The sequence below is a fragment of the Ursus maritimus genome, unplaced genomic scaffold (genome assembly GCF_017311325.1).
Source record: "Ursus maritimus isolate PB19 unplaced genomic scaffold, ASM1731132v1 scaffold_15, whole genome shotgun sequence".
NCBI classification, from domain to species: Eukaryota; Metazoa; Chordata; class Mammalia; order Carnivora; family Ursidae; genus Ursus; species Ursus maritimus.
In genome coordinates this window covers 60,969,362-61,041,450 of record NW_024423897.1, presented here as the reverse complement: position 1 = coordinate 61,041,450, position 72,089 = coordinate 60,969,362, and positions in this window count along the sequence as shown.

The following is a 72,089-nucleotide window of genomic DNA, read 5'->3' as shown; positions in this document are numbered from 1 at the left end:
TAGCAAATTTTGCTCAAATGTGCATTGGACCATGTTTCTGCACATTTCATGAATAGAAAATGAAAGTCTAAACATTTCATGTGCAGGGATTTGAGTATGACTCTCAGTGAAGACAATTACCGAGGTCTAAGAACTTACTCAAGAACGTGAGTGTTGTAGCTTGCATGTGGTGTGCCCTGCACGTGGCAAATTTAAATCCCCCTTTGAAGGTGGTTCACAGATTTACATTCTTGAAGATGGTGGATTTTAACAAAAAGAAAAGAGAGGAAAGCTTTGAAATATTCGGAATGTTGCTTTGTATGCCGCATACTGAACCCAGAATGCATTCTAACCCCCTCACACATTAATGCTTTTGACCTGAGCTCATCCATGAAGTTTACTGTATCAGTGTACGATAAATACACTTTTTCAGATCGTCACTCTGATCTCTCCTCCAGGAAACAACTGGAAGCAGGTGATGTGGTGTCCTGGCGGGACATCACTTCTCAGGGGCCCTAAATGTTCATGGTACAGTTGCTAGCAGGGACCTAGTCAGACACCCCAGGGCAAACACCTGCCCAGAGCTGTTGGCCTTCATGAGAGGGCCATCAGCACTGCCTGCATCCCCTGCTCCTGCCTGGCCCTGTCCAGCAGGACACCCCGTCCCCTTGGCTATGGCTCTGCCATCCCAAGGTACCCCCGTGTCTGTCTCTGGCTGTGTCAGCTAGTCTCGAGCCCTGGTCCTCTGAGAACAGAACTCAGCTCTACCATTCTGCCCACACACCAGGGCCCCGATTTCACCTGGAAGAGAAGCCACTGTCCCAAGGTGGCCCTCTCTGACCTTTGGCTACCAAGCTGCTCGCCCAGCTCATCCCACTCACCCCACTCAACTCAGCTTGTCCGGAGCCCTCCACCCTGCTCTCCCCTGGGTCTGGACCTTCCTTCTCAGATGCCACAGATCTCTCCCTCCTACTCTTTCAGTCTCCACTCAAAGTCACCTTTGGCCACACACACTCCGTACCCCGAGTCCCTCTGTAGCCTCCCTGTGCTCGGTTGCCTGTAAAGATCCCCAGCAGAGGCACAAAGGTCTGATTTACGTAGCTCTCCCTTATCTGCCCCCCACACCCCTGTCAATTCCATGACAGCAGGAATTTGTTTTCCATTTTCTTCACTGTGTGATCAAGGTAAGAATGTTTCACCTGCAGTGGGTACTTACCAGCTACTTGTTCAGTGGGTAAATCCTCAAAATGTCTGAAGGTGTTTCAGGGTCTCTGGACTGAAGGGTTAGTCCAAATGCATCCACTATACCCCTTGTCATCCCTCCTCCTTCAGGCAAGGAGCCTCTGCAGAGGTGCGGCCTGCAGGGACGCAGGGTCAGAGAGTCCCTGCCCAGCACACAGATGGTGAGGAACAGGCTTCCCGGCTGGGGCATGCAGAGGCTCCTCCCCTGTGCTCCCTCATCGCCTCCCAGCAGCACCTGCTTCTGCTCCTACTCATGGGGTCACCCCAGGATAGCAGGTGGCCCTTGGCGAACCGCAGTCACTATCTTTATAGAAGCTGGGGGACACTCTCCCCCCCCCCCCCCCCCCCCCGTGGACGCAGGGAGCCCTCAGGCCACTCATGTTTCCCTGGCTTCTCCTCCTCCGTCTCGATGAGCACCTTGAAAACCCACCCCATGTTCGCATCCCACCCACTTCTATCCCCATTTCAGGAGGGCTGTTTGTGCACAGAAAGTATATAAGTGGAAATAAGTTATTCCAAACACCGAAGTGGGCAAGTCCAAGTTTTCTGAACATTCAGCAAACCTTTACCGTTTCTGCAGCAGCTTACCTCAGATTGTCCCGCTGTGAGAACAGTTATGTCAAAATGCTCTCTTCAGGGCAGAGCTGGGGGTCCTCCAAGGGACACAGAAAATGACCTCGTTTTGTGAAAAAAATCATGTCATTTTTAAAGGGAATTTGGGAGCCTTGTTCAGTAGATACTGACTTTTAAAATAGCAGAAATGTACTAAATGTTACTTTGACTCATTCATCTTAGGAATGTCCCTGTCACGAGCTTGGAGAATGAGGGCAGAGCCAGGCTTGGATGGGCTGGTCCAGTGGTCCCTGAGTCGGTGACCCCAGGACAGCTGGAAGGTGGTGGGCTGCCCCTGGCAGACCCTTCTCTGTGCTGAGTCTGGGCGACACCGCCCCAGGGACCTTCCCCACTCCCGGAGCTCTGTCTTCAGCAGGGATGCCTGGTGCTCAGAGCCTCATGCTGGGATGCGTCTCTCTCTCTCTTGGCTCTTGTCCTCTCCCAGCTTCAGCACATGAGGGCGGCCTTCCCCTGGTTTCCTCACTGTCCGCCGCCGCCCTTTCTGTGGGTCATTTGCCCCTCACCACCGGTGGCCCAGGAGTTGTCTGTGCGGGAGAGTTGATGCCACTCTTCCTACCTTACCATGGGTGATGGGGCAGCTCCCCCTGTGCCTTCCACGCCCAGCACACCCCACAGAGCTTTGAACAGGCTTACTAAACGGAGAGTGTTGATTCCCACGGGCTGCTCCCCATTCCAGGCTCCCCGTTGAGTTGCGTCCCTCAAAATTCAGATGCTGAACTTCCTGCACCCAGGACATCAGAATGTGGCCTAATTTGGAAATTGGGTTGTTGAAGATGTAAATAATTAAGACATAACTAGTCATACAGGAGGAAGGTGCACCCCAATCCGGGTTGACTGGAATCCTTGTAAACAGGGATGTTTGGAGACAGACAAATACTCAGGGGAGACCATGAGAAGCTGGGAGACCATGGCCACAGCCAAGGACCCACGAGAGGCTGGGGGAGGCCTGGAGCAAGTGCCTCTCCAGGGCCTGTGAAGGGGGCATATCTCTGCACGCTCCCCACGGCCCCCACACTGTGCCCCAGCAGCCCCAGGAGACCAGCACCGGCCCCCAGGTTTGGCCTCTGTGGTCTGTCATGGGGCCTCACATGGAGAGACAGAGGCCCTTCCTTGTAACTGAAGTTAGAGGCACACATTGTACGTCTGCTTAGGACGACAGATAATTCCATTCAACCCTTGCATGTAAACCGATAAATGAGCCTCGGAGAGATTAAATAACGTGTGAGGAAATGACAACTAAGCACAGTCATCAGCTTGGAACCCCGCTTCCTACAGCCAGTGTCCATGTTCTCTCTAGGTCCCCATTCTTTCCTTAAGTGTGCATTCTGGGCTTACAGAAAGTGACCCTTACACCTGACTTCCTAGCACTGGGAGCTGCACGCGAGGGCCACAGCTCTGAGGGTGAGTTGCACGGCCCCCCTGCCATCGGATGCCATCCCGAGGAGGCTCCAGCCCACCCCGCTGCCCGCGCTGGCAGGAAGAGGAATCCCTGCGTGCACGGCCAGCCCTGGGTGTAACTGGACCCCCGCTTCCCCTCCTCAGAAGGTGACGGAGGCTGGTGTGGAGCTGGCAATCTCTGGATGGGCCCCAGGGAGGACATAGGACGCCAGCAGGGATCACTCTTCGTATTTCCTGGGCAAACTGCACGTGATGGGGGCGGGTTCGCTGCCAAGGCCGCACTCTGCGAAGGACAAGGACAGGTGTGGCCGACTGGGCAGGGTGGGTGGTGACTGCCTCCTTAGCACGAGGAAGAGGAAACTCCTGGAACGAAGGGGTGGCATGAGACTCCATGGGTGGAGCTCTGGTCTCTGTCTTTGAACCACACACCTCATAGCCAATGGTCACGGCATCAGCTCTGTGCGTTCGGGGGAGCACGCAGAACGGAAAACAGTAACGTGATGCAGGTGAAGAACAGTACTAAAACTTCAAACTGACGAGCGGGAAGTCTGGCATGGATCATCTCAAGAAATGTGCCGTCCTCCACCTCCATGGCCATGAGTCCCAGCTGCACAGACGATGCGTGTTCACTGTGTCTCCTGCAGAAGCTGTCCTCCTGGGGCATCCGGATGGCTCTAACACCACATTCTTTACGGGGCGGCAGCAAGGAGCCCTCACATGGCCCATGGACCTCACTTGATACGTGGTCCAGCCAAGACGCAGGCCAGAGATTGCTGTGGGGAGAGAGCAGTGCTTTTGCTGAAGAGACTGCAAAGCCCCTAAAACTGGAGTGTCTTCAGCGTGTGTTCTGAACATGGAACATGCCGGTCTCGTCCAAGTTCCAAGAGAAACGCAATGCAGATCACCTTCCTCTGGAGGGAGGTTGGGTGGGAAGGGGTGACTGCAGCCAGCCCCCTCTGCTTGATGCCCGGAACTTCTCAGGAACAGGGAGCAGCATGGGGCACGGAGTGGTCGCCCTGGGGCGGGGGGACCATGTCGCAGAACCCAGTGCCAGCAGCCCACACCTGTGCAGCAGCAGAAGGAAATGCAATCCCAGCTTCCCTCTGGCATCACCATCAGGCAAAGCTACCATAAGCCACGGGAAGCTTTCTCAGACCCTTCAGAGTCAACACAAGTGATTCGAAACAACAACTCCCGGACTTTGGGTGAGCAGCATGGAGAGGATGCGGCTCGGCCACAGGATCTCAGACGCAGATGGCCATGCAGAGTGCTTCGGGCTTGCAGAGCCTGTAGGCCGGTGACGGACTCCAGACGCTGGGTCTGCTTGGGGGGAGCTGACCCACCCTGTGGAGGGGGCTCTGTGACCACCAGCACCGTGGCCCCACAGCATCTGGGGACCTGAGAAGCCACCTGCAATAAATGGACAGGTGAAAATTGTAATTGACAATGTGTGGTGTGAGGCCACGTTTGCTCTGAGATAGTCCAAACACATAAGGCTGCTGGAAGGTGTGGGTCACAGGGACTTTCTTTTCCCTGTGCTAGTCACAGTTCTGTAGAAATAAACTACAGATACATAAATCCATCACTCCATGCACAGATAACCCTGGCGATATACCTGTGTCCAGACATCGCTACGTTGTCTCCAGGATCAGCGGCCCCTGATCCTACAGAGCACATTTCTGGATTTTTCCTAAAGGGATTGCCATATCCTGGAGACACTTCTGTGTCTGTGATCCGGAAGGACAGCGGGAAGGGGGGAGAGGGGAAGAAAAGAGAAGAGGGGATAAAAGAGGGGAAGGAGGAAGAACTGGAGAGGCGGCTCTCACAGAGATTTCATCCGCTTCTTTGTTCTCATTTTCATAGTAAGTGGAGCAAACCTTCATGACAGTTGCTCCTTTTAAAATGAAATTATTAGACTGCGAATTGCACAGACTGGAGAACAAGTAAAACAAACAATCAAAAGCTTATTTCTATTTCCTTGCTGGACGGTCTGTCCAAACCCATGAGTGCGCTCTGAAGGCAGGGCCTGGGAAAGAGCCGTGTGCACAGCGCGCTGCATGGCCCGTCCCACGTGTGCGCAGAAGACTGAAAGTGAGAGAGGAAAAGGGAAATCTATCTAAAAGAGGATAATCTCCACCCTTCGTGCACAGGGGAATTGCTCTTCCTGCAACAACCGGAGGAAAGTGGAGGAGCGGTGTCTGAGACCAACGTGAACTGCCAGAGGCCTCAGCAGCCACACCATTGGATCAGCCTGACACCTGGGAGCAGCGGGCTCCTCTCTGCCTGCGGCCCTTCCAGCCCCGGAGAGACCCTCCCTTCCCCTCGCCTCTCCTCGGCTGCGTCTCCTTCCCTTCCGCTACCTGGCCGGCTGTAATATGTTTTTTCTCAGTGTTCACTCCGTAATGATCCCTGTCTCCTACAAAGGCCACAGTGCAAATGAGATGTGACACCACTGGAGTGAGGCAGTGTTTAAATTGAAATATTATAGGGAGGGCGGCACACTGCAGACCTTTGATGGTAGCAGTCCGGGTCTCAGAGGGGAGCTGTGAATACAGAAGCCATTGTCAGCTGTGCAAAGTTCCTCATCATTTCCCAGAGGGAAGGGAGCCGGCAGACAGAGTCAATAAAAATAATTCCTATTGGGTAAGCAGAGCGGAGGGCGCGAGCGTGCTAAGCTGATGGCCCCTGGCTTTGGAAAATAGAGCCAAAGTGCGTCATTCAGCTTATTCAGAATGACTTAAAAGCACATTTATGTATGGTGGACATGTAGTCGTATCTTTTTGTTAGAAAACCAAACATGTAGGGGCGCCTGGGTGGCACAGCGGTTAAGCATCTGCCTTCGGCTCAGGGCGTGATCCCGGAGTTCTGGGATCGAGCCCCACATCAGGCTCCTCCGCTATGAGCCTGCTTCTTCCTCTCCCACTCCCCCTGCTTGTGTTCCCTCTCTCGCTGGCTGTCTCTATCTCTGTCAAATAAATAAATAAAATCTTAAAAAAAAAAAGAAAAGAAAACCAAACATGTAAATACAAATCATGAACGAAATGAATCTATCAATTGAATTACCTTAAAATGTTTGAAATTAACCCCAGTCACTATGAGGGATGGCCTCTGTGATTGTGAAGGTATCAGGGTGAACTCTGCCCCACCCCAAAGCAGGACGACCCATGAGGGTGTTTACACCCCTTTTACGTAGTTTAAGACAGGCTGAGGATGACTTTCAACAAATATGTATAAGTGTTCATAACTCTAAAAGTAGACTTGCTCATAGATGACAAGATCATAGATGATCTTATATAAAGAAAACCCAAAATCTGCCACAGCCAATAAATGAATTGAACAAAGTTGCAAAATATAAAATCAATGCAAAACATCAACAGCATTTATGTACACTAACAATGAACAATCCAAAAAGGGAATTAAGAAAACAACTCTATTTATAATAGCACTAAAAGGAACAAAACACTTAAGAATAAACCTACCCAAGGAGGTGAAATCTTTGCACATTAAAAACTACAAAATGTTGCTGAAAGAAATTAAAGACATAACTGGAAAGACAGCCCATGTTCAAGAACTGAGACACTCAACGTTGAGGTGTCGGTACTGCCCAAAGCCATGCGCAGACTCAGGGAAGTTCTAATCAAAACCCCAACAATGCTTTTTGCAGAATTACAAAAATCCATCCTAAAACTCATATGGAATCTCAAGATACCCTGAACCGCCAAAGCAATCTTGAAAAAGCGGAATAAAGTTGGGAGTCTCGCGTGTCCTGATTTCAAAACTTACTACCAAGCTGCAGCAATCAGGACAGCGTGCTGCAGGCATAAAGGCAGACATGGAGCCCAAGGGAGTAGACAGAACACCCAGAAAGACCCTCATGCATGGGGTCAAATGATTTTCAACTAGGGTGCCAAACCATTCAATGAGGGAAGTCACACGATTTTCAGCAAATCGTGTTGGAGAAACTGGATTTCCACATGCAGGGGGAAAAAAATGAAATTAGACCTTTATCTCACATCATATACAAAAAATAAATGATAATGGGTCAGGGACCTAAACATAAGAACAGAACTTTAAAATTCCTAGGTGAAAAGACAGGGAAAATGCTTCATGACATCGAACTTAGCAATGATTTCCTGGATATAACACCAGGTAACAAACGAAAAAATAGACATACTGTACCTCAAGACCTCAGCCATCAAAACTAAAACAAACAAACAAACAAACAAACAAAAACCACAAAAAACAACAACAAAAAAAACCCATACATTAATGGGTACAATCAACAGAATGAAAAATCAACGCACAGACTGGGAGAAAATATTTGCATACCATGTATTTGGTGAGGAGTTAATATCCAAATATATAAAGAACTCCGACAACTCAGTAACAAAACAACCCAATTAAAAAGACTTGAACAGACATTTCTCCAAAGAAGACATACAAATAGCCAACAGCACATGAAAAGATGCTCGACATCACTCATCGTTAGGGAAATGCAAAGCAAAAGCACAACGAGAGACCAGTGCACACCCATGAGGATGGCTATTATTTAAAAAAAAAAAAATGTTGGTGAGGACGTGGGGAAAGTGGAACTCCTCTGTACTGTTGGTGACATTACAAAATGGTGCGACTGCTGTGGAAAACAGCATCCTCGTTCCTCAAAAGAAACTAAACACAAAATTAGCCTCTGACATAGCAATTCCACTTCTGGCTCCAAACCAACAAGAAAGTGGACGAGAACATGGAGATGTGCAGTCAGGGGGAGGCCATTAGTCACAGTCGTGTGCAATCTTGCAGGGAACAAGTTATTGAGTTATTTTTTAACAACCAGTTAGAACATTTTGTTTTACTTTTTTATAGAATTGAATGATTTCAAATAAGTCGAATTATCTGACTCAAAGAAAGTATGTCCATCAGCTGCTTCTTCCCCCCAGGGAAGGTGCAGAGTGTTAACCAGACTCTCTAGTTGCCACGGCCAATGTCAGTGGGCAGTTGGAGTAAACTGAAACCCAAAAGTCAAAGTTTGGCTTTCTCCTGTGGTCTGTAGAATGGAAAGTCAAGTGAGGAGATACAGAACCGTCTTGGTAGCAGAGCCAACCATGTTCCTGTCCTACAGCTGCTCACTTTGTACTGGCATAAAAGGAACAATAAGCCCTAAGTCTAGGTTCTCAGTCTTCTGCTGCTGGTTGCTCTTCTTCAGTGTCTCATGTGGGAGGAAGGGAAGGAGGAAGGAAGGGAGGGAGGAAGGGGGGAAGGAAGGAAGGAAGGAAGGAAGGAAGGAAGGAAGGAAGGAAGAAGGAAGAGAGAGAGAAAGAAAGAGAGAAAGGGAGAGGGAGGGAGGGAGGGAGAGGAAGGGAGGGAAGGAGGAAGGAAGGAAGGAAGGAAGGAAGGAAGGAAGGAAGGAAGGAAGGAAGGAAGGAAGGGAGAGAAGGAGGAGAGGAGGGAGGGAGGAAGGGAAGAAGGAAGGAATGAAGGAAGGGGGAAGGGAAGAAGGAAGAGAGAGAAAGAAAGAGAGAGAGAAGGAGGGAGGGAGGGAGGGAAGGAGGGAGGGAGGAAGGAAGGAAGGAAGAAAGGAAGGGGGAAAGGAGGGAGGGAGGGAGGGAGGAAGGAAGGAAGGAAGGAAGGAAGGAAGGAAGGAAGGAAGAAGGAAGAGAGAGAGAGAAAGAAAGAGAGAAAGGGGGAGGGAGGGAGGGAGAGGAAGGGAGGGAAGGAGGAAGGAAGGAAGGAAGGAAGGAAGGAAGGAAGGAAGGAAGGAAGGAAGGAGAGAAGGAGGGGAGGAGGGAGGGAGGGAGGGAAAGAACCTGAAGCTCCGGACAGCCACACCGCTCATCTCACTGGGAGGCTATAAAAGTTGAATGAGGTAATGGACATGAAAACACTTCGGTCTAAGAGTGATGCACAATGGGTTATTAATTTTATGACTAAATGATATATCTGGTCAAGGAGAATCATTATTCAGGGTATTTTCCATCTCCTACATTATCCCAATGAAGGAAGCATCACTTGATTGAGGGGATAAGGCTGACAGTGTTCTCTTTGAGACCTGCTACCCTTTCTCATGCTTTAAGCCATAACATAAGTTTTAGGTTGTTCTGTGTGAGTGGGTGAGTTAGTGGTAAGAGAAAAGACACACAAAAACATTGTCAAAATGTTTCTCCACTGTGTGGAAGTTTCTGCTTGGAATGCCCTCTGATTCTGCCATCAAAAGTACAGACAATTCAGAAGCCAGGAAAGACCTTCTGTTCCCACATACCACTCCCCCCAAGCCCAGACCCTCCCCAGACGCTCTCTGTGTGCGCGCGTGGGCAGAGACAGGCTGGGGGCTGCAGGCAGGGTCAGAGGCCCTCCTTCCCCACATCCACCAGCACTGCTTGGGAGGGGCGAGGGGCTGGGGGTCTGGCCACCCCACTGCCCGGCTTCAGTCGGAGCTGCTGGTTTTGTTTTTATATATTGTGCTTCTGATGAAGACTTTTTTTTTTCTTTTTTTTACAGAAAGCCTTACACTGCTTTAGGGGAAAGAAGGTGGAAAGAGAAATGGAAGGGTAATTGCTCTGCTCATGTCCATCATTTGCTCCCCAGGAAAGCCGTCTTCTGAGCACCTGACCATGACAAAAAGAGGAGAATTAAAGCCCCCAAAATAAGCCAAAGAGGAGCCGAAATTCTCTTCATGTGTGGCCGGGCCTCGCTTCTCATCTCTAGCACAAACTTCAATAAAGAAAATAAGCTGAACCATTCTTAGAGTGACTTTGCTGTTATCTGACTTACTATAAAGTACCATTCACTGTTGGTGGCTTATTCAGACCCGGAAGGGGTGAAATACCATTTTTCCAGGGAGGAATACCATTTCCATTCCTGGGAAAATGGATCATCAGTCGGTAAATCATCTCAAATGTGCAGAACATCCCATTTCTGAATCTTCTAAATGATAGGGCAGTTACTGCAAACTTTTGGGTGGACACAGTGAATGGTCCGTATTATTAAGGTCATGTGTCTTTAGGGCAACCAGTGGTTCTGGATTTGCCTCAGACTGAGGGGATTGCTTGGAAGGCAACACAATCGTTGCTAAAACTGAACAGTCCCAGGCAAGCTGGGACCATTGGTCATTCTCTGTGACTTGTGGCTGCATGTCATAAATGATTTATCAATTAATTGATTGATTGATTCCTTAAATATTCAGTGAGTGACTTTTGGGCACTTAATCAGCCCCAGGGTGGCTTGACATGGATTTCACACAAAGGATCCTCTGTCTAGAATAACTACAAATCCAGGTGGAGGGGAGGTAAAACCCCAAAGGACCCATCTGTGAGTTGGATGGGAAGAGACATTGTTACCTGGGAGAAGCAGAGGAAACCACACGGACACTGGATGCAGAATGGCCAAGACTGGAACACTTGCAGACAGGCATGGAGGGGCATCTGAATGAAGGAAGCACGTGGACAAAGGCACAGAGACAACGACCGATCTTTCATCAGTTCTATTCCTAATCACATTTCAACCCCTTCACACAGGCTCCTATAGAACCACTTCCGTTGGATGCCCACAGGTGCACGCACACTCTTTGGAGGAACTGCGGTGCCATTGGAAGCCATCTGTAGGTATGCACGTATGTTATCAATGCCCCAGCAGCACAGCACAATATTGATTGAGTCCTATCTGTGAGCTGGGCTTTGGAGATGCAGCAGAGAGAAGTTAGACAAGTTTCCCCCTCCTGGAGCCGGCACGGCAGAGCCAACTGGCAACTGATGGGGAGGCAAATGAAGGAAAGAGGTGACGTGGTCTCATGTGTACAATGAAGGAGAACAAGCAGGGAGGGTGAGGAAGTGGGCAGGGCTATTGGAGACAAAGGAACCACGGACACTTCTCAGGGGAGGTGACATCTGAAGAGGGCCCTAAAAGAGGAGAAAGACCCAGGAAGACCAGGGGGAAGGGCATTTTAGCAGAGGGACCCCACCCCCTCCGTGTTAAGACACTGAGTGAGAGTGAGCAGGTGTGCTGGATGTGAGGGTGGCTGGGAGCCAATGACAGTAGATGTGACCCAAGGGGATGTTGAAATGTCATGGGAGGGGGCAGACATAGAGCAAAGGTTTGACTTCTGCTTTAGTTTTGGGTGGATTTAGGCAGAGGAGTGACATAATTGGATTGCTTTTCAGATGATGACTTTACATGCTGAGTGGAGAATGGACAGGATAGGAGCCAGAATGGGCCCATGCATCATTCTAGGCTCAGGTGAAGAAGTGCTGTGGTCTGAGCAAGAGTGGACAAAGGAAGTGGTGGGCAGTGTGGGAATCAGAATCATCTCTGACAGCAGCGTTGGAAGGGTTTGCGACAACATAAAACAAGGGCAAAGAAATGGGGAAAAGCAAACATATCTCTGAAATCCTTGAGGTAAGGAATTGGTGAGAAGCAGTGGGCTTCCCGAAAATGGGGGTTCTGGGGGAGAAACAGGTTTGGAGGAGGGAGGGACTCAAATCATCCCAGCAGCGCCCAAATGGAGACCCCCCCGAGTAAGTTGGCCTTGACTCCAGCTCACCACGTGGATGAAACCATGGGGTGGGTATGATCCCATGGGCAGAAATGCTTGTTAGAGTAGAAGACTTGACATCAAACCCAGTTCTTCTGGGATTTAGGGATCAGACAAAGAGAAGGTGGCTAGAAAAAACTAAGAAGGAGCAGCTAGTGCTATCAGATGAACCAGGAGAATGTGTGCTGAGAAGCAAAGGGAAGAAAGTAGCTGGCGTTCACCCCTGCTTCCCCCAGTCACTGATCACGTGGTCCCAGGTGAGGTTTGTCCAACTCGGGCCACCGAACTGAAAACACTAAGATGTTAAGAGCAACGGAAGGGATGTTGAGTGCACACACTTAGAACTGGGCTGCACACGGTGTAGGTACTATTACAGCTCAGCTGTTCTTACTTCAGGTAGTTGCAAAACTGGATTTGGTTTGCCTTCCTTTGCAGCTTCTGGGCCCACAGCTGACTGAGGTGAGTTACAGAACGACTCATCCTTCCCTCCCAGGTGTGGGCTTCCCTACACAGGAGGCCCGCTCCTCCCATGTGGATCTGGCCTCACACTGTGCTGGCTTGCACCCAGCATCCTCGGTCCTCTTGGGAATGCCTGGTTTTGCTTACCCCACTCTGTTGTATGTTTGTAAAGAGTCACCACATCTACAAGTTGTTGAGGCCTCAAGAAAACATTCATTGGATGGGCTTCAAAGAGTTGTATTAACTTTCTATTGATGCTACAACAAATTACTATAAATTTTGTGCCTTAAATAGACATCACAAATTTAAAATCTTACAGTTCCATATGTTAGAAAGCCAACAAAACTCTCAGTGCATTAAAATCACAGTGTCAGCAAGGCTGTATTCTTTTTTGGAGAATCTAGGAGAAAATCAATTTTCTTGCCTTTTCCAGCTTCTAGAGGCTAGGACATTCCTTGGATGACTGCCTTTCTCTGTAGTCAGAGAGCCCTTCCCACACTCTGTCACACCCACTTGCTTCTGATTGCACATCTTTTTCGCTGACTCTCTGCCTTTTCTTCCACTTTTAAGTGCTGGGTCCACCTGGATAATCCAGGCTGATCTCCCATCTCAAGGTCAGTTTATGGCCAACCTTAGTTCCATCTATGACTTTACTGCCCTTTGCCATGTACCAAATATATTCATAGATGCTGGGATTAGGACAGAGACTATTCCTGGTGGGCCATTATCCTATCTCCACATCTTGGAATTGCCCACAAAATGTACTGGGTGTGTGAGTGTGCAGGTTTTTTCCTAGAGAGGCAATCCGTAGCTTTCATCAAATTTTCAGTGAGTGGCCCAAAGCAAAGTTTAGAACCACTGTTTGAGCAATCACATAAAAACCACCTGTCCATGCAGTGGGGGTGGACCTCTGTTTACGGTACCAACCACTTAGTGTATTAATCATCCAGCATTTATCACTAATCAAACATCAATTGTCAAAGCAAATCAGCATTTGAGCTTTTTCTGCCTCCAGCGCCACGGGCCATGCTCCATCTTTTCCCAGATCGAGTATCATTGCTAAGCACCACCTATCTCATATTTTCTTTGGAATGCTTTTGAAATTACTAAGATTAAAAAAATAAACAATACCATACATATTGGGTTTAACCTGACTTTGAAACCAGAAACCAGTCAACTGACAAGCAATCCTCTCTCTGTTTTTACACAAATAGTCATTGTATGTGTGTGTCATTGGCTCTCTGTGAATCCCGGACTTATTTATAAAATGCATCATGCTTATCTTTAGACTGCCAACGGGAGTGATTGAGAGTGGAAGGTGTTGATGTTGACAGTTCTCTGGGTATATCCTTTACTGGCCAGAGACAGGAGAATCCTATTGTCCACCTGTGGCCTTTCTCATCTTCAGTCTGCCATCAGGGTCTTATCTACGCACAGATAAAACAAACCAGATAAAGGTTGAACACACTAGGAATTTGTTGACTAAAAGGTTATTGTATCATCTAAATTAGGAGGCATGCCCTAAGTCTATTTAATAGACAGCATTGGCAAGTGCGAGTTTTTACCCGAAATACCATCCAGCATCAAAATCATCTTTCACAAGAAACAGATGTTGGCACCGTCCTAGCCCTGTAGGTTAGCGGAGCCCAGAGGAAGTTCAGAGACAAATGAAATGCTCAACTGTGTAAACCAAGTCATGGAAAAGCTCAGTGATTGTTCCAGGGTCAGAGGGAATCTCTGTAATTAGACTCCTTCCCATTTAGCATCCTCTGCTCCCCTGGGTGAGGATCTTATCAGCGAGTCTCTTGCAGCATCTTGACTGATTGGGGTTTGTTATAGGCACACAATCCACACTCAATTTAATGGGGAGTCAGTCGGAAAAATACTCTTATTGAGGATCTGTTTCTGATGGGGCTCTGGGTCTTAGAGTTTTACTCAGGGCACTAATGCATAACATTAGTTCCTGATTTATACAGATAATCCACTTTGAGGGGAGAGAACTCATCAGCTCCTCCATGCTACAAAACACAAATGTATGGAGGGTGACAGACCACCAACCTGGTACTTGGGAAAGATAAGCATCCACTGATGGTGACGGTAAAGGGTGTACGAGCAAAAGCAGCATTGTTGGGCTCTCAGAGCTCGAAGATAGAAGTTTCTGTGCTTAGGATTATCATTCTCTGCCTTGTGGAGCCTTTGGTGATCCTGCTCCTGCCACCAAAGGAGCCCCGTGGGACTGAGTGTGGCCGACCCATGATGAAGCACTTCACACAGAAGCAGCTGTCACCTCACCTGTTTCCCAGCCCATCCGAAGGCCAGAGAAATTCTCCAATTTAGCAAGCAAACTTAAGTCATTATTAGAAATGACAGGGAAACCTGATGAAATTGTACTTTCAATTGGAAAACAAAATTGCAATCAGACCAACATGATTTCCTCATGGTCTGACCATGCTAATGCCAGCCGAGACATGGGCAAATGTATTTAAAAGTCATAATGGAGCATTACCATGCGATCTCCTTTCACTGGCCCTTATTAATATAAAACTTCAATTTGCATGTAAATGTGGTCAACTTTCATATCATCAAAATACATGAGGCCTGGGAAAGTAATGAATTGAAGTTGGATGCAGCAATTACTGACGTTTATAAAGAATTTTAAAGAGGTCAGTCTAGCCTTGGCTGAGAAAATGAGGAAATCAACAGGGAATATTGTCAATATAGCAGCCGGGGGAGTCGGAGTCAGTCCCAGGTGCTGCGAGCCGGGCGATGATTAATAGAGAGGGAGCGGCCGCCTCTCACCCAGAAGGGCTCGGCCAGACCCCGGGCTAGCGCGCCCCATGAAAGGTGCTTGCTGGTCCGGTCTGGAGCTGCCTCGCGGTGTGTTCCGGGGGGAATCAAGGAGCAAGTGCTTACGAGTGAAAGCAGGGCTGAAGGTTTAATTGGGCTGCACATCCTTTCAGCTTCCTTCAGTGGTTGATGTGCAGTTTAACCTTCTTTCCACCTCAGACACTCCAGAGCCACGGGGATTTTAATAAGGCACTCGCGTGATGGCTTGGCTAAACATTGACTTAGTTGCTAAATTGAGTTAAACTGCCTTAATGTGTTGTAATGGCAATTTATAAGTTGCCTGGGTTTTGTCGTTGTTGTTGTTGTGTTTTTGTTTCTAAACAGGAAGTATTTTTCCGGACCACATGTTTCATAAATCCTCAACCACGTGGAGTGATTTGGGGGGATTTTCTTTGCCTATTTATACAAACAAGTTAACAGGCAGCATAATTTTAAGCATGCCTGGAAAAATCAATGCAAAGATAGAAATACTGCTCTAATTCTGGAATAATTTGGTGCGTAGAAAGCAGGGTCAGAATGCACCAGCCACAGTTTGCAAAAGTCTGGAGTGAGGACCTCTCCAGACTCAGTTTCCAAGGAGGACAGAAATCACGTGGTCTCTTGCTGAAGGGAGGTGGACTCAGGGTCCAGGCCAGGAGGCAGTCTTGGTGGGGGCACACGCGGGCTATGCCTTTACTGTTTTCCATCTGTTCTCTGTATATTCCCGCTTTGCATCTCTTCCCTGTTAAGCGATTTAAGAGGCATCTACAAACCTATTAGAAATGCAGGCCACCTTAGAATTGCATAAACCTTTATGAAATCCATATGCGTACCAGCTACTTTAATTAACTGCTTGGTTCGTGGGTAATTCTCTGTGTCTGACCCCTCCTGCGCTCAGTTTGGCGGTTTCCCCAGCAGGCAGACATGGTTCTCTCATGCCAAATTCCTCATTGATGTCCCGTTGTCTCTGTATCCACTTTTCCTTCTATTTGGCTTTTAATTACTTCTTCCTTCCTGAGAGTGTGCCTCAGTACGGATGCCCAGTCACCTTCACAGCTGTACAAATCTATTTTTCCATTTACATAGGTATGGCTATCATTGAAACCAGGTTCCAGATACTGTTACCCATCAGTACTGGGAGCCGGCAACATGTAAGACTTTGAATTAAGAGGACCCAAGAGAATCAGCACCAAGTACACGCTTTAACTCCAGTAGTATTTAAATACTTCGAATACTCTTAAATACTCTTTTCTTCCAGTTAATAAGCAAACTTCCCATCTCCCAAGATCTGTGGTAAAAAGATGAAGTCAGGGGGGCGTCTGGGTGGCACAGCGGTTAAGCGTCTGCCTTCGGCTCAGGGCGTGATCCCAGCGTTCTGGGATCGAGCCCCACATCAGGCTCCTCCGCTATGAGCCTGCTTCTTCCTCTCCCACTCCCCCTGCTTGTGTTCCCTCTCTCGCTGGCTGTCTCTCTCTCTGTCGAATAAATAAATAAAATCTTTAAAAAAAAAAAAAGATGAAGTCAGGGATCCTTATTGAGCAGAGAAAGCTCCCACCAGATGCTGGGAGCATCCTTCCAGCCTGGACTTTGGATGCAGGTGTCTGTAAGAGCATTTTCCTAGGCTTAAAAATTTGAACACACATGCTTTCTTCCACACATTATCTAATGTATGAGCTATCTCTGAATGCATTTTATTTTTATGTTTTATTTGAGATTGGATTGTCATGTGATGCGGTGTAAGTTTAAGGTATACGACACGTTGGTTTGATACATGTATGCATTGCGACATGATCACCCCCTTGGTGTCGGCGAACGCCTCTCTCACATCACATAATTATCATTTATTTTTGTGGTAAGAACAATTACGATCTAATCTCTTAGCAACTTTGAAATTTATAATGCAGTGTTGTTGACTATATTCACTATGCTATGCTTTAGATTTCCAGAACTTATTTATCTACTAATTGCAATCTGACCTGGGAAAAACATCTCTCCAATCCCCTGCCCCAGCCCAGCCCTGACAGCCACCTATCTACTCCCTAGTCCTGTGAGTTTGGCTTTTTAAGATTCCATCAATACAGTACTTGTCTCTCTGTCCGACTTACTTCACTTAGCATAATGCCTTCGAGGTCCATCCATGTTGCTGCAAATGGCGGGATTTCCTTCTTTCTCATGGTTGATAATACTCAGTGTGTGTGTGTGTGTGTGTGTGTGTGTGTGTGTGTGGACTCATCTGTTGACGGATGCTTAGTTGCTTCCATGGTGTTGGCTATTGTGGATAATGGTGCAGTGAGCATGGATGGGGGGCGCTGACAATACCCCCTCAAGATCCTGATTTCGGTCCTTCGGGTGTGTACCCAGAAACGGGATAGCTGGGCCATACAGCAGTTTAGTTTTTCATTTGCTGAGGAACTACTGTGGCTGCACCAGTTTGCATTCCCACCAACAAGTGAAGGGCTCCGTTTTCTCTAATCCTCACCAACATTTCTTATCTCTTGTCTTTTTTGTAATATCCATCCTAACAGGTTTAGGTGATATCTCATTGTGGTTTTGGTTTGTATTTTCCTGGTGATGAGTGCTGTTGGGCACGATCTCATACACCTGTTGGCCATTTGTATGTTGTCTTCGGCAAAACGTCTATACAGGTTCTTTGCATACTTTTTAACTGGATTATTGCATTTTTGCTATTGAGTATCATGAGCTTTCATATATTTTGGATATCAATTCTTTATCAGGTATATGATTTGAGACTATTTTCTCCCATCGTGTTAGCTGCCTGTTCACTTTATGGATTGTTTCCCTTGCTGTGCAGAAGCTCTTTAGTTGACTATGGTCTCATTGGTTCATCTTAGGTTTTGTCACCTGTGCTTTTGGTGCCCTTAGTACTAAAGAAATTGCCAAGACCAATGTCACAGGTCTTCTCCCTTATATTTTCTTCTAGGGGTCTCCCAGTTTCTGTCTTATGTGTAAGCCTTTGATCCATCTGAATGCATTTCAGCATAAAGTTGGCCAAGCCAGCATGTTGTCTTGGTGGGTGATGCATCTGGAGAAGAGTCTGTCCCTGCAGCCAAGAAGACACAGCAGGGTGAGCTGAGAGGAGCATGCTGGAGGCCAGGCATGAGGCCCCACCTGAGATGAAAGCTCTGCTTTCTCTGCGTGTGCAACTTGTCCCCCAGTGAGGCTGTGAGCTCTGTAGAGGTGGAAGATGGGATGGGGACACTGAGGCAACTCTCTGTGTACAAGGTGGCACAGGCAGCAGGGACCGAGCCCAGGAGCGGAGCCACACAAATTCTGAAGGGACCTCAGGACTAGACGCCAGTGACCCTACTCAGGAGCCAGTGAATGTACACTTTATCCCCTAACCTGTACGGTGAGGGAGAGGTTGGGTGATCCCCAAGGCTGCTTCCCAAGATTGTCCCCGCGGGTGGGCTCACACCAGCCTGACACTTACTCTCTTTGGCTCCCTCTTGACACCTCCTGGTATGTGTCATGGAGGCCCCTGGCTCCAAGAATGAGACATGGGGGCAGCTGCCCCCACCTCCCAGTCTCAGCCAGCCCCTGCCCCCCGCCAGCTTCCATGAACGCATGTGAACCAGCTCCTAGTCACAAAGCAATGGTCCCAGATGGAATGGACAGTTCGCACACAGTTGGCACTCGGGGAAGGCTTCTTAAACACCTCGCTGTTCCTCCGCACCCCACTGTTCTTGCCCATCCCAGCCCTGCCTGAGACCTGCTACACAGTCTGGGACTCTGTCCTCTCCAGGATAAACTTAATTTAAAGGTGATGATGTTTTTCATAAGACACAAAATATTACAATTGACTACTTTGTATCATATTTGACTTAAAAGTGTAAAGAATGAGTTTCCGCCTTCCTGACTCTGGGTGATATTTACTGATCTTTCTACTTCGTTTTCTCCTCTGTTCCACGTTAATAGCCACACTGTACAGCCTGGGACCACAGAATCATTTGTGCAACACAGAACGGCTCACGGCTAAGGCCAAAGATCAGCCAGAAGGGAATAACACAGAAAAACCTCGTCCTTGGGAGAATCAGGTTGATTTAGAAGATCACTGGTTTTCTGTAATTCTTTTTTATTTTTCTCTTCACTAAAGAACCAAACCCCTAATTGTTCATACCATTAACTCAAGTAAATGACCAGTCTGTTGTACTCCTACATGGAAGCCAAGTGCACTCCACCTAACATCACCCTACGTTTCTAAGCCATGCACAGTAGCAATGTCGCCCATACTTGTAATACAGGATTTAGTCCTGTTATTTCTTACTAATATTTCAGTCGTGCCAATGTGTCTGTTACGTAGATCACTGTGGCTTCCGTGTACAAAGAAGAAGCACACTGAAACTGCAGTGAGAATGCAGCAGAAGATGAAGGAGCCACGATTGGAATTTTTTTTTTCAAGATTTTGATTGATTTTATTTATTTATTTGAGAGAAAGATAGAGCACGAGAGCAGGAGGGCATGAGCAAGAACACAAGAGTAGGGGAAGGGAGAACCAGACTCCTTGGTGAGCAGGGAGTCTGATGTGGGGCTCCATCCCAGGACCCAGAGATCATGACCTGAGCCTATAAAACATTATTTATAATGTATAATGTCTCTATGTTGGACATATAGCTAATAGAAATCTTAATTTTGACAATCCATTGGTTGTAAATGCTGTGTCATGGTTGAATTTATATTTTTCTGATTGCATGAAGTTGAACTTTTAAAAAAAAAACAGATGCTTAACTGACTGAGCCACCCAGGCGCCCCTATTTATTTATTTTCGAGAGACAGAGAGAGAGAGGGAGAGGGAGAGGCAGCATGAGCAGGAGGAGGGGTAGAGGTGGAGAGAGAGGGAGAGAGAATCTCAAGCAGACTCCCTGCAGAGCCAACATGGGGCTTGATCCCAGGACCCTGAGATCACAACCTGAGCTGAAAATGAGAGTCAAAGGCTTAACAAACTGAACCACCCAGGGGCTGAAATTGAAGATTCTCTGATGTTTCCACTGATACGCAGCACACAATAGACCCTGAACAGTGTTTAGAATATCTTCCGACTGACTGTAGTGATTGGGTCAGCATACCAGCCCTGTGTTCCCACCCCTTCCAACTTTCTGCTCTGCGATCTCTAACCAAGGCTGTGCCCAGCCATTGAAAAGCAACGTGTAAATCCAATCTTTATTTTGTAATGAATGAATAAATAGCCAAAACCTACCCAAAGCCAAATTGAAATTTGGCATAGCAATCTGACTATTAGATTTTATGTATAATATGAGAAACAAGAAACCTCATACATTTTTTTCAGGATTTCATAATTAAAGTTGATATAAAAACGCATTCAAAGAATTCCATTTCCCTAAATAGAGTCACTAGAAATAATTGTTCAGTTTCATGCTAGGACTCAACACAGGGCACACTTCAGCAATAAGGGATTTATTTTAACCATTCTCTCTTCTGACCTCCTTAGTTCACAGATGTACACCAGCTCCTGTCTGTGAGGGGACAAGAGTCGGCAGACCTGCCCTGGGTTCTAGCTGTCAAGGAACAGAAAGCTGAATTAATACTTACTGAAGCAAGGGGATCTGTGCCCTCAGACACAGGTCCCTGGAGCAAAGTAGAGTGATGTCTTCATAGAGTGGGGCTTGCAGGTTGGCAGACCGGCAGGGGCTGCAGAAAGGGGGTCTGCCAGCCTCCACGGCTGGGGAGACCAGCAAGAATCGTCCCCACCTCCACCACAGGTGAGGATTTTTCGTCAAGATGATGTCTCATTTGAAACTGTCAGAGCTCCCATTGACATACTCATCAACATGATTTTATCCTGTTTTGGTCTTTGAATGATCTGTTGAATCATCTGACAGAGCAGTATCTGCACGGAAGTGTTCGTCGGGTGTTAAAATGCTCCAAGTATTAAAATGAGGAAGACATCATGGAGTTAATCTGCACACAGAAAAGCAATGGCTTGTGTTACCCATGGCTTGGCTGAAAGAAGGTTCCAGATTGCGGTATGACTGCAAATTCCTCAGGCTGAGGAGCTTAAACTGGTGTGTTGTCTTCGCTAAAATGAAAGGCAGGTGTTTGATGCCTCAGCTACACAGGTGCTGCGTGTAGAATCGCTCTTTCCAGGGCCCTGTCCCACCTGATCTTAGCTACACCCCCAGGGACACTGGCGTCTGTAGAGACTCTGTTTAGGGAGAAACAACCCAATGAGGGTATCCAAGAGTCATGAACTCACCATGATCTGTTAGCGCCCCAGAAAATGTCCAAGGTTCCTTTAAATGGGCTGTGCTAACAATTGTTCGAGAGCTGAATTGTACAGTGAAGGCATGACTCTCCTTACAAAGTCTGAATCTGAGTATCTTATTTACAGTAGTGGGGGGCATGAAAGATAAGAACAGAAACCAACTTACCTTAAACTCTTAAAAAAGGAAAAAAATATATGGCCAAAAAATACAGAAGTATGCAAGCAGGTGGGGTGGTGAATCATTAGGAGTTTCTGGGAAATGTGGCAGGTGCCGTGGCCTTGGCCCGGGGGGAATCCGCCTGCCTTCCTGCACTAGTTTCCTGCTTCTGCTGTTACAAATGAGCATACATGGTAGGGCTTACAACCATTTACCGCTCTGGACGTCAGAGCCCGAAATGGGTCTCACCGAGGTAAAATCAAGGTGCTGGCAGGGTCGGGTTGGGTCACAGGCTTCTCACATCTCACAGAGTGGAGGACTGCAGGAGTTCTGTGGGGTTCTCTCATAAGGACACCGGTCCCATCGTGAATCTGAATTTCCCATCAGCAGAGTTTGCCTCTATTAGCAGCTACCTGTGTTCAGTTACTTGTGCCGTGACTGCAGCTGGAATTAACAACTCTTTACTGAAAGGAGGATTTAGGGACTCCCAGGTGGCCAAGCACCATGACCTAAGCACCTCCCACAGGCCCCGCCTCCTAGCACCATCACTGTTGGTGGTTATGGTTTCAACATATAAATTTGGGAGGACACAACTCTTCTGACCTCAGAACCCACATTCTCTGGCCCATGGCCCCTTCCATCTACAAAGCCGGCAACCCCATTGCTCTGAAGGCGGCTTCTGTTGTGCAGGCCCCCCTCTGACTCTGGCTCTCCTGTCTCCCTCCTTCACTGATTGATAAGGACCCCTGAGAGAACCCAGGATAATCTCCCCATCTCGAGGTCAGATGACAAGCAACCTCAGTTCCATCTGCGACCTTAATCCCCTGGGCCACGTGACACAGTGTACCCACCTGCGGCTTTCAGTCACTGCGCCAACAGCTAACACGTTGTAGATGATCCATTAACCCTTGTGTAACACACAACGTTGCGTATTAAAATACCTGCATTTGTCTGCAATGAAGGAGTCCCTCTCATTGATTTTGTACTTGTAAACTATACACAAATAGCCAATTTTCAGTGAGAAAGCTGGTTTTACCTTTTACAAATCTGAGACCTTATTATTTGCTCAATAAAAATAATGTTTGCTTAATTTGCCTTATGTTCTAGTATCTTCTATATAAGCAATGGATATTATCTCTGAAATGATATTTTGTTTACAAAAGTGAAATACTTTTTCTTTTCTTTCTTTTTCTTTTTGATAAAGAAGTTGGACTTTATTTTGAGCCATTCAACTAAGACTGGCAATTCATGAGGCTTTCCGTTTTTTAATTTATTTTTATTTATTTTCACTTATTTTATGTCAGTCACCATACAGTACTTCATTAGTTTTTGACGTAGTGTTCTGTGATTCATTATTTGCGTATAACACCCAGTGCTCCTTGCTTATACGTGCCCTCCTTACTACCCATCACCAGCCTATCCCAATCCAGCACTCCCCTCCCCTCCGAAACCCTCAGTTTGTTTCCCAGAGTCCATAGCCTCTCATGGCTCGTCTCCCCGTCTGATTTCCCCCTTTCATTTTTCGCTTCCTTCTCCTGATATCCTCCATGTTATTCCTTATGTTCCACATATGAGTGAAACCATTTGATAATTGTCTTTCTCCCCAAAGATACAGATATGGTAAAAAGAAGGGGAACATACCCCCCAATGTTCATAGCAGCAATGTCCACAACAGCCAAACTGTGGAAGGAGCCGAGATGCCCTTCAACAGATGAATGGATAAAGGAGATGTGGTCCATACATACAATGGAATATTACTCAGCCATCAGAAGGGATGAATACCCACCATTTGCACCAACATGGACCGGACTGGAGGCGATTATGCTAAGTGAAATAAGTGAAATATTTTTCAAATACATGTTCCTTTGTTTTCTATCCCTAATGCGTGGATGTACATTAAAATTGCTTGGTGTGTTTTTAAAATGTTAGTTTATTTATAACACCTCCCTAATGGGTGGACTTAATCTTTAGAATCCTCATTATTCTACAACCAGAAGGGTGTTATGGGCCAACTTATGCCAGACAGCATGGCTGGTTAACATCTGGGATAATATTACCTGCAACCCTACATTTGGAGTAATAAAGTTGAAGGATATGGCCGTGAAGAGCCTCTTTATGACTGTGTTATACTCTAGCAAATTAATATTAGTGTGGTTTTTTTCTTAACGCTATTTCTCTATGTGTCTGGAACATTACCAGAGTCTCTCACTGTGTAAGTCTGGTCATCCCTAAACGAGGAAATTGCCACAATATGCAAGAAATTAAAGACAGTTCCCTGGAATGGACTCATTTAAATGAGAAGGGGTCACATACCTCTGGAGAGCTCGACCAGAATGGGTGTCTGTGACCTACTGGGGTCTACATGAATCCATTTCCTGTTATGTCGTGTGGACCTTGAACCATGCTAGGCAGATATCCATTACTTGAGTGATCGCGTTAACATGTTGACGAATGTACAGGTCTTCAGCACATGTAAGAAGCCACTAGACTTTAAGGTTTGCATCGTCACGTATCTGATACACCTTCTTATCAGATCAGGCACTTTTCCTTCAATGCACTTATAACAGTTGTAATGATGTGCTTATTTTGCATTCAGATGTTTAAACCCTTCTTTTATTTACTTTTTTAAAGATTTTATTTATCTATTTGAGAGAGAGAGAGCAGAAGCAGGGGGAGCAGCAAGCAGAGGGAGAAGCGGACCCTCTGCAGAGCAGGGAGTCTGACGTGGGGCTTGATTCCAGGACCCCGGGACCATGACCTGAGCCAAAGGCAGACGCGTCACCAACTGAGCCACCCAGGCGGCCCTAAATCCTTCTTTTAGTGAAGAGTTGTTAATTTAGCTCCAGTCACCACGCAAGTAACTGAACACAGGTAGCTGCTAACACAGGCAAACTCTGCCGATGGGAGATTCGGATTCTAGGGGACGAGGCAGAGAACAGGGTGTGAAGTAGTCGCAGGACTCACTTGCTCCCTGTGGTACCGCTGAGGAAGAGGCAGACAACGTGCAGTGCCGGCTGTGGGAGGCCGTCCGGGAAAGCAGCTCCAGGGAGCCACGTGGAGCTTGTGTTTCCAAATGCCAAGTGACGAATCCGCATCAGTGGGATGGTCCTGGGTTCCCAATGACTTCATGGCTGTTAAAAACCACATTCCCGTAATGATCACTGATCTTGGCCTATTACGTGCCAAGCTCTTTTCATACCGCAGAGGCCAGTGGAATTAACGCCCGTGAATAGAGAATGGAGCAGACGCACAAGGCTTGGTGGGGTCACGTCAGCTGGATGTGCTGGGAATCCTGTTTCTCTGCAGCCTTACCCAAGCCACCTCGAGCGCCTCCATACCCCTGTCTGGGGCAGCAGGAGACGCAGTATTGCACAGTTCTCCACCTTCACCTCTGATCAACCGAAAGGATGTTGCTTGGACACCAGAGCTTGTCGTGGAGGCTCCTCGGGCACCAACTGTGCCTCCAGTGGTTATGAGGTGATAGGGAGGCCTGAGGGCACCAGGGACCCTTGGTTGGGATGTGGCTCGCAGTCCCCATGGCAGACGCTACTTGCCAACCAGTATAGAAGTCCATCGACATTTTAACTATCACCGAAGGTGTACCTGTGCATGCTGGCCAGCACCAGCCTGCCCTCTCAGAACAGCCTTGTGTGCTGTGACCCCACCCCTGAGTCACTGACAGGCTCCGGTTGGTCATCTGGCCTGGGTTGACTCATGCCTTCAATGGCCCTGGCTGCACGGTTGACCCAAGCTGTCTGGTCAGAACCCTTCCTTCAGGGTCTGTAAAATAGAAATGCAAGTGGGTTTCCACTGGCCATGGAGGAGATGATAGCCAGCATAAAGGATGGGGTGGGGGAACTATGTCTCCCAATCGAGAAAGATAGATGACCAATGATAGATAGACAGATGATAGATAGATGATAGATAGATAGATAGATAGATAGATAGATAGATAGATGATAGATGTTGGAGAGATGATAGAGGGATGATAAATGGGTAGTAGATGTTAGACAATAGAAAGATAGATGATAGATGGATAAAAGGATAGGTGATAGATGATGGATGGATAGATAGATAAAGAAAGAGAGAAAGAAAATTTTGGAAATAAAACAAACAAAAAATCAAATTTAAAAAGCACACATCTCAAAAATAAAACTATTATTAAACAGCTAGAAATCACTTATTTTGACTAATTATATTCTAATTTGGAGTTTAGGTAGAGCCTGTCCAAGGTTTGTTTCTTTTTCTATTTAATAAGAGTGATCTTTTAAATATGCATTTCTTTCTAGATGCATCTTAAAATGCGAGGCATCTACAGACCACCTATTCCAATTCCCTCGTGGTACAGATGAAGAATGAGAGTTTAGTTAAGCTATTTGCATTTCTACTTTTCTGTGGAAATAACACCCTTCATGACTGATATTTTGATATTGTTTCTGAGTGCATGAATGACAGTTCTTTGCCTGTGGTCTGCCTGGGGACTGCAGGGCATACAGGAGACCCTCCTTTGGGTGACCTTGTTCATGCTGGGTCCCTTCAACTGTGGATGGAGAGAGATGTCCTGATCTTGGGCCTACAAGGTAGACCTTGTGAATCATTCCCCTTCTTGGGACTTTCCAGTTGCGTGGAAGACAGCAACTTGCCCCTGACCGGGGTCCCTGCTTGGTGGTGAGCCTCACAGCACATCCCCAGCCAGAAACAGTCGTGTGTTTTATTGTGCTTGCGCACCGTGCAAAGCAATGTCTTGCCAAACCAAGAGAGGTGGTGGCCTTGGTCAGTGCAGGCGGGACTGAACCTTCCTGGAAACAGCTTCTGGAAAACACCTGCAAGGCACATCTAATATCAAGCAGGGCGGGAATGGTGACCCACTTTCACGGCCAAGCACTCACTCGTCATTTGGGGTCAGACACTTGATGAGGCGTGAAGAAAGGATTCTCTCCCACCACCCAGCGTGACTCTGACCATCACGTTCTCATTCTTTGCCAAAGTCCCTGGCCTTTTATTTTCCTGGACTGAATGGTTTTTAAGATTTCTCTGAAGATCTTTTCTTCCTTCACCTTGAATCACTCCCGTGACTGTGCTCTGAGCCTACTCGAGCTATCTGTCTGGCCGGGAGAAGAAAGGTCAGTCCATGAGGAGACAGAGTAACTCCGCTGATGTGTAAAGAGCTCTGAATGCAAAGGAGGAGATGTGTTCTCTGGCAGAGGCAGGACAGACGGGGACTTTTTAATTGTTCCCCCTTGCACCTGTATCAGTATTCAGTGAAAATCACAGAAAGGCGTATTTAGCTCAATAAAAGGAAGCCATGTCTGACAGCCCCGTAACTGGGCTTAAACAGAACAAGGTGACTTGCCAAGGGGAAGTTGGAAAGTTTGCCGACTGGAAAGTAGCCGACGGGAGCTGAGTGATCGGTGGTCAGTGGTTCGGTGAAGGGCACTCCATCAGGGCTGGGATACAGGTCTCTGCAATGGATCCCAGGATCCCCCACCACATCCCTTCCTCAAGGCTGAAGCACCCACCCCCTCCCCCAGCTTCTGGGAGTGTCACCTGCTGAAGGCCCAGAGAATCGCCTTAGCCAAAGTCACACCTGGGCCCGGGGGCGGCAGCAGCTTGATGGTGAAGGAGGAGCACTGGCAGCCCCCGGGGCCGCACTGAGGGTCACCACGCTCTGGAACCAGCAGAGACGGCGGCGGCCACTGCACTGCAGGCTGACTCCCCCACCGGGGCATCTGCCAGTTCTCCTAGCATACCTCCCGCATAGCTCCGCTCATGCCACTGCCCTTCCAGGGACATGGGTCAGACACAGCCCCTCAGGTTTCCTACTGCGTGTGGGTGTTGAGAACATTCCCATTTCTTCTCTTTCTAGCTGAGGAGGAGTGACAAATAAGCCACACCTTGTTTCTCATACACTGGCCGTTGCAGGTCTGTGGCCAGGGTGGTGATAACCACCCCCGAGCTCTGCCATCTTCTGCACCCACCCCTGCACCCGATTCTCCGCATGTTGCTGGAAGGCAGCAGGGACTCACCTGAGTTAAGCTCCCAGGTGGGAGGTTCATGACTGCTGAGGACACAAAGACACAACTGCCCAGAAGGCCGGACCGCCACGTAGCCGACCTCGGATCATAGCCCTCGGATCAGGCTCTCGCAGAGACCTGGTCTCTCTGGCTTCATCTCCCCGCACCGGCTCACGCCCTGCACGCTGTGTGCTCACCAAACAGTGAGCAAGGGAATGGATGACGAATGAATGAGCTCCTGTCCCATGGCCGCTGCTCTCTGGACAGTTCAGTCAGACTTGGCTCCTCACCTCGTGGATCTCGTGCTGCTCAGCCCTTCCCAGGTGACCCGTATTTACTAGAAATGAGCCGTCCTGTGTCTAAGTGGGCTCTTGGAGGTCAGCCTCAGTTGGTGTTTCTGGACCCTGCCGCATTCTCACCCACAGCACTGTGCCGGTCAAACGCCGTGCAAGTATTAGTTTTTACTTGCCCTGTAATTTCCTCCCTGAGCTCCACAGACCTGTCTCACAGATGCGGGTGCCAAATTGGAAGGACCCTCAGAAGCTTCCTGAATGCCGCCCCCCCCAACAGTGGCCTCCGGAATTCTAGGCATTATGATGTAAATGTTAATGAACAATGAGCAGGCGTGCGACTTTCATCTCGCCATTTCATGAGGACGGTGGCTCTGGACATGGGTCAGTTAGGTCATTTAGTTAAAACTCGGCACTAATGAGACCAGGATAGAGACCTGGGCCCCTTATGGCCAATTAACTCTGAGCAAAGAGAAAAACTCAGTTCCATGGTCAAAAGCTACCCTCTTCAGTGCAGTTAGCTCTTCCATAAATGTGTGATGTTGACCCCGAAGGGGAACAGAGCGGAGGAGGAGGGGCGGCTCAGCGCATAACACCGTCCCAGCTCAGAAAAGCCATCGGCAGCAGACAGGTGCTCTCTGCACGCTGGGGCCGCTCCCTGTGGGGGAACAACGGGACTAAATCTCCTGAGATGAAGACAAACCCTCGTTTTGTCAAGTCTGGTATCTCTGTAAGAAGCAGCTTTGGAGATCACGTTTCTAAACCTTTGGCTTTATTGAGGCACTGACCTCACTGCTTTGTTGGCGACCCACCATATAAACAGGCTTCTGGATAGAACTGTACTTCTTGCCACAAATAATTTAACAGAATCATAATCTCCTAGGTTTATAAGGAACCGTAATGGTCACTCCCTTCAGTGAACCGTCCAAGACAAGCTCACCTGCAGACGGGCAGGTACCCGGTCTGTTCTGCACGGCCTTGGGGTTTAAAAAGACAGGGTCTCTCAGCAGGGAAACTCCAACAGTTAGGCAGCTCTGCCGATGTCGGGAGCTAACATCGCTTGTCTGCGTGGGGGTCGTGTCTGGATTAACTTTACACGTGAAAATCCACATCTACGCAGGGACACAGAATGTTCGTGTCATAAAAGTCTCCATAGTAAGACTCGCAAACACTTTCCCAGGCACATGTTTTCCTGACCCCCGTGCCCACCCATTTCCAGGAACACACCCGTCCCAGAAGACACGCCAGCCTGGACTCCAGCCCCAGCGGTGAGCTCGGCCTGAGTTCTGCTCGTGCAGGTGGACCGCTGGCAGGCAGCCGCCTCTCCGATGCTCAAGCTTCTTCTGAGTTTGTGATCACTACACACCAGGGCCGGACACACGGTGGTGTTGCCGAACGACGGCAAGAGCGCTGGGCCTCCGCAGGTCCCCGCAGCCCCCGGGACGGTGGTCTGGGGCTTTCGCTCCATGGCAACAGCCCAGCAGTATTGTGTGAAGTCGAGCTCCAGTTCCCATGAAGGCAGACAGATTTACAACCATACGCATATGTGTATACACCATATAACTATAGATACCAGTTACATATAAACTTTTGAGCATCTAAACATTGGTAACATTCAATAAACTCGGAGCAGGCCTGTTAAACAAATAGCTTCTAAGACCTCAGGGGCACAAGAATTATAGGAACATTTGTTAAAGCTCATAATTCTGGGCTCCAACATCAGAGGTTTTACTTCCTTAAGTCTGAGGAAGAGCCTAGAAGTCAAAGTTTGTAGCAAGCCCGTCATTTGAATCTGATACTAGTTGTCTTGCAAGCCACGCTTTTGTAAACAGTGTCCTGAGTCAGGTTCATGTTTTTCTTTGCTAAAAATTTTGCACTGTAATCAGGTTTAAAAATTAATAAACTGGACCAAGAAACCCTAAAATTATTGTGTTTCTTCTAAATATTTCTAAATTCCAAATATCAAGATACATGCAAATTCATAATTCCTGAATTAAAAAACTAAAGAAGAAAATAATATTCTCATATCCCTGCCTTGGTGTACCCTAAAACTGTCTGCTACAGATGGGAGCCCATCCCATGTTTCAAGTTAGCTGCACGCATGTGCACTACGGGCCGATTACAACCCGTAGGCTTGACTTAGAGTGGATTCAACACAAAGGAAAGAGCCGTGCACGTTCTGTGTGATGGGTGTGCAAGGATGAGCCTCAGCCGTCCACACTGCTGCAGACCTCAGACCCACTTCAAAACAAGACCAGGCCAGTTCCTATCCGAAGAGGTATGTGGCCAAGGATCGTTCATTTTGCTTGCCTGTGTTGACACACAGAGTATTTTGTGCTGTCTATAATGCACTCACTAAGGCAGAAAAGGACCAGAGCCCCAGGCAGGGCCCGAAGGGCCACCAAGCTGCCCCAGCCACGTCCCTCCTGCTTACCGGCCCCCACACCCCTGAGCCCATTCAACCAGTCACACTGTCCTCCTCTAGACCTTCGCACATCCAGACAGACACAAGTTAGAATTCTGGTTTTCCCTTTCTCTAGGAAAAAAAAAAAAAAAGATTTCTGCCTTGCTCTTCCACAACCAATGGAGGCCACCGAGGTCGTGTTTCCCATAAGGAACCTGGCTGCCAGGTGAGTGTATCCACCACACAGAGAGGTGGCATCCCTTCGAGGTGGCCCCGGAATGGTCATGGCAGCACAAGCCTACTCCCCTCTAGACTCAGAAACTTTTGAAGTCAAGGAACATGTTTTTTCATCTTTCAGGCCCAATTATTGGCAAACTATGAAGCTTTCCATAAATATTGTTGGATGAATTAACCAATAAATGATTCGCTCACTTTCTCTGCTTAAGCCTTTACAATTACATGAGATGAAAGGTAATTATCACGGTTGCTGTACCGCTCATTCCTGCTTCCTCTGTAACGTCAGTGCGGACATCCTCCAGCATTTGACTCTCCTCTCCAGGATTTTCTCAGGAATTCCCCAGAGGAACGAAGAGTTCCTCAGAGAAATAAGTATTTCTTTTTTTCTTTTAGCTAAGCACTTTTCTCCACTACAAGAAGCATTGTACGTTTATCCCGTCTCTAATACGTTAAGATGTAATGGTGTCTGAGTCCCTCTGGAATGGAACTTCAGCTCCAAAGGTTTTGAAGGGAAATAAGACGCAAGTGATCTTGGGCCAAGTATTTATCCTTTATGAAATGAGGTGAAATGAGGCAAACAATTATGGAATTAGCTAGGAAGGAATTTAGTTTTATAATAAAATTACTCAAGTTGCAGATAATATTAATTGTGAATAATTAAGCTCAGGATTTGCCGTTTCCTTAGTGTCGTGGATGAGCATAGAGGAAAGCTACCCTCAAGCTCATGGAACGATGTCACCAAATTCTGCTCCATTCTCTTCCCCTTCAAGGGTTTACTGTCAGCTGCGTGGACTAAACTACTCTTACGTCAGAAGCCGAAAGATTTAGACTTTATGTACAGTGAGTATTTATTGAATGGATAAATAAAACACTTTAAACCTACATAAATATCACTTCAAAACATCTTCATTATTTCATGCCAATGACTCAAACTGAAGTGCTTGACGTTTGTCTAAAAATTACAAAGCATAGATTTTTTTTAAGAATAAAATATGAAAGTGCTTACACTGATTCTGAAGACGAACTATCTCCATTTCTCTGAACTCAAGGAGGAAGAACATTAAATGATCACAACGGGGTCTCTCACAAATTTGGATATTAAAATGGTTTTCTTTGAGATTTCAACAAATGCTTAACAAATAAAAGCTCACATTATGGCTTTTTTTTAAATTAAAAGTCCCAGGAATCCTTTCTAAACAAGACTTGTCGATTGTCTTTGATTGCAGCCATAACAGCCATCTCCATCACCCACTTCCGCTTCTCCATCCATCTCCTTCTCTGGGGACAACCTTGCACGGGACGAGCAGAGAGGTGACCTTTCCTATCGGCGTGCACGCGGTAAGCGAGAGGTCCCGTGGCCAACACCAGGGATAGCTCATCTCCCGCGGACCTGATGAAGCGCAGCCCGGATGGGCCTGCCACGCCACACCAGCACACTAATATGTTTGCTAAACTGATCAATAAGAAGATTGATAAGTCTTCTACTAGGTTAAGTTAATCTTCTTATTGATCAGCCTCGCAAACATATTGCTTTCCTCGGGCAGCCTCCCCTGCAGCTCCTCTCCCCCACCCCAAGCCCTGGTTGTCTGGAGCTATCAAGAAGAGAAATAGAACAACATTTTCTACATTAAATGCTTCCATTACATCAGGATCATCTTTGCCGGCAACAAACATTTCCCAGAGTAGAGGATTTATAACTGGTGGGCGCCTGACTAATTTTTCTGTGGGTTAGAATATTGATAATGATCTGGGCTCTTCCCCGCTCACACTTAGCAAGTAGATTTTAAAGTAATAATAGTTATAAATGGAATATAGTAAGTGCATCTCCAGTAACAGTGCCCAGAGCAAAGATCTTTAAAAATAAGACAACAAACAAAGCTAAAACAAAGCGTATGCCCCGTCTTCCTGTTTCATTCTTTTTCTTATTAAGGAAGGATTAAAAGTAGGGCAGATGGAAGGAACCTGGCAGGCTGGAAAGGAGCCCCAGGTAAGCACAATGATGGCAGACAAACTCGACAAGAACACCTGCTGCAGGAGCTGAGCCGGCTCAGGGCACCAGTTCTGCTCCAGCGCAGGTCACTTCGCTTACCTTGGGAAGTGCCTCTGTGACCTTGGGCAATTAGTGATCTGTACCCCTAGATATTTTGAGAATGAATGACAGCAAACTTCCAGAAGGCTACATGGCAAAGAAATATTGAGACTGAAAACATAAAGCATTGTGGTCAGGTGGAAGAAGGGCAGGTTCGATGCCCAGGTGCTGTCGGAGCCTGAATATGGTGAGTCACCTGCCAGCCCCGGGCACAATGGGAGGGACCTGCAGGCAAGTGTCCAGAGGGCTCCATGGAATCGCAAGGAAGCAATGAAGCTAGGGCCTTTGAGAGAAGCTTTAAAGGCTCTGGGAAGTTCTGGGAAGGCAGTGGTGTCATGTAAAGCCGGAGGAAGGTGGTGTTTCAGCTAGAGGATCTGGGTGTCATGCTGCATGGCCAGAGAGCGGCACCAAGAGCTTTCAAGCACAAAAGACCCATCACAGCCTCTGGGCAGCCCGGCCAGCGAGGGGGACACTCACCAGGTCAACCAAGTCTGATGGAGGAGTGTATGAGTGGAGAGGCCACCTTGAAGGAAAAAATACGACTTCTGTTACGTGGACCGTATATTGGGGGAAATTGTTCCATTTCATGTATAAGCAAGCCTATTGTCTAAATGGGAATTAGGGTCTAATTCACAGGTGAGATTCCGGGAGGGATCTGCCAGGAGCAGCACCCTGGTCAGAAACAAGGAGCATAAGCCCCATCATACCGGGTTCTGGGGGTCAAGAGCGGGTGAAGGAGGCAAGTGCACGTGCCTCAGCTGAGTGCTCCTGAAAGATCTTGCAGCTCTTCCTCGGAGCAACAGGCATGCAGGCACTCTTCCAGCTGTGAGCATCTTCCCCCCCGTTAAGGACGTGTTTGTCTAGGATTATTTGTGGAGAGCCCCGTTGTCCGGTGTCAGAACTGCCCCCACTGAATGCCTGCAGCACCAGGAAGCGGTCAACCTCCGCATTCCCTGCTCGGCACGTCCCCTGCGGGGCACTGACTCTAACATAGAAGTCTGTGGGTTTAAGACCTTCAGGAAAATGCTTAGTCAGCAAATGGGGGACAGTTTTGACCTCACCTCCCCCAACCTTCCTTGACTCTTCCACCCCACACTTCTCTGCTGCGACAGGTCAGTGCTCTCCTCAGGCCCCCCAGCCAGCTGGCTTTGCTCTGCGTGGCCCTACTGAAACATACGGGTCTGCCTATGTATGAGTCGCTTAGCAGTCTCTGAGCGTCTTCATCACGGGCCTCTCCAATCTATGTCTTTTTAACCTTTATGTGCCCCCGGCTTTTCACAGCACACATGGTGGCGATCAGTGAGTATGTGCTGAATAATAGTTGAATAAAGGCGAGCCAGGCTCAGCCCAGAAACCTCCCAGCTTTTCCCCAGTCGCTGCATGGCCAACTTGAGTTCAGCTTTCTAGATTTCTTCCCTGAAATTGAATATTGATATCTTGATATCGATGGCTTTTTTTGTACAGACTACTGTGCCTGAAGTCTACCTTTCATATTTTACACTAGAAATTCCTCGATTAAAAAAAATATTATTGAAGTATTTTGGGCATTACCCATTCCTCAACTTGGTCGTTCCTGAGGCCCAGCTGTGTGAGGAGGGCCACCATCTTCCCCACACTGCAAAGGAAGAGGGGGCCATCTTGCTCAAGGCTCCCAAACTTGGGGGTAGGTAACAAACTGGAGAGAGAGCCGGGTCCCCTGCTCCGTGCCCAGTGCGAGGTACCGAAGAGAACCAGACATGTTCCCTGTGGGTGCAGCTCCAGGCAGCCCCTCTATGGTCAGAGTCTTAGAACATCGAGGATAGAATCAACACGCCTACATCAGGGAAGGTTCTGGAACAGCACAGCTGGGGCTTGTGCGCAGGTCCCATCTCAGGTGGGTGCGACTTCACGCTGTGGCTTATAATCAAGCAAGGAGCCACGAATTCAAAATTCTCTCTATGCCTGGGACCATGTAGTCCGAGTTCCAAAGTGGGAGACATAAAATCCAAAGCATTTGATTAAACTGAGAGGTGTTCCCTTAGCTCTGCACTGTTCTCCTTTCTGAGTGATGAATACAGATTTCTTTAAGCAGGGAAAGGCTTCATGTTATCAATTAGGATGGAAGCCAGAAAGAGCGGTTTGGGGACAGAGCTGCTGGGAATTACCGTTCGCAGATGGAAGGATCCGGCGGCTGCTTTGGGGCGCTGGCAGCGGGCGCAGCTCTGCTAGCTTTCGAAATCCAGACAATTTCATTCTACTGCACGCAGCCTTAGTTGATGCAATGGTCTTGTCTCATGCCAGGATCTGAGCAAGTTTGGCTCTCAGAACAAGGGTGGCTTCTGCCCCTCCTACCAGATTAAAAGAAAGGCGGACATCAACGAGTGGGAAGATTGAAGGTGCTATTGGTGCCAGAGTGGGTGTCAGCAATGTCGCCATGACATTCGCCTTCCCCGCCTCTGTGCAAGGAGCTGAGCAGAGCACGGTCCTTGTCTGACTTTCACTCAAGCCCAGCTGAATGAAGCTTCGACTTTCAGAGGAACGTGTCCGAGCAAAGTGGGCAGAGCGAGTTATTTAAAACCAGTCTTGGTGATAGATCTCTGATTTCTTTGCAACTCTTTTTGAGTGACAGGCAGGTCCCTATTTCCCTTTTATTTCTGCAAGTTAACCGAGGTTTCTGCACTTTTTGCTGAAAAGAAAAAAAAAATTTCCTCTTCCTGGCACTCTGGGAAATCTTTCTGCACAACATTTGCAACCGAGAGCTCGAGCATTAGTCCTTTTTACTCGTCTTTTGTGGAATATCAATACTTTATTCTGAATCTGAGATATCCCTGGTGGACCAAAAGTGGAAAAAAAAAACTAAAAAGAAAGAAAGAAAAAAAAAAAACCTCTCCCTCTACTGTCAAGAGAAAAAGAATTCTGAATCTTTCCAGGGCAACTGTTGGATGTGATCCTGTTATTTCACCTTTGGATAAATTCCCACTTCAAGCAAAACTCTTTTCCTTTGAAACCGCTGTTATGCAGACACATACCAAAATCACTCAAAAGGAATATTTTGCATGGGAATAATGTGATGTATTTAATGTATTCTGACAGTCATCAACATGCTGGACTCCAAATTCCTTTCATGTCTGTGTGTTGTTCTTCCTGTATATTGGCATTGGACACCTGTCCTTAATCAGCACCTCATCTTAGATCTGTGTTTTCTACCAGGGCTGACTTGGCCAGCCACCCCCCACCATGGGGACATGTGGCAATGCTTGGAGATATTTTGGTTTGTCACAGTGAGCAGGAGGGGCCACTGGCAACTAGGGGGACACAGCTACAGATGCTGCCCAACGTCCTACAATGCACCGGACGGTCAGTTAAAACAAGGAATTATCCTGCTCCCCATGTCCAGAGTGCCAAGGATGAGAAGTCTTGCCTTAGTTCCTAAGGACAGCTCATCAAACAGCGAACCAACACGTGCCATTGGTGACAACTCCCAGTTTCTAAGTCAATGCATGTAACTTTAGAATACATGATGAACGCCAAGTGTCTGCACCCTACATACTGTATTTTCTAATGTATTCATCCAAGCGGCAGGTACACAGTGTCCACGCATGAGCATGACCTTGAGAGACGTGGGTTAAGACAAACACACTCAACAACCACTAACCTAGTAGACGTACCGTGGACGATCCCCAGAGAGGGGAGTGGAGGTAGCAGCCTGAAGAATACCCATATGAAGTTCTAGCTTCGAGCCAGGTGGGGGCCGGGGGACCCACCCGGAGAACAAAGGCTGCAAGTTCCAACACATTCATGTAGTGGTGACGGGAGACTATCCCCAAACCACTCTTGGAACAAAGACCATGGAGGGGAGATGCTGCTGCTGCTGCTGCTGGAAAGAAAAAGAAAAGAAAAAAAAAAGAGAGAGAGAGAAGGATTTCATTGCGAATGATCCAAATAGAAAGAGACTGCTTAGAGAAAAAAAATCAATGAAATGATGCAAAAAACCCCGAAAAATATGCCTAAGAAGGATTTGGATTATTGTTAAGGTTAATGAGCTAGAAAAAAACCCCAAAAGAATGACAATTAAACTTTGCTTTTCAGTCTAGATGAGGTGTTAGAAAGAAAGACAAGCTTCACTTTGATTTGAACCCACTGGCATCACAAGTTTGTGTAAAGCACACTACAGAGGGAGCAGTAAATCACAGGCAGGTCCCCAGAGGGGCACAGGATCTGAGGTCTATACAATGTGGAACTCTGTCTATATGTCTATTATGTAGAAATGGGTCAATTAACACAGGACTGGTGAGTTCATACACAACATAAGCAAACAGATTCCATTTCTTACAAACACACAGATTGTATGAAATAAACGCACACTGCTTTCCAAGCACTGTGGTCATCACATGCTTGAGGCAGAAGTTTAGAGCGGTTAGCAGCTGAGGACCTCTGGAAGCTTCTAGTTTCATCTCCAGCTCTATAACAAAAGACAGACCCTGAAAGACACAACATAAACACAGCCCCTCCACAGTGCATTTTCTCAGTTCTGCTGCTGGAGCCATAAAAAGGGGATATTCTTTATCTTTGTTTTTCTATTTTCCCAACAAAGGTAACTCAGGACTCTCCAGAAAAAGCTGGAAGAGCTTTGGATGGATTTTACCTCCAACATATGGTGGCCGAGTCTATCTGTGATGTTCTCAGCTCTGACAAGGAAAAACATGATTATGCCTGTGCTTTCAGAATGAATAAGGGAAATGTAAGTCTATACACAGTGGTTGAGTCGCACAGGTGGCAGATGTCCTGGGTCAAGCAGGTGGAGGGGAAATAGGTCGGGATGAGATGGTAGAACTGATGGTGAACTTAGATCAGCAGAGATGGGAGGACACGCATTCCAGGATGGGGCAGAACACTGATAGAAGATCATGGAGGAAAAAGCATTCAGAAATGCTGGGCACTAGGCATGGTCTTGAGCAGCTAAGACATGGAATCCTAGGACAGAAATAATAACGAGGTAAGTTAGTGGTCTTTAGGGATCTTAAATTCAAATACTTTGCTCACCAGGTTGAGAAGGCTTTATTTTCTCCTGGACGCACTGAGAAATGAGAGAATGAAACTCTGCAATCAGATCTGAGCTCTAAAAAGTGTGCTTTGGTGGTATTCTCTGTCTGAAGGAAGGGAGTGCATGGGCTGTGGGGAAGCTGTCCCAGCGCTTCTCAGTGTGAGGATCCCAGAGGTCCTGGGGGTCAAAGAAGACAACCAGAAGCTTTAAAATAAAGTAACAAGATTAACCAATTGCTGGTGTAATGGCTGTGTCTGGCTGCTAAAAAGGAGGTGTTGGCAACACCACACGACCAGGAGTAAGAAGATAGGGGGAGCAGGTGGGAAGGGGGTGGGGACAGGGCAGAAGAGGGCATGCTTGGTATGGAAAGCATGACTTGTGGATTTTGGCTGGCTGTGGAAAGAGGGGAGGCCAGTTGACCACTAGATGATGGCGCCCTGACATTAGCAGAACACATTGTTGCCACACTTCCCTGCTCCCGGAGTCCCCAGTCCTGCTATATTCTGTGGGCACAGCGCTCCTCGACGTTGAAAGACTCCCTACCAGCAGTTTCAGTGAGGTTGGAAATCAGTGCAAACCGCTACCTGCATTCGAAACTATCCCACTTTTGCTTGACGGATGGTGATCGGTGTGATAACACACCTATAAACCTCCAATCTCACCGCAATTGTCTGGACTACTGTCTCCACCTTTCACTTTACATTAGCTGAACACACACATAATTAACTTCAGGACTGAGGTGGGAATTCCTGACCTGCTTGGACACACCCTGACCTCACAGCTTGGAAAGCTTCCCATTCCAACAGGCAGACCCAGGTAGGTCGGCAGGGCTTTGGCCAGTTCACCTACGGGGACGCAAGCAAGCCTTCCAGGGAAATTCTTCTCCAGGGCGTTTGTTCCCACCAGCCCCTTCCCATCACCCTCCATCCCTTTCACGTGTCTCTTCGGGCCTCCTTCCTTCAATACCTTTCAAGAAGCATTGATTGAAACATCTCTACAAAGATGCGATTCAGGCTGCCACGGTAACACCCACATGAACTCAAGTGGGCAGCAGAGCGTCCCCAAGGAGGAGAGCCAGATGGCAGGGCAGTTGTGACTGTCCATGGTTAGCTTCTAATGCAGGTGGGCGGGGGTACTCCTACTCTCTGAGCCTCTGCGTTTCCTCACCACCCCTGCTTCCTCCTACCCAACCACCTCAGAGCGTTGGTTTCTGTATATCTGTCCTCGAAAGCGGGAGATCGTTGAGACTGGGAACATGGCCTCCATCCTTTTTGTTTCCCCAGGAAGCGTGGCTTAGTGACTATGCTAAGACTTGTCTCTCTCATGCAAAAGCTCCCTTCCCTCCCCTCTTGCTCTCGGGCTCCTCCACGCATCCAGACATCTCAGGCAAACAGCTTCACGTGCTCCTGATTTACGTGCCGATTTTGCCACATCCACATCCATCTAAGTAGTTGCTGCATGAAATCACAGACCATTCGACCTAGGGAAATATTTATCCAAACCTCATTATGCATGGAAACCCAATATGCAAAATAAAAAGGCAGCTGTTCTTGTTATCATATGAGGAGAGGGTCCCAAGTTCTTAGACACCTCCCCTACGTCACCTCCAAAGATAATCAGGGCTCTGCAAACTGTAGATTAAAGTTCCCCCCACCTAAACAAGGACTCACTCCATGTCCACAACATTCTCTATACATCTAAGTCTCTGAGCCCCTTCTCTGTCCATGCCATCGTAAACATATGCATCTTATAAATACATATGGAAAAAAATGTTTCAATTAGTTTCATGAACAGACAACTGACAGGTTAGTAAAGGATGTGACTCAGAGCTTTGTGTGTATCCGGTGACTTGGCTGCAGCACAGCCGACGTGTTATAATATTGACTGGCACCAACTAATAAACAGCATTACAGAAATAATGCAATCATAATAAATGAGATTGGAGTCAGACCAAGAGACTTTGAAAATAAATACTTGAGTAATTATGGCCCTATCTATAAATATAATGGACAAGGCAGAGAAGCAATTTCTAATTTGTGATATTGCTATGATTTATACATGAAACCACAAGCAATAAATCCAAGGAAATTATGTAAACTATGAAATCTTGCTCACAATATGGTGTTAGTTTTATATTTAAACATTATAAAAATAAATTGTGTAAATTTCCGGGGGGGGAACGAAAAAATAGGTAAAGCATGACATGGATCTTAGTGAATTATACATACATAATGGGGTATTAAAAAGTACTGTTGTGTAAATAAAACATGACTGCATTTTCTCTTTACCATTCCAGTTAAATAAAACTGGAATTATGACTTATCCTCCAGAAGAGCCAAACTTGAACACCTGCTAAAGTTGAGGGCTGGTTGGTTTCCTGGATGTGCACTTCAGGGCACGGCTGGTGTTTGGAAGTGATCAGGAGACTGCAGCCTTGGCCTTCTGCGGATTTACCCATTCCAGAAACACACTGGTGCTCTTGGGGTAATGAAGACCATACTAAGGGAAAATCAGCAAGGTCACAACCATCCCCAACAAGAATACCCCCCAAGAACGAAGAGATCAAGAGCTATTATAAGATGAGAGGAGATGACGGCTTGGCTCATATCTGCCACGATTTCAGTAATCTAATTTAGGTGGCCTACTATGGCCAAGATAAAGCTGGCCAGTCTCCCAAGTCTTCTCTGAATACAAACTCATTGATTAATCTCTAGCTACATCCATAATGTCTCACTCAAGCCTATGAAGTTCCAAATGTGACAAGCACAGACAGCTTTCAATCTTCAGGTCTAGCGCTTGTGCTGCATTCAGCCTTGTGTCTGTCTGTCCACAGAGCATCTCTACCGGGGTGCCCATCAGCACATCCAACACAACCCCCACCTTTCACTTCTCAGAAAGCAGCCATGTTTCCAACTTAAGCTTCGTCATCCTTCTAGGCATGCAAGTCATTTGGTTTGTTGAAATCTTTGCACTCAAAGCAATTAACCTGTTGAGTCTTCCAAAATGTCTCTGCTACAGCTAAATTTTAAGTGCTTCTCATCTGGAAGTTAAGAGAGCATCCTCACTGACCTTATCAATCATGCTATCTTCCACCACCATCCATTCTGATCAGTCCTGATGGACCAGGACTTACATGCAAGTAACATGTGTGAATTCTGCGATGTTCCCTGGAGCTGAGAGTGCCTTGGTCTGGTTCTTGCAGATATAAGCTTTTTATACAATATAGCTCCTTCCCATAAGCAAACGACTTCATCTTATACTCAAACACAAAATCTATTAGACCACTGGAAGAAAACTAGCCATGTTGGGCTCTCCAAGAGATAGCATTCCTGTATGTTGTACTTTATTGGAGAATGAAGAGCTTTTTAGAGGATAGCCTGAGCAGTGCACAATTTTACCTGACACACTGAATTTAGAATCTGAGTCACCTGTGGGAACAAATACCCCACTGTGAACTCAGTAAAGCACACACTTGGATGTGTTTTTCTGCCTCAGAGCATTCACATACACCAGCAGAAAACAACTCTTACAACCTACCTCTTCAAAAGCGTTCACTTCCCTCCGCTACTTTGCTTAAACTTTGTCTTCTTACCACAGGGCTCCATGACTTTGCTCATTCTGTTCCCTCCATCTAGAATGTTCTTCTCCTATCTGCCCTGTCCTCACACATGTAATTCATCTATCTCAAATGTCTTCAATACTCTCTTAACCATAAAGTCTTTTTTCCCCTCTTCTTTTTGAACATTTGTGGGATTCTGTATTTCTTAGAGTATCACACTCTGCTTCCATTAGGAGCATTTCTATTCAATGTCCACAACTTCATGGGCTAAAACCAGCCTATAAAGGGGTTAGTGAGGTGAATCGTTGCCAGGTGAGATGTGAATGGGGAGGAATGATTGAGCAGGTGTTAGTCACAGAAGTTGGGCTAAGGGAAGTAGAGGAAGCACTGAAAGTAGACACCCAGCCATGAAATCCAAAGAAAGCACACGGCACAGAAACAGGAAATAGCCAATATAATCCAGAGTTGGCTGAGCCAGGAATGGGATGGAAAATAAGGAGACAAGAAAGGATAAGAAGCCAAAGAAGGTCTTCTGAGACCATTTCTTAAGGTTGGCCATGTGATTTTTTACATTGTTTCTGACAGTGTGGAACATGAGTGGGTTATCCTGCTTCACAGGCACAGACAAGGTGGGAAAGTCTCCCTTCTCTCTCTTAATGTTACAATAGCCTGTAAGCTTTGGAAGGGTGAAAACTCTCCTTCAGGTGTATAGATATGTAGTGATATCTCACTAGCACTGTTACAAGAATTTATAGATAAACTCTACATTGTTGAATAACTGGCATATTTTGTGAGGATCCATCTATGTACTGAGTACAGTGTTTTTTTCTACCAATTTGGGTCTGTAAGAAACCTCCCATGTTTCTAGGTGGATTGTAGTGGGACATAAAAGCCAATATTTCACAATAGCAATTAAAAATAACAAGATAAATGTGAAAAATAATATTTTAAAGATATTTGAGAACTGTGGGCCCAGCAAGGATGAGATGAACCACATCCCAGAGAATGAAGGAACTGCCTTTGATATAGACTGTCTCTTTTCCTCCAGGAGCAATGGAGTCCAGGCCAAAGCAAAGGACTATGTTGGGGTAAAAAGAAACTACTGGAAAGGAGTAGATGAAACAAGTTTTGGAGTTTACACAAGGCTGAGAATTCTTCACTTTCCCACCAGCAGATCTCATAATGGGCAGGGCATTGGACAGAATACTCAAAAATTCCACCTTAGTGGTACAAACTTAGCATTGGAGCAAAAGTGCCTCTAGACACACCTTGTCAAGACCTCAGAAAGATCCAACCAGTTTTATACTCAACCATGGACCAGAAGCAAACCCAAGGCCACTTAAAGGAATACAACATAATCCAGCAATCAAAAAGAAAATAAATCACAATATCTGACACTCAGTAAATAATTAATTGCCAGACATACAAAGAAATAGGAAAATATGACTACTAAGTAGAGGAATAATTAACCAATTAAAAAAATCAGAATGATAGATATGATGGAGGTAGAAGACAAACGACTTTGAAATAGCTATGAAAAATATGATCATAAAAGTTAAATATACATATTATATATATTTATACTGTTTTTATTATATATAGACAGAGCAACAGAATGTCCACAAAAGGCATATGCAACTGCCGTAGATGGAAAAATATTTGAATGAAAAATACCCTGGGTTGGATATGTGTGTGTGTGTGTGTGTGTGTAACATCTCGTATATTCGTATTATAGTATATGATTATAAAATTATCTATTAATTATCTATATTATTATATATTATAATATATATAATCTCAGAAATAAGAAACAAATAAAGAAAAGTACTTGAAGAATGAGAGACTATGGACTCTGAGAAATAAACTGAGGGCTTCAGAGGGGAGGGGGTGGGGGAATGGAAAAAAAAAAAAAAAATTCAACCTAAAGAAAACCATACCACAGAATATCATAATCAAAATTCTGGAAAGAGTAGTAGGGAGAAAACAGTAAAAGCAGTCACAGGAGAGAAAAAAGTTACATTGCATAAAGAGGGGCAAATATAAAGGAAACAGCAGAATTTCTTCAGACACAGTGCATGCCAGACGCAGTTAAAGTATCTTTTGGTACCAAAAGGAAAAAAACAAAAGAAAATAAAAAGACTGTCAACTGAAAATTCTTTACCCAGTAAAAATATCTTTCATGAATAAAAGAGAAATAAAAACTGATCAGATAAGCAGAAACTGGGAGATCTTGGGAGCAGTAGACGGCCACAACGAAAGTATTGAAAGATTTTACTCAGGCAGAAGGAAAAGGATTCCAGGTAGAAATTTCAATTTATATAAAGTATTGAAGGGCACCAGAAATAACAAACATACCTATAAATATAAGACATTTGATTTTATATTTTAATAGATTTAAAAGATAATTAAGTGTTCTTAAAAAATAACAACAGCAGGGGCGCCTGGGTGGCTCAGTCGTTAAGCGTCTGCCTTCGGCTCAGGGCGTGAACCCGGAGTCCTGGGATCGAGCCCCACATCAGGCTCCTCCGCTGTGAGCCTGCTTCTCCCTCTCCCACTCCCCCTGCCTGTGTTCCCTCTCTAGCTGGCTGTCTCTCTGTCGAATGAATAAATAAAATCTTAAAAAATAAATAAATAACAACAGTATAGTGTGGGTTTTATACCATGTGTAGAATTAAAGTGTGTGACAAAAGCAGCATGAAGGATGGAGGATGGAGGTATCCTATTATGGGGTCAATCAACTTGAACTACTTAATATTTATAGCATTCCTCACCAAGTAACAGTGGAATATACATTCTTTTCAAATCCCCATTTTACATTCACTGAGATAGACCATATGCTCAGAAAGCAAAATAAAACAAAGTTTAAGAAGGCAGAAATGAAGCAAAGTATATCCTCTGACCACCATGAAATTAAGCTGGAAATAAATAACAAAGATATTTGGAAAAATCCATAAATATTTGGAAATTAAACAGCATATAGCAATATGAATGTGGGTCAAAGGAGAAATTAAAAAACATTTTACACTGAATAAAAATGAAAAAGCAGGGGCACCTGGGTGGCTCAGTCGGTTTGAGCGTCCAACTCTTGATTTCAGCTCAGGTCATGATCTCAGGGTCGTGGAACTGAGCCCCATGTCAGGCTCCATCCTGGGTGTGAAGCCTGCTTAAGATTCTCTCTCTCCCTCTCCCTCTGCCCACCCCCACTCTCATGTGCTCTCTCTCTCTCTCTCTAAAAAAAAGAAAAAGAAAGGAGAAGAAAAGGAAAAAGCAACATATCAAATTTGTGAGACACATAGATTCAAATGCTTATATTAGAAAATAAGAAATCCATAAAATTAGTGACTTCAGCTTCTGCCTTAAAGATCTTGGAAACAACAATAACAAAAAGAGCAAGTCATACCTGAAGTAAGCAGAAGAAAGAAAATAATAAAGATGAGAGCAGGAATCAATGAAATAGAAAACATAAATAATTAGAAACAACTCAATGGAATAAAATTTAATTATTTGAAAATCTCCATAAAATTTTGGTAAACTTTTGGCCCAACTGAAAAGAAAAACTATAGAAAGGATACAAATCATCAATATCAGAAATGAAAGAGGATATCATTATAGACACTACAGAAAAATAAAAGTATGTTTAGCAATATTAAGAACAAATTTATGCTCGTTAATATGACAACTAAGAAGAAGAAATTTCTCAAAGAAAAGATGCATTTCCTCAAAAACTAGAGTACATGAATAGCCCTATAGTAATTAAAGAAATTGAATGTATATTTTAAAACCTTTGCATAGGAAAAAAAAAAAGCCATGTTCAGATGGTTAGAATAGTGAAATACATCAAACATTAAAGGGAAAAAAATAATAATGCCGATCCAACACAGACTCCTCCAGAAAATAAAATAGATGGAGATACTTCCCAGCTCATTTTATGAAGCTAGCATGACCAAGACACCAAAACCAGGCAAAGATATTGTAAGAAAATGAACCCACACACTAAAAATCTTACCAAAACCTTTAACTGATTCCAGAAATACATACAAAAGGTAATATTTTATAACCAAGAGGGGCTTACGTCAGGAAGACCATACTGTTTTAACATTTGAACATCAGTTAATGTAGTAAACTATATTAACAGACTAAAAAATACTTTAAAAAATCTTATAAATGATCACCTCAATAAATTCAGAAGAGAATTTGACAAGATTCAAAAGTCATTTATTATTTTTTAAAAAATATTTTATTTATTTATTTGACAGAGAGAGAGGGAACACAAGCAGGGGGAGTGGGAGAGGGAGAAGCAGGCTCCTCATTGAGCAGGAGCCCGAGGCGGGGGCATTCCCAGGAGCCTGGGATCATGACTTGAGCTGAAGGCAGATCTTAACTGACTGAGTCACCCAGGTACTCCTCATTTATGATTTTATTTTTCCTTTAAAAAAAAGCTCACAGAAAAATGAAAACAGAGGACAATTTCCTCATACTGACAAAAAAAATCTCAGGAAACTAAGACTAGTAGGGAATTTCTTCAGCCCCCCAAAAAGGGCATCTATGAAAACCTACAACAAATGTCATATGTCTTGGTGAAAGAGAGTGTTTTTTACCTTTAGCTGAAACAAGACAAAACGCTTTGCTCTTATCATATCTATTCAGTATTACACTGAGGATGCTAGCCAGTCATTAAGGCAAGAAAAAGAAATAAAGGCAGAAAGTAAGATCAGAAAGTAAGAAATAAAACTGTCTTCACAGACACTATTATGATTTCTATAATATTCCTAAGGAATCTACAAAGAAAAAAGCTATTAGAATTAATATACGAGTTTATCAAGGTCTTAGGATAAAGGTCAGTATTTAAAAATCAATTACACTTTTATATACAAGCAGTAAACATTTAGAGATTAAAAGTTTTGGAAGTACCATTTACAATAACATAAAAATATGAAATGCTTAAGAAGAATTAACAAACTAAGTGCAAGACTCAATATTGCTAATATATCCATCCTTGATAAGTTGGTCTATCTTTTAATGTAATCCCCCCTAAAATATCAGCAAACTCTTTTTATAGAAATCAACATGCTGATTTTAAAATTTATGTAGAAAGCAAAAGATTTAAGATAAGCCAATCAATATTGAAAGTTAAAAACAAATTTGGAGGACTTACAAGATTTCAAGTATTATTATAAAGTTAGTAATGAATAATTAGAGAAATTTAATGTGTATTTTAAGAGACAATGCAATATTGACATCAGGAGACATAAAGTAATGGAACTTAATAAAGAGGCCAGAAATAATTTACATATATCTGGTCAATCAGTTTTTGACAAAAATGTGAAGGTAATTCAGTGGAGAAATGACATTCTCTTCAACAGATGGTCTTAAAAAAACTGGATAACTGTGTGGGAAAAAATAAACATCATCTCCTCAAAACACTCACAAAAGTAATCATAAATGAATGATGTACCTAAAAATAAGAACTAAACTATGAAACTTTCAGAATAAAACATAGGGAAAAAAATCTTTAAGACTTTGGGTTGGGCAGACATAACCCATAAAGGAAAAATTAATCAAAATTAAAACTATTTTTTTTGCTTGTAGAAAGGCATCTCTAAGAAAATCAAAAGGGTAGCCACATACTAGAATAATTTTTCAAAATGTACATCTGATAAAAGATTTGTATTCAGAATATATTTAAAATATCTTACATTAAAATAATAAGACAAACTAATTTTTAAAAGGGCAAACACTGAATAGATACATCAAAAAAGATGTAAGAATTGAAACTAATCACATGAAAACATGTTCAATATCATTAGTTATTAAATAAATGCCAACTAAAACCACAATCGGATATAGCTCTTCATTCTCTAGAATGAGTAAATGGAAAAAAAAAAAAAGATAAAATCAAGTGTCAGTAAGGATAAAAAGCTGCTGTAATTCTCTTAAATTTCTGGTAAAGATGTAAAATGGAACAATCCCTAGGGGAAATAGTTTTCTCTTTTTTATAAAATTTAACCCTAACATCTACCCAGTTGTCAAGCAATTCCACTTCAAAGCATTTATCCAAGAGAGACAAAGGCATATTCCCACAAAAAAATTATTCATGAATGTTCATAACAACCTTATTCATAATGACCCAAAATCAAAAACAACTCAAATGTTATTTAACTGGTGAACAGATGAACAAAGTGTGGTGTACCCATATATCAAAATACTAGTCAGCAAAAAATACATACAGCATTGTTACCCACCACAACATGGATACGTCTCACACACTTCATGGTCAAGGGGAGAGATTGTATGAAATTCCAGACAAACCTATGCTTACAAGAAGTCCATCAGTAGTGGCCAATGGCTGGAAGGAATAAAAGGAAGTCCACTGACAAAACCCTACAAGACCGGGGTGATGGGAAAATTCTGTACTATGATTTTACTTAAAATTGGTAAAGTTCATTGACTTTATATAATCCCTCAATAAAGCTGTTTTAGATTTTAAAAAGGTAAAATACTATGCTTTTAGGCAAACATGGAGGGAACTCACCCTCGGCAGACCTAAATTATAATAAATGTTAAGAAAGAAAAAATTCTTCTGGATGAAGAAAATGATTATAGGTGATTCTAGAACCCCAGAAGGAATGCAGGGAACTGGAAGGGACAAATACAAGTGTAAATGTAAAAGAATGCTGAGCATTTTATACAAAAGTAATCATGTTTTGTGGGCAACTGATACATGTGTAAAAATACATGATAAGAGCAGAAAAAGGAGGCATGGGTAAGTAATGTTAAACTGTTGAAAAGTCCTTATATTGTTCAAGATGTTATAGTAGCAAAAACTGATTAAGCTGGAATAACTCGGGGATGCATACTGAAATCTCTAGGGCAACCCCTAAAACAGAAATATAAGACTGTATGACTTACAGACAATAGAGGAGAAGGAATGAAGCAAATATATTTGATTAACCCAAAATAACAAAAAAGCAATAAAAGGACAAAGAGTAACATTAGAAAACAATGAGATGGTCGACTTAGCCCCAACAATAACAATGATTACTTTTTAAAAAACATTATTAACATTTCAGTTAACATACAGAGTATTAGTTTAAAGTGTACAATATAGTGAATCAACACTTCCCTACCATCACCTGGTGCTCCTCACAAGTGCGCTCCTTAACCCCCGTCACCTATTTGCCCATCCCCCACCAACCTCCCCTCTGGGGACCATCAGTCTGTTCTCTATAGTTAAGTCTGTTTCTCAGTTTGTATCTCTCTCTCTTTTTTTTCTCTTTGCTCGTTGGCTTTGCTTCCACATATGAGTGAAATCATATGGTACTCGTCTTTCTCTAATTGACTTATTTTGCTTAGCGTAGTATTGTCGAGTTAAATCCATGTCATGACAAATGGCAAGATTTCATTCTTTTTGATGACTGAGTAATATTCTGTTATATATACACCACATCTTCTTTATCCATTCATCAGTTGAGGGGCACTTGGGCTGTTTCCATAACTTGGCTATTGTTCATAACGATGTTACAAACATCAGGGTGCATGTATCCTTTTGAATTAGTGATTTTGTATCCTTTGGGTAAATACCTAGTCCTGCAATTGTTGGATCCCAGGGTAGTTCTATTTTAGCCTTTTGAGGAAACTCCACAATGATTACTTTTATTTTTTTGACTTTTTTCACAACGATCACTTTTAATACAAATGAACTAAATCCTGCTTTTAAAAAGAAAAAAGAAAATGTTGGTTTGGAAAAAAGAGAAATAAGATGCTAAAATCTAAATCTTAAAAGGAAGGGGGACCTGGGTGACTCAGTCAGTTAAGCGTCTGACTCTTGATTTCGGCTCAGGTCATTGTCTCGGGATTGTGGGATTGAACTCTACGAGGCTCTGCGTTCAGCAGGAGTCTGCTTGTCCTTCTTCTGCTCTTCCCCCAACTCGTACACACACTCTCTCTCTTTCTAAAATAAATAAATAAAATATTTTTAAAAAAGAGAAACAAGATGCAAATATATCAGATGCACTCTAAATATAAGAATGTAGTTGGGTTGACTATGAATGACGGTAGAAGACACATCACATGCATTGAGCAAAATAAAGTGGCTCAGTGCCACAAGAATCGATGGAGGAGATGTCATGAAACCCTTGCTGCTGGAGACAAATGGACGTGTTTCCAGATGACAGTAGTCAGGCCAACAGGAAGACATGGCAATCATAAATTTCTACTTCCCTGAAAGCATGGCTTCCAATTTTTTTTAACACAAAAAGCAACAGAACTAGAGGAGAAAAGGACAAACACAGCACCCTGACTGGGATTGTAACCCTCCTATCTCATTAATTGATACAACCAGGAAACAAAAATGAGATCTGAATATCACATTAAAATAATGGGGCCTACCTCGTCTACACTCCAAGCTTAACAACTGCAAGGGAAACACTCTTTTTAAGTACACACGACAAGGTGATTCTAAAGCGTATATAGAAATGTAAAAGATCTAGAATACGATGCAACCTGAATGAACAAAAATGCTAATGAATTTATGCTAGCAGAAATTAAGATTTGCCAAGGCTGGGTGATGGACATTGGGGAGGGTATGTGTTATGGTGAGTGCTGTGTGCTGTGTAAGACTGATGAATCACAGACCTGTACCCCTGAAACAAATAGTACATTATATGTTAATAATAAAAAATAATTTCAAAAAATAAAATAAAATAAAGAAATTAAAGTTTACTATAAAGCTACAGAAACCAAGACAGGGAGAGATTGTCCAGAGATAGACAAATAGATCATTAACACAGAAAGACAAGTCCAGAAACAGACACACACACAAGCAAATCACCTAATTTACAGATAATAATAATAATGATAATGATTATAATAATAATAATAATAATAATAATAAATAAGGCACCAATGCAATTCACTGAGGAAAGGCTGCTCTTCTCAGTCAATAGGGCTATTAATGGGGGAAACATTGTCTCCTTCCTCACACAATATACAAACATTATTTTTTTTAAAAAAATCACAAAACTAATTATGAAGCCTAGCATAGTAAGATCTCATGAACGAACACATAGAAGATTATCTTCATGTCCTTGAGGTAGGCCAGGACTTCTTAAATAAGACACACACACACATACACATCAGTCAATAGGGCTATTAATGGGGGAAACATTGTCTCCTTCCTCACACAATATACAAACATTATTTTTTTTAAAAAAATCACAAAACTAATTATGAAGCCTAGCATAGTAAGATCTCATGAACGAACACATAGAAGATTATCTTCATGTCCTTGAGGTAGGCCAGGACTTCTTAAATAAGACACACACACACATACACACACACACACACAACAATAACAAAATAAAATAATAATAATTTATATTTCATCAAAATGAAGAACTTCTGTTCATGAAATACTCCATTAAGGAGAATGCAAAGGCAAGCCACAGACCAGGATAAGGCATTTACAACACAGCAAAAATTTTTATTCAGAATATATAAAAAACACCTACAAATCAGCTGAAAAACTACCAATTTTTTCAGTCAACAAAGACCTGAACTTTATAATGCTGACCTCACAAAAAGGAATAAAGAAATGTCAATTAAGCTATAAGAAGTTTAATGTCATTACATATCAGTGATATGCAAATTAAACCACAATGTGATACTAACAGATACACACCCACCAGAGTGGTTAAAATGAAATTAGGACCAAGAATGCCAAGTGTTGATGGGAATGGCGAGCATCTGGCACTCTTGTGCATTCCTGGTTGGAATGTAAGTTAGCACAGCTTCTCGTTTTGGCTGTATCGGGCAAAGATAAACATGCCTACCACAGAACCCACTCCTGCATATATACCCAGGAGAAACTTGTACATATGTACACCAAAGTCTGATATAGCTGTATTCATAGCAACCCAACATGGAAACAACCCAAATGTGCATCAACAGTAGAATAAATAAATAAATGTTGACATATTTATACAATAAATATAATAAGAAAGAACTAGTATGCCAGGAGCAACAGACATCAACCAAAAGACAGACACAAAGAGAACACATTGTCTAAGTCCATTTACGCGACCTTCACAAGGATGATAAAGTCAGAATGGGATACCTGGGGGATGGGGGTAACCGTGTTTTTATTAGTTGGAAGTTCTCCTGAGTTCAGAAAAGCTGTTTTTCTTGATTGGGATGTTGTGTAAAACCCATTGACTTGTACAGTTAGGATGTGTGCGTTGTACTGCGTGCACACTTATTTACATGCATACACATATGTGTGCATATGTATTTGTGCAAATATATATGGTATGTACATATATCTGTGTATATGTGTTTGCACGTCTATATTTGTATGTGTGGTCTAAGTTCACTTAAATGTTTTTGGCTCATTATTTTTGGCAAAAAAAGAATCTGTTTTTGAACTTACATTATCTACATGGAAGGAAATTCCATCCAGGCATTCCTGGGAATACCTCCCCCCTCCCAGATTCCTGGGAAAACTTCAGGGACCTCATTCCCACTAGGACTCGAGGGAACAGGTAGCCTTCCCAGTCTGGGGTCCCTGGACTGTCACAGGGGTTGGTGTTTGCTCAGTCCATGTGGTCCCTCCCCTGAGAGCAGCTGGCCCTGCTTGTCCTCACCTAGCTTGTGCTGAGTGAGCTCTTTTGTCAGAGCTGGAATTCCAGTGACAAGGGCTTCCTCTCCCCTTGACCTCTAGAAGCTGCTCACCTCTGAGGTCCAACCAGGGAACAGAAAACCAGCTCCCTGCTGCCCTAGGGACCACAAGCCACTGTCCTCGCACCAGCCTCGGGGACCTCTCAGACTTTGCTCACTTGCAGGTCGGAGTCATCCCACAGCCCACCCACAACACACCACCATCCCTGCACACCCTCTGTCCCCACCTTCCAACCACCCACCCGGATGAATTTTAGAGTTCAGAAAACAAAAGCTGAAGGTGCCTTCAGGAAACTTCCACTGCCAACATTAAATTCAAATGGTAGGTGCAGAGAATGAAAAGCTAACTGCCTTTTTTTTTTTTTCAATCAGAGGGGGAAATATGAGAACAAAACACCATTTTAGGACTCAGTTAGCTATCCTCCCAATGGATCTCTTCACAGCCTTCTTTCCAGTCTTAGAGAACCTGTTTTCTGCTGAGTCTGCCTCTGCTGCCATCAGACGCTGGGGGCTTGGAGATTTGGGATCACATCATCAGAGAGCCTCAAAAATGCGTGCACACCACACCTGACTTATCCACGCACGCAGAGGAGGCCACATACCTAGGAAAAAGCATTTTCTGTGAATCTCGGCACTCTGAATGTCGTCTCCTGATTTCTGTTTGTTATCGACACTTCCCACCTCTCTGGAAGGTCCATGCACGTTCCCATTGTTTCCTCCTGCCTGGTGCTTTATTCCAGCACCATCAAAGTGGAAACAGAGCCCTCCAGCAATCCATCATGGCACAAAAACTCATGACTCAGCCTCACAAAGGTGCAAACACAGGGCATTATTACACTGGCATTTGGTGGAAATTTAGATCTGGGCCATTTATTAATATTTACATTGTATTTTGGAGTGCAGACTTTTTTAAATTAGAAAAGCTTTCTATAAAATCATTTTATTATTCAATAATCCTCATTGTTTCCAACTACTAGATACATCAGTCCTTTTACCTCATAGGGCAGCTGAACAAAGACAATCCAGATTTACGTACCTGGAAATATAACACAATGGTGTTTTCCCTTACTTACATATGCCTGAAATGGCCGTTTATTTGAGCACGCTGGAATGAATCTCTACATCATTCATGCATATGCCAAAGAAGGTTGCCTTTCTTCTCTTTAACTTCATTTCATTGTCATCTTAACTGTGCAAAAAACCCAGCATTTAGATATTTTATGCAATTCTTCTGTAATAAATAATGAATTTAATTAGCAATTTCCAATAATTGATGAATCCAAAGCACGGTTTCTTGTTCGAAAGTGTTATGACCTCTTTTTAAAAATGAAAAACAAGAAGTCAATGTCAATTGTAATGGGCTCACATTACATTTTGTCTTATGTGGCCACTGATAGAATTTTTAAAACCCACAAGAATTTGATAGGATTCCTAGAAAACATGACTTGCTTTTGAAGCCTCATCAGACCTCAGGTTAGGAAGGCAGAGACACTAATAACGACTTCCTTGATCGTTTAGAAATGTTTTGAATAACCAGTAGACATAAAAATGGCAAGTGAGCATTTCATCTAGAACATTCTACTGCTGTCTGTCACTTCTCTTTATTTCCCACAAAAGCTTGTTTTGTTATCACTTCCATTTGTTCCTTGGAAATCTCAAAATCGCGTAGCAAGATAACAGTGTGAAATGTACTTAATGTCCTTATGATCTTAAGATCCAAGTAGCACACTTAGCTTTCAAATATTGTTGCCCAAGCTGAGTGAACTCTGAATGTTTGTGATTGGGAAAGTGCCTTTCCAGCTTCACTTTCCCATATGACAGATAGAAAACGTACCAACAGAATTTCACATCAGGCTCTCGGTGCCCTCCCTCCACATGCGACCTCCTCTTCCTTTCCTGATTATCGATGATGCTTACATACAGTGTTTTCTATAAAACCAGATGACCAACTTTTGCCTTTAATATTTCTGGACAAAAATGGGAAGGGTTTTTCCTGTTTATTAAAAGTGTGAAAACCAGTCATTGTATTGGGTCACGCTCCTGGGAACCATGGTCCGTAATTGTGTGGGTGTGTCTGTGTGTGTGTGCTTGTGTGTGCTTGCGTGTGCTTGTGCTGAAAGAACAGCTGGCCGTGACTCAGAGTAAAGCCAGTTCAAGACTTTCCCACTCCCAGATGACTACCTGCCAGGGCCGCCCTCACCCTTCCCATCCGTGCTACACTCGACACAGGGACGGTGGGTTCGTGGCTTTTCAGAGGCACCGCCTCATTCCCCAGGTACCTCATTCTCTTCTTAAAACATGTAAGGCTTCCTGCAGATAGAGCTTTAGGAAATGCCAGACATGAGAAGTTTAGATCAACCTATTGTTCCAGGGTCCAGTTCCTACAGGACTTGTTTGGGGAAATTGGGGGAAAGCATTAGTTTGGAAGCTATCATTTCCTTCTCACTACCTGGTATTGGAAACCTTTACTTTGCCTCTGTGAGCCTCAGATTCCTCATCTATAAAATGGGAATAATTATTCAAATGACATGCTTAGGGGTGCCTGGGAGGCTCAGACAGTTAAATGTCTGCCTTCAGCTCAAGTCGTGATCTCAGGGTCCCGGGAACGAGCCCCATGTCAGGGTCCTTGCTCAGCTTCTCTCCCTGCTTCTCCCTCTAACTCTCCCTCTGTGTTCTCTCTCTCTCTCAAATAAATAAGGGGAAAATGAAGGGGGTGAAGTAGGGGGAGATGAACCAGGAGACACTATGGACTCCAGGAAACAATCTGAGGGTTTTAGAGGGGAGGGGGGTGGGAGGATGGGCTAGCCTGGTGATGGGTATTAAGGAGGGCATGTATTCCGTAGAGCACTGGGTGTTATATGCAAGCAATGAATCATGGAACATTACATCAAAAACTAACGATGTGCATATCATAATAAAAAACAAACAAACGTCATGTTTGCTTCTAAACTGGAAGTGGTTGTGCATGTGAAGGGGATGCCGTGAGCCCTAATCGAAGTGATGATGTGATGTGCCGACTGGAGCTCGGGCTATCTCTCCTGTGACTAATTCTCCTGGAGCCGCAGCCATGTCCCAAAGTAGGCAATAAAACAGTTTAACACATCCCTGCTTGGTAACGCTTCAGTGTCTTGGAAAAAGAGATGAAGCTTGTCAACCACACTTTTGGTGGGAAATAACTTATTCCTACAACACTACTTCTCTCATTTATTCTTAGAATTTCAACTAACCCTATGAGGTGGTCACACAGCAGATCCATACCTCCTACTTGTCTTTCATCTATCTCAACACAGTGAGTTTCTTGTCTTCCTTCCTCTCATCCAACGTCCCCCGTCCTCATATACTCAAGGTGAATAAAATCGGATTGATATCAGGACCTCCTGGAGGTCATCCTTCCTTACTTCCCCATCAATCTGTTGGAGGAGTCGATGGCAATTTTGAATACTGTGTACTATCTATGCCTTTTGACTCCCTAAATCCGGACTTCCTGGGTCTATCAGTTACTCATTCAGAAGTCTCTCTGTGTTCCCCATTCTGCTGGACACATGTCTGCTCCAGGCACCCTTCGGCTTACCTGGACACCTGCAACACCTTCCTGCGCAGTCTTCTGTTTTCTGCCTCCCTCCTCGCGAAAGCTTTGGTGCATTGTGCGACGTGCTTCTGCCTGGTGAGCAGTGATGTCATTAGGCACTGCCCTGTGCGAGGACCCGCTGGCCCCTATTACTAGCTTGGCCGTACTCCTCACTTTTAGGGTCACAGGCTCACAGCCACATCTCTTCTCCCCATACAGGGAGAAGTCAGGCAGACCCCTTTCTGCTTCCCAGGAGACTTTCGCATCCTGCTCCCCGCAGCTTTGTTAAAACCAATCCTCATATTTCAGTGTTGTTGCTAGGCGTCCATGTCCATTCCCGGGTATGAATTCACCATGATGCAGCTAAAAGAACCAGTCTAATCAGAACGTGAATAAATTCAGTAAATAATAAAAAAAAAAAAGATGTCTACAAGGACACAATGTTCTGATTTCACATAGCTTATGTTGATGAGCCATGGGATAGATCTGTAGTTAAGGAAGGGCTACAGCATATTTGAGGGGGAGGGCTTGGAAGAGTCCAAGTTTTCACAGTCCTTCATGGTGGTAAGATCCCACTGGAAACCTGAGGTCTCTCTGCCTCACTGACTCACCAGGACAGGAGCCGAGGCACTTAGCTATGCTCTGCCACAGATTCTTCATCAATTAAAACAAGGATTCCAGGCTAGACTTGATCTCTGAGGGGTTTTCCATTTACTTATTATGAATCAAGTACTTGGGGTCTGTGATTCTGCCTCCTCAAACTCAGGGGACATGTGCAATGACACTTCATTCCTATTTTGATTAAATATATTCACTCAACATTGAAATAGCGGAAAGAGTCATTTTACACATACGACAGTCCCGCCATGCTGGCTGCTCTATACCCGCCAGGCCGCCCTTTGCCTTCCCGTAAATGGCACACACCGTTTTTCAGGCTGTGACTCTCTGCTCGAAATGCAACAAGAGCAGAAACGACCCCAGGAGTACATAGTCCTGTGCTGACACCAGTCAGGGCACAAGCCGAGATATTGGATCTGCTGTCAAACAAGGTTCAGGAGACTAGAGGGCTACCTAAAATGTGTATTTACAAAATGAGTTGTCCTCAGGTAAATGCAAATTCCATGCCGCTGGTGGCTTCTGAAGTCCACGTGTGGCTGAATCAACGTGGAGCGATGCCTGGGTCCACCTACAGCCGCCGCCGCGGCCATCGCGTCTTCCCCAACAGTGAGCATCTTAGTCCAAGGGAGCTGTGGTGACACGGAGCCACAGACTGGGAGGCCTGGACACACAGGAGGCCGGCAGGGCTTGGTTTCGGTGAGGGCTTCTTCCTGGCTTGCGGATGGTCCCCTCTCACGTCCGCCTACAGCGAAGAGAGGCAGCTCTGGTGTCTCTTCCTCCTTTGTAAGCGTGCTCGTCCTACAGGACCAGGAATCCACACTTAGGACATCATGTCACTCTACCTGCTTGGCGAGCTGGGCTCCCCATGAGTTCCTGGGAGAGCAGCTCAGTCCGTAGCAATGACCTCCACTGGGGTTCGGATGACACGATGACTCTCCCCAAGCAGTCTCTGCAGGCGAAGTCCCCACATGCAGGTCAGGGACTAGTTTGGACTGCACGGTGCCACACTCACGTGCATACACACGCACACACACAGGCCCATGCACACTCACACTCGCAGATGTGTGCACCGCACCCCTTCTCACACAGCACACGCCTGGGCTGCCCTTGCTGTTTCGACTTTTCTGCTCTGCACTTACAGCAGGAATCTGAATCTAACAATGACGATGTGCAAACAGAACGGTCCCCACGTCAGGCCCAGGTCCCGCCCAGCATTTTGAGGCAAATAACCTCCATCAAACACAGAAACCATTCTTGATAAGCTCAACGGGAGAAGAGCAGCTACCATGGGGAGTATCTTCACGGTTCCACCTTTCCACGCTCATGGCGCCTTCACATCATCGTTCCCCAGTAGCTAGTGCTAAAGAATTATGATTAAAGAGCATTTTCCCCAAAAAAATCCAGCTCAGATTGGTGCCATCCATTCTGGAAATTTCCCTGCCTCCATGATTTCTTTACATCCACACTGTCTGTTTCTGTGCAGCATTTCACTCCCTGCCCTCACTGCGAATGTTCGTGGGCATGAAGGGGCTAATGAGGGGGGCAGCTGAGTCCTGCTTCTGGAAGGAGGAACTTTAGATTTTGTTCTCTTGGTTTCTCCAAAAATAGAGGAAAAATACAAGCTAACACTATATTTCATTTTCATTTTATTACCTTATAAAACTAAATCCAAAATTTGGATAAAGTCACTAATTAATGTTCCTACCATTACTCCGCTCATCACGGAATCTACCTTAGTTATGAGCTGGCCGCGCTGGCCCGTGTTTACACATCTCGGTATTTGGATCTTCGTGTGCAATTTGGCTGTGACGATAGGGACACCTTCAAGAAAGAGCCTCCGACGTTATTTAAAAACACTTACTTAGTGTGTTTCAAATGTATTTCACTCATCCGTTAAATCCTCAGCAGGTATTTGTTGCCAGGCCCCCGTTACGGGACCTGAGGAGATGGTGCCTTGGGGTGCCGCCACTCGCCCGCGGCCCCCACACCCCGATGACAATGTGCCAGGGACAGTTTGGGATTCCTCTGCCCAGGGGTGAGCTGTTCAAGTGCTGGCACTGTGACTTCCTACATCGTTCCTTTATTTCCCAGACACACAACACACACAGACACACAGGTATACACAGACACACATATATACACACACAGACACAGAAACACACACAAACACGCACAGACACAGAAACACAGACACACATGCACACACATAGGTACACATAGATACACACACATACACACGGACACACATACATGAACACATACATACACACAGAAATACACAGACACACAAACACACACAGACAGACACCGATACATGCAGACACAAACACATATAGACACACTGACACAGAAACACAGACACGCACGCACACACAGACATACATGGGACACGCGTGCAGACACACACAGATGTAGAAACAGACACACACACCCCCTTCCATCCCGTTGCTCAGACTTCCCCTTTCTCTACCTTAAGTCAGAAAGTGGTTTTGTTCCCGAAGATATCCTCAAAGGACAGGGAGTTGCCCAAGCGATGTGCTGTGGGACGTAAGGCAATCCCACGAGGACAGCTAGTCGCTTCTCAGCAAGCACAGCAGGGATGCGAGGTGCACACTGCCCCAGGACGTGCCCTAGTGGGGCCGGCATGAGTCTGGAAGTGGGGGCTCTACATGTTGGTTACAAATTACCCTCATGACAGAATCGTCAAACCTCATATGAAATTATGCGTAAAGTGCTGGCCTTGGTCACAGAAGGGCACAGCCTAGAACACTGCCCTCTCTCCACCAGCTGTAAGGGCGAGGTCTCATTTGATAGGACAGTTGTTGGTTTTTTTAAGATTTCATTTATTTATTTGACAGAAGGAGCGAGCACAAGCAGGGGGAGCAGTAGAAGGAGAGGGATAAGCAGGCTCCCTGCTGAGCAGGGAGCCCGACAGGGGGCTCGTCGATCCCAGGACCCTGAGATCACGACCTTAGCTGAAGGCAGACGCTTCACCGACTGAGCCACCCAGGCGCCCAAGAATATGATAGTTTAAAGTCACCCTCAATCTGGGGCGCCTGGGTGGCTCAGTCGGTTGAGCATCTAACTCTGGATTTTGGCTCAGGTCATGATCTCAAGGTCCTGGGATCGAGCCCTGCGTTGGGCTCTGCACTTGGCAGGGAGTCTGCTTAAAGATTTCCCTCCCTCCCCCTCTGCCCCACTCAAATAAATAAATAAATAAATAAATAAATAAATAAATCTTTAGAAGAAAAAAAGGTAACTATATCTGAATCGTCCCAAGTTTTAAACATTGACACTTGAAGTGTATTGTTCATACCTTCGATGTAAAACTGAGGTTTGTAATTAATACCTTATGTTATGTTCTAAATTATGGGGCAGCCTGGAAATCAAGTTCATTTCCCAGGTTCTGGGTGATAGATGTTCAATCCGCATGGACAGGGCCAGTGGACTGGACCCTTCATTGGCCCAGAAGCGCCAAGAGGGTTATGTGGCAAGGCTGTCCTTACTGAGAGCAGACACAGTGAAAAGTCCTTGCTGTTCTGAACAAGGTTCTTCAAAAGGTTACACACAGAATGACCATATGATCCAGACTTCTGCTAGGCAGACTCCAAACAGAGCTGAAAACAGAGAGTCAAGTACGGACACACACATGTTCACAGCAGCATTCTTCACAGTGGCCAAAAGGTGGAAACAACCCACGTGCCCACTGATGATGGGAGAGAAGCAAAGCCGGATCTCCGTACAGGGAGCATCACACGGCTGTAAAAAGAACAAAGTCCTGATACATGCCGCAGCGTGGACGGGCCCGAAAACAGTCATGAAAGCAGCCCGGCCCAGAAGGGCACGTGTTGAATGACCCCATTCCTATGAGATGTGCACACGGGCACATCTGTAGAAACAGAGCGGATGCATAGTGGGGGGGGGTGAGGAGAAACTGCTTAATGGATGGGGGCTTTAATTTGATGATGAAACTGTTCTGGAACTTGATTGAGGTGGTGTTTACACAGCACTGTGAATGTAGTAAAGGCCGTGGGATTGTGCACTTCTAAGGGGTTGCTTTTTATGTGCATTTTACTTCCATTTCAAGTGCAGAACTGCCCCCCCCCCACCGTGAAGTGGAGAGAGTCCATGAGGACACGTCCCGAACTCTGCCACGAAATGCTGGCGCGGAACCTGCACGCGTCACGGCCCCACCCCTACGGTGTCTGTTGTTGCTTGTTTGCTGCTGATTATCTCCATCTTCATCTTTGTTTTATGGGACCCAGAAGCTCAGCAGACCCGGCGCTGGCTTCACGCTATCCCCGGACGGCACTCAACACCGGGCCAAGGCCCTGGGCCACACTCGGCCAGCAGCGTGGGCCTGAGACCAACTTCCAAGAGAACATAGCCCTCTGTGGATAGAAGCTGGGGGTGGCAGCCACGCAGCCAAACTGATGTTATTTGAGGACCCGCAGAAATCACCATACACAGAAGGTGCCAAGGGAAGACAGAGCCAAGAACACCACAAGGATGCACGGACCCGCAGCTTCAAAGACGCTGCCAGCCAAAGACAGCTGGAGGAGCAGTCACACCGAACGTGACTACTTCTTGCAGAGAAAGGTCACGCTGATGCTGCGGGAGTCCTGAAACTTCTCTTGGACTCTGCGAGGTCACTGCAGAGGGTGGGCCCCACCTAACCCAGCGCGAACGCTGCTCCGGGGCTCTGAGTGACGACCAGCTACAGCTCTCCCTGATATGTCAGGACAGATGGCAGTGACCACGGGCTTGCGCAGAACCACAGGGCACACCCACAATCAGGTCTTAGCGGGGCCCAGCCTTCCCGGGACGAGAACACAGAGGCGACCCCCAAAGAGCAGGCAGAGGGGGATGCGGGTGAAGGGCAGGGAGGGCAGAGCCCAGGGCCTCTGAGCCAGCCGCCATGGCTCCGTGCCTCGACTTCCGACAGCTGGTCTCCTCATCTCTAAATAGCACGGACTGCACTTGGAAGAAGCAGACGCAGGTCCCTTACCTGTCCTTTATCTCCTGCAGAGTCGGACACTCTCAGATCTAGCCTGGGTCTGTTTCCTTTTCCGTCCTTGATTGAGTGTGCTGCCCGCCCCCTCTCTCCCTTTCACGGTCTCACCCCCACTGCCCCAACGTAAGGCCAAGAAAGCAGCTCTGGCCTCCCGGCGTTCCTCCCTGCGCCTGGGGATGCTTCCCAGGCACGATGTGTCCACGTCCTCCGGCCGCGACCATCCAGCCATCAATATGCTTGGCCAGCAGGGAGGGAGCCCCCCCGAGAAGACCCGCACAGCTGAAGCCCTCCGCCAACTGGGCACTTAAGAGGAAGACTGTATAATTAAGTGGAGGCCTGCTCCTGGCCCCCCAGGGCACTGGGCATTAGTAAGAAGAAGGAGCCCCTCTCATTACCCAGTAAAGAGCACCATGATTGGCCAGCGGTCAGGCCTCTGATGGCCCTTTTGTCACCACCCTTTGGAGGAAGGAGAGTGTGCTTTCCATCGGAGCTGGTTTTGCCAAATGTTATCATTTGAAAAGCCGTGAAAGAGAGGGGCTGGGCCTAGGGGTATACACAGCCCCATATGCGATACAAGTGTAATTCTAGACTATGATAGGGACACGCAAGATCGTTTCTGCCCTGGAACACGAGACAGCGGAGGGGATTATGCAGGGCAGGCTGTCACGCAATGAAATTTTCAGAAATCTGTTAACCCCAGCTCAGACCCAGTGAATATTTTATTGCTTAACACTGAGGAAAAGTATATTTAGTAATCACAGAGAGATACAGACTCCAGGCCCACCGATGAGTGGGGAGGCAGGTGGTCCACTCACTGCCCTGCAGGTGAGCGCACACCGGGGGCTGAAAAAGGCAGGGGCTGCGCACAGGGGGTCCAGGGATCTTCGCAGGAGGGGGCCCACCGTCTCCCAGCCCTCCCACTGAAGGGTGCTTAGCGCAATTACCATCACGTGGGGCTGGCGGGGGACAGCCAGGGACTTCCAGAGATGGAGGGAGAGGGATTCGGGGCTGGAATCTCTTTATAAATGTTTTCTTTCAAACATGGAAAACGGTGCTGTGTGTTGGACTTCCACCATCTTCAATCATTATATAAAAGAAAGACAATTTTTCTTTTGGAGGAAGATGGGAAACAGAGCACAATTTAGAGTCCCAGACCCTAGGACGAAGAGCCCGCTGGTGGCTGTAGGGACCTTGAAATGCACGGTCAATGCAAACATCCCTCAATGAAAGTACTACAGACCCTTATCTGTCAGCGATTCGGGTTAGTTGAACACATCACATTTGGGAACTGGCTGTGCTTTCCCAGCTCGTCGGGGAGAAAGGACGGTGGAGAGAGGTGCCAGGCCAGAGCTGGCGGGGCAGCCGGCCCCCTAAGGCAGGAGGAGAGGCAAGGGGTGCTTGCTGGGCTCCCCTGTTCGGTGCTGCAGGAGGAAAGGCACCATCGCAGGAAGCCCCTGTCAGCCGAGGTCTGGCCCCGGGGGCTCCCCTAGGCAAGCCTGCCTTTCCCCACATCGTGTCTTCTCTCATCTTGCCCAGGGAAACTGAGTCAAGAGCTGACTAAGGTCGGTGGGTTTTACAGACGGGGATAACCTCTTGCCCAGAATTTGCCAAGGCCGAGCAGCCATCCCTCTGAGACCCACGGGCACTAAGCCTCCTCCGGCAGGTTCACTGGAATAAACCACTTTTACCCAATAAATCTGTTTCTACATCATTCAACCCCTGCTCTGTCCTAGTCAAGGTCACTGGCTAAAACTGAATAAATAGGTAAACTTGAAACAAAACATATAGGGTCACAAAATACAAATAACGCTGTTTATTTCCAACAGCTCATTCATGCCCCCCCTTCCTTCTGGCCCCAGCACACACGCACGCTCACACACACACACTCGGAGGCGACAACAATGGAAGTGAAGCTCGGCCTGGCTTTTTAGCAAATCGCTGAGATTACTGAGATAACGTTTGCCCAACAGTGTCACAAGGTCATGGAAAAAACCAACACAATATGCTTCTCCAAACCCACCCCATCTGAACACCAGCTCCCAGTGTAAGCAGAGCCCAGGGGGTGCGCGAGCAGAACAAAAGCAGCCCTCTGCTAATTGACTGAAAAATTAGCCAGGTCCCCCCGTGGGAGGCACAGGGGGCTGCGGCAGATGGAGGCCGCTTGGGCGCCGCGGCTCAAAAAGCCACTCAAACCCGCGGCAGATCAGCGGCAATTATGGTTCCGGCCCAGAGGAGGCGCGCGGGGCGGGGCGGGCTGCGCAGGGCCGCCCCCCCACTCTGCCCCCAGCTCCCCGGGCGCTCACAGCAGGCCTGCGGGGGTGTTTGCTCTATGGGGTTTGTTTGTCTAGTTTCTGGAGACTTTGCCTCCCGCCCAAACAGGTGTCTTCCTCTTCTTTCTCTGAGTCTGCTGATGGGAATTAAATTTCTACTCCGCTCTCTTAGTCCCCAGCTTTGGTCTGTGATGACTGGACCCCAGAACTGTCTGTGCAGTTGCTCATGGTAAACGCGCAGGGTGTGCGTGTGCACGTGTGTGCGTGCGTATGCACAAGTGAGTCCACAGTCAGGCCCGCACGCTCCTCTCCAAGCACGCTGCAGCAGCTCTGGCCACGGTTCTTAGTCCACTAATAAGACACAAAACCCCGTGGGCTCCCCCGGTTTTGCGGCTTAGGTCTCCCCCCGGGTGCAGCTTGCCCAACACAAGCTGTGTCCTCTCCCAGAGCCTGAGAGGGGCATCCTGGGATAATCGACATTGTGAGATGCCGTACAAGCAGAAGGGAGAAGGAAATGATAGAAACCTGACCCTAAACCACCCAGGCTCCTTTGTTTTCTACCAGAAGAAACAAGAATCCGATGGAATAAAGTAGGAATTTTATTCTACCCCAACTGATGAGAAAAAATCAGGTTTGTTTACGTCGAATAATCCTTAGCTCTGAAAATAAGGCTTCCGTTTCCTTGCTGTGATTTTCACCATGTGAAAAGTATTCATTGTAGAATTATTAACTGAGACACACTCTCACCATGCACAGAGTTCTTCATTTTTGTCTCAAGTTCCTATAAGACAGTACTTCATTGGTAAAACCTCAATTTCATCACCGTGGTGTGAAAAACCTTATAAAGTCACATCCCAGAAGGAAAAATGAAGATATTCATGCCAGTCTATATACAGCTGATGATTAATTATAGGATACACTTCATATCTTTACACATGCATTATCGAAAAATTGAATCATTTAAATTTGCCAAATTATTTTTAACATGTTAAAAATTATAGACCATCATTCTACCAATTCTGGAAGAAAAGAACATGAGAGAAAATCACCCATAATCTTACAAAGCAAGTATCTTTCATCACTTTGCCTATTCCTTTTTATTTTTTCCATGCCAAAATTTTATATGGTATTAAATATAATTCACAATTTTGCAATATAACCCGTTGCACTTAATATTATTACAAATCTGTTTCTCATGTTGCTGCAAACTTTACGATTATCCTCTTAATATTTTAGCAAATGATATTATCATAACTTACCCAGTTACCCGCTATTACTGGCCATTTGGGTTTTTCCCTTGATCTTGATCTTTAAATTCTCATACAGTAAGATCGCCTTTCCTTGGTGTGTAGGGGTGTGCATATGTGCTGACTTGTGCCAACACGGTCACAGTCATGATAGACAACAGTCCCATCACATCAGAAACTCCCTTTGCTCTCTCTCTTTCCCTTTATAGTTGGCTCTTCCTCTTCACTCTGACCCCTGGCAACCCTGATCTCTTCTCCGTCATTATGTTTTTGCCTGCCTGAGAATGTCATATGAATATAAATGGGGCCCTACAGTATGTAGCTTGGAAACTGGCTTCTCTCACTCAGTGCGACGTCTTTGAGACCCTCAAATCATTGCGTGTCTGAGCAGCACATTCCTTGTCGCTACGGGGTAGTTGGCATTCCCCGGTGTGGCCGTACCAGAGCTTGTTAATCCGTTCACCTGGTGAAGGACACTCGGCTTGCTTCCATTGTTTGGTTATTAGAAATAAAATTGCTATATATATATTAGTGCCTAGGTTTTGTGTGACCACAGATTTGCATTCCTTGGATAAACACCCAGGAATGGAGTCACTGGCTTAGGTAGCAAATGCACAGTAAAGATTCTAAGACACTGAACAATTGTTTCCAAAAACAATTGGACCACTTTTCATTGTGACCAGCAACGTGTGTTCCAGGGTTCTCCATCTTCCCCAGCACTCGGGACTCTCTGGTTTTTGTTCTAGCCGCGCTCCCGGGCGTCTAGTACTAACTCCTCGTGGCTTTATTTTGTTTTTCCCTGATGACTGACGATATGGAGCATCTTTTCATGCACTATCTGCTTCTTCGTTAGGGAAATGTCCCTCCAATTATTTTGCCCTTTTCTTCTTTTTAAGAGAGGGAGGGCAGGGGGAGAAAGAGAATAACGAGCAGACCCCCGAGCACAGAGTCTGACACAGGGCTCCATCCCACGACCCTGAGATCATGACTTGAGCCAAACTCAAGAGTCAGATGCTCAACCAACGGAGCCATGCAGGTGCCCCTATTTTGCCCATTTTTAATTGGATTGGTTTTTACAGTTTGGTTTGGGGGTTATATTCATATACATTATGTATTTTACATATTTAATATATATATTTTCTGAATACATGTCCATTTTCAGATATGTGATATACAAATATTTTCTCTTAATCTACTTTCGTATGTCATTCTTTTATGTCTTAACCTTGTCTTACAGAGAGCAATTTTTTAAATTTTGATGAAGTTACTTCTATCTTTTTCTTTTTCAGTAATTGGACCCATTTTGGTAAGTTGTGGGTACTCAGTGTACTGTTGTCTGTAGTTTTCCAGACACCCTTAATATCTGTGAGGTGATATCACCTCTTCTATACTTCGAATTGGTGATTTGAAGGTTTTTCTCTCCTTTTGCCAATCTAGCTTCAAATTTATCAATTTTATTGATCATTTCAAAAAAGCAGCTTTTGTTTTTTTGGTTTTTTTTTTTTCATTTTCTCTATAGTTTTTCTGCCTCCAATTTCATGGATTTCTGTCTTATTTCTATTATTTTCTTGCCCTTTGTTGATTTGTGTTTATTTTGCCCTTCTCTTTCTGGCTTCTGAAAGAGGCACGGATTTTTAATTTGAAACCTCTCTTAGTTTTTCATACCCACTTCCAATACTATCAGTCTCCCTCAAAGCTCTGTTACAAGTAATGCCACACACGTAATATGGCATATTTAATTTTATTTTTATTCAACATATTTCTTCTTTTTTTAATAATATTTTTTATTATATTATGTTAGTCACCATACAGTACATCCCTGGTTTCTGATGTAAAGTTCGATGACTCATTAGTTGCGTATAACACCCAGTGCACCATGCAATACGCACCCTCCTTACTACCCATCACCAGTCTATCCCATTCCCCCCCCCCCCTCCCCTCTGAAGCCCTCAGTTTGTTTCTCAGAGTCCATAGTCTCTCATGCTTCATTCCCCCTTCTGATTACCCCCCCTTTCTTTATCCCTTTCTTCTCCTACCGATCTTCCTAGTTCTTATGTTCCATAGATGAGAGAAACCATATGATATACAATGGAATATTACTCAGCTATCAAAAAGAATGATTTCTCAACATTTGCTGCAACATGGACGGCACTGGAGGAGATAATGCTAAGTGAAATAAGTCAAGCAGAGAAAGACAGTTATCATATTCAACATATTTGTGAAGTCCTTTGACATCTGCCCTTCATCCCATGGATTATTTAAAAGTGCATTGGTTAATTTCTAAGTATTTGGAGATGTTCTTGAAACCTTTCTCTTACTGGCTTGCAGTTCAATTCTATTATAGTCTAAAAACATATTTTGCATTATTTCAATTCTCTTCAATTAGTTAAGGTTTGTTTTTTGACTAGAGATATGGACTTGGTGAATGTTACATGTGCATTTGAGAAGAATGTGTATTATCTGTTGGGGTGGAATCTTGTTTAAATCTCAATTAGGTCCAGTTGGCTGATGGGCTATTCAGGTCTTCCATGTCATTGCTGATGTCCTGTACACAGGGTATATCTGCTATGGAAAGGGGGATGTTAAATACTAGTCAGATATTCATGTCCCTCAACGTTGTCGAAGTTATAAGCAGCAACAACAAGGAAATTTTGAGAATGGCCGTTGCTAAAAGAAGCCTAAACAGCCATGATGACTGAATATAATGTGGTCTCATGGATGGAATTCTGGAACAGTGAGACATTAGGGAGATACGAGAGCAACAAAAGAAATCAGAATAAAGTACATAATACTGTGTCAACGTTGATTCATTAATTGTGACAAAGTCACCATTCTAAGGTATGATGCAAGAAATTATAAGGTAGGCAAAACTGGGTGTGGGATCTATGAAAATCCTCCTCACCATCTTTGCAACCTCTCTGTAAATCAAAATCTATTTTAAAATAAAGCATCTATTTAAAAAGTAAGAAGGGATGGAATTCAGTAAAATTGAAACTTTTGTTCTTCTAAAGACATCACTAAGAAAATTAAAGGCAAGTCAACAACTGGGGGAAAATCTCCACAATACACATATCGGGCAAATAACTTTTATCCATCACAGTAAAAGCATTTGCAACTCAGTAGTAGGAAGACGTATAACCTAATTTTAATAAAAGGAGAAGACTAAAGAGAGGACTACACTTCACCAAAGAAGAGAGGGAAATAGCCAACATGCCCATGAAAAGATGTTCAGTGTCAGTAGTCATGAGGGGAATGCAGTTCTGAGCCACAGGGAGGTCCCACTACACACCCACTAGAATGGTTCACAATATTAAACTTCAGTGAGTCTGGGGCAACTACATAGTTAGTGGAGTGGGACTTGGTATGGCCACTTTGTAAAAACACTTTCATGATTTCTTATAAAGCTAAACACTCACCATGTGATCCAGCTATTCTGTTCCTATATATTTACCCAAGTTTCGTACACAAATGTTCACAGCAACCTTGATTGTAATTGCCAAAAGCTGGAAACAATGCAAAAATCCATCTGCAGGTGAGTGGTTATCACAGTACATCCATACAATGGGCTACTACTCGGCAGTTTAAAGGAAGAAATTACTGGTACAACAACACAGGAGACAAGTAAATGCACTGTTCTGAGCAGGAGATGTCAAGCACGAAAATATAATTCCACTTATACAATGTACAGGGAAAGGAAAGTTTGATTAATAGTGACAGAAAGCCAATGAGTGGCTGCTTTGGGCTTGAGACAAAGGATAGGGACTCACTGGGAGGGGACCATGGGAACCTTTTGGGGATGATGGAAATTTTCCATATTGCAAATAGAGTATTTCAAACCTCATTAAAATGTCACTTTATATTTGTGCCTTTTATTGTTTGTAAATTATACTTCAATAAAGTTGATTTTTAAAAAATAATCCATGACCCAGAAGATCAATTCTATAAGGTGAGTAGAGAACACATTCTAATAGAACCCAGGTTAAGCCCCAGGCAGAGCTGGGGATCGGTGCTGGCCACACGACAGTCAGTGGGAAGGTGATCAAAGGATCTTCGGTGCTGGACCAGCACCGGTGAATGACTGACACAGTGATTTCTCTGGACTGCAGCTCATAGGAACAGTATTAAAAAGCTTGGAAAAGGATGGGGCAAAGCACTAGGGAGTTTGGGGCATATGCAGAAAAAGAAAGGATGAGCAGATCAACACTACAATGACAGGACAGCCCAGCATTGTACGTCACTGGTAATTCCTTTACATAATATCCATTGTTCTCGGGATATGGGAACTTGAGATACTCAGAGATGATCAAAAACTTTAAAACACTAATATGTCGGATGTTTTTGAATACTTTGACTTCGTGTTAAGAGTAAAATGATCTGAATTGCTTCAGAAAAATAAAAGATGAAATCTCAGAACTAACTGACAAATAATATAACTCATGCTTGAGAGGCAGCCCTCGTTAAAACACACAAGGACCCTGTCAGTAAATACAGAAACATCTGCTTTATATGTCCCCATCTCTAAACAAACGTTTGAAAAGCTTCCAAAGTTAACATTGGTTGCACACACATACACACACCATGTGTACACACAGACAGAGAGAGAGATGTAAGAGTGGGGTTTTGTGTTTCCTCATGTCTCGGCCTCCTAGCATGTGTTGGAGATGTAAAAACTACAGCCAATCCCTGGGATGCTGGTTGGCCTAAGTGAAAACAAGAACAAGATGCTGTTTTCTTTGTCTTTTTTTAAAGGTTTTGTGATACTTAAGTGAAATTGTTGAGGCCAAATACAAAAGATGAGTTGTCTGGAATAAACTGCAAAGATTAAGTGCCAGGGCAGAGTTAGAGGAGAACAAGAGTCTACGCTGGACGTCACAGGGTTCTGAGCAAAGCTACACTCTGAGGACCCTTGGCGACCCTGTTGCATGCATCGCAGGAGCTGGGGAAAGAGCAAGAGTACTGGAAAGGGTGATGCTGTCCTCCCGTGGCTTCCCATGTGGATTTTCACGGAACCACTACAATGTGCTCAACTTGGAAAGTATTACGCGTTCGATTAATGCAAACAGTAGATTCCTAGGTCAGGGGACTGCAAGAAACCTTGAATACCATTTATGTTAAAACATTTGTCTGACCGAAACGAGATCCACAGACCACAGTGGTTCTGAACTCCCCCAGGTCGTGCGGCTTGCTTCCAACAGAAGCGGGGCCGGAGCGAGGTCGAGGGGATGGCTCTGGGTTTGGTCTTCCACATACGTGGAGGTCACTCATATTTGAGAGCTCACACGTGTTGTGAAACAAGTGGGACCCATCCTTTCCAAGTTCTTCACCAACTAAACCTTAAAAAAGTGTGTGTATCCACATGGTGCGTGTACGTGTGCAAATCCACTCCGTTTGGAACCCTGCACTGTATTTCTTCTTTGGCTTCATAGTCAAAATTCTGGGGGAAAAAAATCTATGTCTTTTTATCTGTATTTACTTCCTCCCTAAAGACCCAGCTGCTGTCCTCCTGATTGCTGGAATCTGCTCTCTTGTCACCGGCCGCGTCTCAGGTTATATGCTCATCAGCTACTTGCGATGGCATAGCCACCTCCTTCCTTGTTGCTATGGCGTTGCTCGGCCCTGGGGTTCCTCGTGACCTTTGCCAGCAACTTTTCCCTTGACGCTGCTTTCAATGCATATGTCCGGAGTCCACCCCGAGTCTGCCGCCTTCTCCTCTGACCTCGGGCACCTCAAGTACGTCTCTGTGTTCAGTGCTCGGCTGCACCCACTGACCATCAGCTCTCTGCCTCTGACAAGATAGGTGCTTGTAAACACCTTCCGACATGGTGAGTTCTACCCTCACACCCCCCTTAGAGCCTGAGCCGGACATCCCCCAGGAACATCCCCCCTGCCTTGCTCCCAGAACGTTTCTCCACCTTGCGTCATCGTCCCTATTTTGGTAAATGACATTGCACCCACTCAGGCATGCACGTTAGAAGCCAGAGAACATTTTACATCCTCCCTTTCCTACCTCATCGGCAAGGAATAGTGATTAGTAAGGTTTATGGGATGCTCCCTGTGGTCCAGTCCCCACAGCGAGGCAGAACCAAGGGGCCGGGCCCAGCTGGGGGAGGGCTGCATTTTTACTCTGATATGTTCCTGTAATATGATCATTTTACTGGCTACATCAGCAATTCCCAGCACAGACCTGGTGCCGGGCAGGCATGTCATAATTACCTGTGGGATCATGGAGTAGATGGCAATCTTTCTGTGAGAGTCTGGACGACAGTGGAGTTCCACACATTTAATGGGATTCTGGCCTTGCATGCTCATTCTCTGTCTCTGTCTCTCTGTTTCTCTCTCTCTCCCTCTCTCTCTCTATATATATATATGAACACATATAATATATATTTATCTTTCTATATATAAATATATATAACAGAAACATATGGGGTACCTGGGTGGCTCAGTCATTAAGCGTCTGCCTTTGGCTCAGGTCATGATCCCAGGGTCCTGGGATCGAGCCCCGCATTGGGCTCCCTGCTCAGCAGGAAGCCTGCTTCTCCCTCTCCCACTCCCCCTGCTTGTGTTCCCTCTCTTGCTGTGTCTCTCTCTGTCAAATAAATAAAATCTTAAAAAAAAAACCTATAAAATATATGTAGGAAGATTTATATGTCTGTGTATTTATAGATCCATTTATATTTATTCAATACCCATTTATTCATCAACTATTTATTGAGTGTTAACTAAATGTATACATAAATCTATTATGGAACTATCTTGATATTTCAATTTCCCTTTTGGATTTACAGTTTCATAATGCCCAGCTGAAAGTGAGGTACCCTTTATGACAAGAACAACCTTTGGCTAAGTGGTTTAGACATGACTGTGATGGTTGTACAAATACTATACTTACATCCGCCATGTTTATGAAAGCCAGCCTAAATTAATCAATAGTTGGAGAACAGCAGGTTGAACCACTTTATGAAAAATACAAAAATGCGTTGCATACCTGAAGGGAACTGTGAAGAGAGCAGAGTTCTTGCTCTGTTTTTAGAGACTCCCATTGTGCTTTCAGGCCTTAAGGGAGCCAGGCGGACCCCTCTTACCTGCAGGGGCCATCAGCCAGAGTCACCAGAGAGAGAGATGTAAGTGTGGGCTTTTGTGTTTCCTCACGTCTCGGCCTCCCAGTCTGTGATGGAGAAGTACACAGCTGAGGCTTGCAGGCCGTGTGCTTTCGGTGGCAACTGCTCGAGTGTGCCTTTGCAGTACACACACAGTCATGTACGACACACGAGTGAGTGTTGTGTTCCAACAAGACTTGCCCAGTGGACACTGAAAACTGAATTGCATGTACTTTTCATGTGTCATAAGATATTCCTCTTTTGACTTTGTTGTTGTTGTCCAACAATAAAAAAGTATAGAAAGTATTCTTAGCTCCAGGACCTTAAAGAAACAAGTAGTGGTCTGAATGTGACCTGCAGACTGTTGTTGGCGGACTGCTCCCTGGACGGGGACATGGACAATTAGACAAAACTGCAGTCAGATGTGTCGTTTTTATAAAACAAGTCATGTGCGTGAGACACAGGGCAATGATAGCCGGGCTGGGTAATGTCAATCCCCGGCTGAAACAGACCTTAGTCCAAAGCT